General features: G+C 48.0%; 3 protein-coding genes and 1 pseudogene across 3 annotated transcripts; 2 read left to right on the top strand and 2 right to left on the bottom strand.

Moving 5' to 3' along the window:
• Positions 1 to 2365: 2365 nt before the first annotated feature.
• On the bottom strand, positions 2366 to 9401 carry LOC146195521 (uncharacterized; annotated as a pseudogene).
• Positions 9402 to 32877: 23476 nt separating this feature from the next.
• Positions 32878 to 66514, bottom strand: LOC146195518 (lactosylceramide 4-alpha-galactosyltransferase-like). The gene is made up of 2 exons (XM_084597856.1): positions 66315 to 66514; positions 32878 to 34179 (listed from the first exon to the last, which is right to left on the bottom strand). Exons 1-2 carry the CDS (start codon positions 66427 to 66429, stop codon positions 33263 to 33265), a joined length of 1032 nt encoding a protein of 343 aa, XP_084453982.1. The 5' UTR covers positions 66430 to 66514; the 3' UTR covers positions 32878 to 33262.
• Positions 46477 to 47245, top strand: LOC146195520 (uncharacterized; the record flags this gene model as incomplete). The annotated part of the gene is made up of 1 exon (XM_084595965.1): positions 46477 to 47245. A coding segment is annotated over exon 1 (693 nt), but the record flags the coding sequence as incomplete, so codon positions are not given.
• On the top strand, positions 47249 to 50668 carry LOC146195519 (uncharacterized). Its single transcript, XM_084597855.1, has 2 exons — positions 47249 to 47729; positions 50085 to 50668. The coding sequence occupies exons 1-2, from the start codon at positions 47282 to 47284 to the stop codon at positions 50522 to 50524; spliced, it is 888 nt and encodes a 295-aa protein (XP_084453981.1). The 5' UTR covers positions 47249 to 47281; the 3' UTR covers positions 50525 to 50668.
• Positions 66515 to 71481: the final 4967 nt, after the last annotated feature.

Below are 71481 nucleotides of genomic sequence, written 5' to 3'. Positions count from 1 at the left end.
ACAGTGCTTAGAAAAGAACCTCTTGGACCTTATACTTTTGACAAAGACTGTACATTAAAAAAAATCTAAGAAATGGAAAAAAAGATTAAAAACTAGGTGAAAAAACAAACTCTGCACTAGCTCGCTTCGAACTCGGAAACTTGTACTCCATAGCTTGCTACGCTAACCACTCGGCCGCGCCGAGGATTTACTTTTTTTGTTCCTTTATTGCATGGAAGTACTTCGAGCAGTTTAACCAGGTTGCATTCCGCAACCTGTCAATACACACTTACACGAGCAGATCCCAGTTCTCAGCGTGGCCGATCAGGAAATTTTATTGTTTGGCCATGCCGAGAACTGGCATCTTTTGAAAAATGTTTGCATGTTATGTCATGACAGATTTTATAAGGACATATTGTTTTGAAGTGTACAGGCCACCCACTGCTGCTGCTCTAACAATTACCACTTCTTGACCATTGGAACTTGCTGTCTGCTCTCACGACACGCAACTACTGTTCTGGATGCCTATGCGCACTATTTTGTACACTGGAATCATTTTAACATGTGTAGTTTGACATCGCTGGCAAATTTGCCAGCGCCTGTTCTTCGGTGATGCTCTGCTATCATGGGCGTAATTTTCGCTGAACACGGAGCTGTAGCACAAACCATCAAGGAAACAATATGGCCGATTTGAATAGTTAATCAAATACGAAGTAGGTGCGTATACCACCGCTTATCGCCGTTATACCTTTCATGCATTACTACATACATCTGCGATTTACACTCACTCCAATATCTTTCCTCCGCTCGCGCAAGAGGTGAACAGCAGTCACAAAGACAAACAGCGTCGACGGTTGCGCTTCCAAAACACGCAAACCGGAGGCCCAAACATTCCGATCGCTGCCCTGGGTCGGTTGCGCGCGGGCGGCGGTTTCAAACGGGTGTATGTCCAGGCGTCTTCCCGATATGAATAGATAGATGGAATATAGGAGTGTCCCCTTTGAAACGGGGTGGTAGCAGTAGCTATCATGCTCATTTTCCTCCCTATATCGTAATTATTGATTTAGATTGGTTAACTAAACCATCATTCTATTTGTTAAATTTTTGTTTCTACATTACTAACATTATGTCACTTCTCTGCTTTTAAGCCACCAATCTTCCAGTCGTTTTTTGCTAGTTTCCACCGCCGGTTTATTCACCCGGCCACTGGTATCTCTAAACCCCAGAGCTTCAGGAACAGTTACTGCACCTGCATCAACTTCCGGATGGATACCATTACATTCGAGTATAATATGGTCAATTGTTTCACTGGAGTTACCACATACAGCACATGCGTCATCTTCATTGTTAAATTTCTTTTTGTAGCTGCGTGTTGTAAGGCACCCTGATCTAGCTTCAAAAAGTAGGGCACTGCCTCTTGAGTTATCAAAGAAAGCTTCCTTCCTGATCTGCATTTTCCACTTTCGGTATAATTCCACACTCTGTTTCTTCTGCATCGAATTTATCCAATTTTTACGTTCTGTGTTTTTCACCTGTTGCTTAATGCTCTTTATTTCTCCGTCCTTGTGACTAGCATACTTACTAGTTAGAAGACACTGACAATAGCTCCCTCTGCCGCGCATTCTCCCCAGCCCGTGTTTCGCCGCGATTTATGGCCTCCGCGCCCTTTCTCCTCAAACCGAGAGACAGAGAAGTTAGCGCCGAAACCACAACCACTGCGCTTACGCTGGGCTTTTTAACTGCTCTGGTTTGCCTCCATCGCGGCACGGTCGAAGCGCGACTTTTCCGAGAATCGGAACGGACCGAACCGACGGCGTCGTACGTTTCCATGTATTCCTATACTACTTCCGAAGAGTGGCCGCCTGCGTGACCGTCATAAATAAACTCGCGTCAAGCTGCCACTTGACCTTGGCCACCACTTCGAAATCTCCCCCACGACAGTGGACCCGCGGTGAACACTTCGTTCCTGGGAGAAGCCCGCAAACTTAACTCCCCCTTGGACTAGGAATTGTTCGGAGCTGACGGAGGTGATCTATGCTCGTCCGCTGTCAGCTCGCTGCGAGCCTTGCGTGAAGGAGTGTCCAAACGGCTGCGTCTCCGCCGACTGTCAATTTATGGGCCTCTGGATTTCCGGTTCTGCCTTAGTAACCGTTGCACTTCAGCACGTCGAGCACGGCAAACTTGCCGTTGTCAGATAGGAAGGGGACTTGGCACCTGTAAGTGCCGCGTCCCAGGATCGCACATAATCTATCAGCCTGTCATCATTCATCTGACGCACCCGGCAAGGCCCCCTCCCCCTCCAAAAATGGAGGGGGAGAGTTTTTTTATTTCGGTGCGCAGGTCCTAACCGGACAAGGGCCGCAACGCACCACGAAGGCGGTTACGGTCACGAGGCTTCTGCCCCCTCCCCTGCCGAGAAGCTCAGTTCCGCGCAGTCGCACTGGCCTGGGAAGGCCCCTCCGCATAGCACACATGGCGCAACACTGACACCCTTGGTCTCGCACAGCGGTGGTGGTGTCCGCTCATTCCGCCGCTTCGCCTGCGTGGCGGCTCCTGATGTTGCTGAGCTGCTTGCGGAAGCGGTGCGGTGACGAATTCGTGGCAGCAGTCTGCCTTGTTTCCTCCAGGTGAGGGGAGTGAACTCTTCGTCCTCGGATTGGTCGAGGCTGCCGCTTGTCTGCCTCTCGGATTGGTCGGCTGCGTCCTGCGTAGGCTCCGCATGCTGCGGGCTCTCGGCCATTGGTGGCGCTTGCTGCTCGGCGGGGTCAGCGGGGCCATGGTGGTCGCTCCGAAGAGCAGGGAAGTTCGGCATGGCCTGCGGAGACAAGTCGGAGGCGGTGAGAGGAATGTCACTGCGGCTGCGTCGCTGATGGTGGTCTCCTCGTAATCCTCGATGTCCTCCGGCGATTGCTTGGAAGACAGCGTGCCGGCCGGCTCGCTGGCAGCAGGCTGGGCGGGTTGCGGCAAAGCTGCGGCTGCAGCGGCTACCCCCATGGCGTGCTTAGCCACGGACGCGAACGTCCTCGCACCACACTTGATCAGCGCGTGGTCCGCGCCGCACTAAGGGCAGGGGGCACATGAAGCGTGGCCGAAGGCCCCGCAGCGCGCGCACAAGGGGACGTGGTCACGAGCGCCGCAGCGCCGGTAAACACGTGCGACCCCCTCGTACTCGCACTGCAGGGTGAACTCGGCCACCTGCAGGAAGTTCGGCAGCGGTCGCCGCAGGCCCGTCTTCACGCGGCGGTTGCCGCTCGGGATGCCCTCAAACTCCGGCACGAACTCCGTGGTGATGGACTCCACGGGCCCGTACCGCTCCAACGCCTCCCGCAGCTCCTTCACGTCGAGGTCGTTCGGGAATCCAAACACGCGCACAGTTGAGCTAAGCTTGCCGCGGTACGCGAAGTGAAGCGCGGTGCCTCGCACGGTTACAACCGGGTCTGAGGGGATTTCACGAAATCGGCGCACATTTTTATCAAGCCGGCGCTGCGCGAGGCCCGTGCGGCGCCGCATGGAGGCTTCCACAATGTTCGAGAAAAGCCTCCTTCCCCGCGCGAGAGAGCGCATAGCTTTGTACCCTATTTCCCATTGGCCGGGGATGACGGTGGTTCATCAGTCTGGAATGTGCCAGAGCTCTCCAGAATTTTCTACGGGTCGTGGCCAATGACGACGCGTGGCTCGATGGTAGGAAAAGGGAGCGCTCTAACCAGCGAATCTAAGTGTGTGCGCGCTAGCCTTAGCGTGCCTTAACAGACAGATGCGGCGCGCCCTATTTATTGAGGCCACGCCGCTTGGGCAGTCAGTCAGTGGTTGCGGCGTGCTCGCAAGTGTGACAACTGGACTCCCGGGGATCACCCGCTGCTGGCAAGCCCACGGACCTGCCAGGGAGCAACGCTCGTCTTGTATGGCGGCCACATCGTGACTCTCGAGGCGTCGGACTGCAGCAGTGCCCGGTGAACAATTTGGTGTTTGTTCTTGTGACTCTCTTGTATTTGATCTGTGTTGTAAAGCCTCTGTGTTATTGAATACCTTTAGTTGCATGCTTGGCGTTTGTTATTCTGTGAACTTCTCGTCTGTGCAATTTTAGTGTTTGTGTGTTCCTCTGTATCGTCCCTTGCTGTGTATAAAGTTTGTTTTGTTTGTTACTTCTATCGCGTTACGCTAAGACGTGGGCCAGCCTAAGCTGCGTCACTCGGCGCAAGGCGCGCCTCTTATCATTGCCCTCGCCAATCGGGCTGGCCGGGACCTATATAACAGAGCACAGAATAAAGGCTTGTCATTCGCCTTCCTGATGTCTGCCTGTCGCTTCACCGTTCACGGAACCATACATGGTGTCAGAAGTGGTCCCCCTTCCTCTACAGCGCCCTGAACAGACAGAATACTTCGACGTCAGGCTGCAAGAATGGAGCTTCTGAAACCCCCAGACCAACTTCGCATCACAGGTGACGTTTCCAAGAATTGGCAGCTCTTCAGACAGAAGCTGGAACTATACTTTACCGTAGTGGCAGTCCGTTGAGCGATTCAGCAAAGACTGCGATGCTGTTGACTTTAGCCGGTGACGACGCTATCGAGGTCTTTAATAATTTTACATTCAATGACGGCGAAAGCAAAGAGGACTATAAGACCGTCATAAAGAAGTTTGACAGCTACTGGGGCGCACAGACGAATGAGGTGTACGAGCGATACTTGTTCCGGACAAGATTCCAGGATGCAGGAGAAACCTTTGAGCAGTTTTCACGGGACGTGGAAAAACAGGCATGACACTGCAATTTTGAAGGGTTAACTGATTCCATGATCCGCGACCAGATAGTAATTGGAATCAATAATGAGACCCTCAGGGCAAAACTTCTTCAAGACAATCAGCTGACGTTGCCCAAAGCGGAACAAATCTGCAAAGCATTCGAAGCAGCAGCTCTTCAGAACGAATCATGGGGACAGAAAGAAAAACAGGTCGATCCTGTGAAGGAGTCTCAAAGAGGAACAAGGCTGCAAAACAAAGTAAGGTGCTCGAAGTGTGGCAGAGAACACGAGCCACTCAACTGTCCTGCTTATGGGAAGACGTAGAAAATGCCAGGGAAAGAATCACTTCGCCGTACGCTGCCAAAAACCAGTACAAGTGAATTGAGAGATGACAATGATGAAGACTTCGACATGTTAAGACGTCTGTGTGGCAAGTCGACGGGACTGGATGGTTAAGGCAAATGTTGGTAATGCAGCCGTTTTGTTGAAAGTTGACACGGGATTGCAAGCGAACCTATTGCATTACTCTGTCTACAAGAACTTCAAGCCTACGCCACCGCTCAAGCACAGCAGTTTCACCCTGCGGTCCTACAGTGTATGCACAATCAAGCACTTGGGCGTTATCAACCAATCCCTGGCTATCGGCGAACCAAATTGCAGCTTGAATTTTTTCGCGGTCAAGAAAGGATGTCGGGCGCTTCTTGGTCTTTAGGCAGCGGAACGGCTCGGATTAATTTCCTGAAAAGTGGATTAGGTGATAACAGCTCCGAAAAACTGCTTGAAGAGTACAGCGACAATTTTCAAGGCACCGGGTGCGTCCAATGCCAATACAAGATGGTGCTCCGTGAAGGTTCCGTCTCAACTTAGAAGGTTTTCCTAGTGTCGTGACCGAGCCGCCGAAGCTGAAATAATTAGCTATGCGCAAGGCAGATGGCGCTACCGCCCGCTGGCGCGCGACGGGGCCCCAAGCCCCTACGGGGATAGTTCACTCCGATTCAGTCGGTTAGTCGTGTATCGTCGGCTTTCACTGCTTTGAAAATGCGTTAAAATGTTAAATAGTGCTAATTCTCTCATAGCTTCTCTTCTCATGCAGATTCGACGCAGTAACACCGACAGTGGGCCGCGGCAGGAGCAAATGTAAGCGTCACGGCGAGCTCTGCCTATCGCTTCGTAAAGAAGTGTAAAAACACATCTTTCACACGATACCGAGATGAGAAAAAGGAAGCAGGGAAAATTGCTGGGTGGAACATCTTTATGACAAAAGTTTCATGGCAACAATGCACTAACCGTTTTCCGTGAGCCCTTTCCGAAGTGCGAGGCTACTGACATCGCCTCATTTTCAGCAGCTTTTTCTTTTCTCGCTGCGCACTGCGCTCTTTGTTTGCTGCCTTCACAAAGAAATGCATCCTAGTCAAAGCACAAAACTTGATGATCTCTGTTGTAATTCGACGTCCATGCTCCTCGCAGCCCACACCCTGAAGCTCACTTCCCTGAAGAAAATGCAGGAAGCTAATCGTATTCTCTGCATGTAGCTTGTTGCGGCTGAAAAAGGCGGTAAATGCGTTTTCAAGCTTTTCTATCAGCTGTTCAATTGGTTTTGATGGATAAACTAAGCCTCCATGGTCAAACTTTCGTGTAAGCGAGGCATTGCTGTTTGACTCAGCTTGCAGAGGCAAAGTGCTGAAATAAGTTGCACATTCAGGGCAAGGAAACTTCTTCAGTATTTTCCTGACAACATATCCGGCTATATAAAAAATTAGTCGGCTGTCACTTTTTTTTTCTACACAGCTCTGATGATCGTTCAGGCTGCTGTGCTCCTCGAGTACCTCTGCAGCAGAAGCCAGGTTTCCACCATCCAGTAGTTTATCAACAAGTTCAGTTATTCGTGCATTTTTTTCTTTAGGAATGTCAGATGGTTGCAGGAGGGCAGTCACTACTTCTGCAGATGCGTTTCCTCCTTTTGGCGGCTTTGCGAGATTGTAGAAGGACAGGTTGTTGATAATTATCAAAAACTGCCCTACAGTCGGATGGTCGTTGCAGCCAAAGCACTGTCGCACAATCCCAAACACATTCTCCATCCTGTCTTGACTTAAGTTTGCTGTCAACAAGTATTTATATTGCAGGGATGTGGTGAGGTATTTTATAAGCGATAGTGTACTTTGTAGCATTACACGCATTCCAAGGGCAGTTCCTGGACTTAAAAAGCCGCCACCATGTTGTGCCGCATATTGTTCCCATTCTTTGAGAAATGCAATGAACTCGCTCAAAAACTGTGCACTTCTCGATTCAGCACGAAGGCCTTTTATTGGGATTCTAGATGACATTATAAAAATTAGTTTCTCCATCAGCTTCACAAACCGTTCTGTCGGTTCTATGTTTCTGACGTTATTCCTTTCCAAGTGGTCTCTGTAAAAGAAGATACCCTTCAGTACCTCCTGACTGAAGAGCTGAAATGCGAGGTTAACTCGCATTTTTTCGAATGCATTTGGGTGCACATGTGCTTGCGTGATATGTGGCATCACCTTCAATGTCACAGATTCTTTGTCCATTTTCCAGGCTTCCTCAATTACTTGAACATGAACATGTCCATCTGGAATCTGTATTCCTTTTCCAACAAAAGCATTTCGGACACACTTGACCAGGTGGGGGAAGTCCGATATGAAATGGATATTTCTTTTTTTGTTTACAGGGTGGGGAACTTTGCACTTGATTTCCTTGGATGAAGCTGCACAAATGAGAGAGCATCATGAGTAATTGGTGAACTAAACAGGGATAAACTTTTTAAACCACATGTAATGCTACAATTAACCTACCTTTGATGCCGAAGAGCTTCCAAAGGCACCTGTTTCAGGGAGCTCCATCACTAGTCCAAAAATCGACGAAAAGGCCCGATTTTTCGGCAAGTATTGTGGCTTCAATAAGTATTTTTGCCAGTGTCGGTGCCTTCACATTGCCTTTGGCAGCAAATACTCCAAGAATTTGTGTCCATTTTCCTGGAAATACAGAACATAGTAGAGTGAAGTAAACAGTGTAAGCATCAGAGGCATATGATGTCAGTGAAAAATATTAATTGCAAAAAACATTGCCTTCATTCCCGAAAATTTACCTCCTGAACATGCACAAGGACTAACTTTCGTATAGAAATACAGCTACAAAACCTTAATTGAATAACACACCTTGGAAAGGCTGAAACATGATCACAAGGCCATGATCACTTAGCACGGTCTTGCTGCCGTCATCGCTGAATGGGCCAAGATCAACAAAACCACTTAGTTCACCACAGCCCACGACGTTAATGTTCTCGGAGAGCTTCATCTCGTCGAACACAAGACCACCATGGCGACTACCTTCATCCATTTCACTTGTCTTCTTTTCAAGTGCCGAGAACACGCTGTCATTAAACCCAAATCCACTCATAAATCCCTTCAAATACTTGTCCAGACATGACTTGCTTGGCAAGGCCATAATCTCATGCCGCCTGATATGTTCATAGAGCTGTGGGCTCCTGATCCGCATGAGGATACATTCCAATATCCACATCTGATTGAAACGCATGCCCCGGGTTGATTTTCTGGACGCTGCCTCAAAACACGCCTTCACAGCAAGGCGCTGCTTTAAAGGAAGGCCTCTGATTTTGTCCTCCAGTACAGTAGTTGGGATAGACTGTGTTAGTGCCCGGAGGTCTTCGACAGTCTTGTTGACCTTGGACAATTTTTTTTAGCCCGAAATAAGAGAAGGGATTTTCGCTTCCTTGCATTCTTTTGTTTAAAAGTCTCTACTCGCTTCTTCTGCTGCCTGCTTAACTGGTTTAAGATGAGCTTCCTTGAGTATTTGCATCGTAGACAAGTATTGCCGTCGGACGTCGTCACCATGAAGCTTTTTGAGAAGTACGATTTTCCATACTCGCTATGTTGGCCAGGTGAGAGAGGCTCAACCTCACAGCCTGGACAAAGTAACATTTTATCTGTCTTCACTAGCGCTGCAAGGGCCTCCTCTTGACACTGCACGTGAAACTCTTCAACTTTGATGCTGCGGCAATACAATGTGCAAACGTACCCTGCTGCTTCGGCGCAAGCTGAAAACGTCACATGTTTGATCACGCGCACGTCACTTGGTTCCAAGCTGATGTGCCACCCGAAGCAGAGCGCTGCAGGATCATTCGACAACAAAATTCTGCAACAAGATGATGAAGGCGGGACAACGTCAACAAACGGATGCGGAATGTGCGATGACAGTTCTGATGAGCACCCTTCATCACTGACATCTGCAGGGTCGGTGTTCATTCCGTTACCTGAAGCCATGCGCTTTGACGGTGGCAGACAGTTGTCCGCTATGTTCCTTTCCTTCCTTTTTTGGGGGACAGGCCTCGTCATGTACGAGGGAGCACCAGGAAATATCGTCGGGACGGCATCATAGGTGAGCGCTGGCCGCTCGCGATCAGTTTCCACAACCTTCCCGTTTATGAGATGCTTGAACGTCCTTTGAATGTAGCGTTCGTCGAAATGCCTCGAGCACACAACACAGGTTTCATCGAGAGCCTTGTCGTCTCGCTTTATGTTTCTGGTCCATTCTTACAAACGATGAGGGTCGGACGGGGCGCGGAACAATGACACTTTTTCTTTCGACGACTTGTAGCCACCTTTGCAGAGCGGCACAAAACACGTCCGACCTTTTTTTGTCGGCATTGTCACATGTGCTTCACAGGCACCACTTTTTTTCAACACAGCGAGGCAAGGAGTCACACAAATAAACCGCGCACAGTCGCCAGCACGTGCGCACTTGCCAAATGGGCTGGGCGAACGCCGTGGAAAAACCGCTCGCCTGATGGCTGCAGCGCCACCTACGCTGTACATCCAAACTGGTTTCACAGGAGCCCCTTGAAACGGCAGCCGGTCAGGACACTAGGAAAACCTTCTAGCCTCTATAGTCTCAACCGTTTAAGCCGCTCGGCGTGTACCCTTGGCACTGCGGGAGCCCCTGCGCCACGAGCTGCAACGAATGGAAGAGGCTGGCATCATAACAAAGGTCAATGAGCCAACGGACTGGGTGAGCCCTTTAGTCATTGTTAAAAAGAAAGACGGAGAGCTAAGGCTATGCATGGATCCGAGAAAGATTAATGCGTGCATAAAGAGAGAGAGAAGAAACCTTTATTTAGCCGGATAGTTATATAGGGCCGAGTTATATTGCCCTACTAGATGGCCAGCAGGTCAAGCCTGTTAGCGTCCTCGTAGGCGCGCTTGAGGATCCGGTCTTGTATGTACGGGTCCGAGCTGCGCAGCAGGGTCTCCCAGTCATATGGATGCAGGATTTCTCCTAATTCTGGAGGTGGGGGGTCCTCCTTGCATCCCCAGAGTATATGTTTGAGGGTAGCTGTTTCATCGCACAGTGTGCAGTCAGGAGAAAATTGGCTGGGGAAAATATGTGAGAGAACTACCGGGTTTGGAAAGGAGTTTGTTTGGAGTCTCCTCCAGGCAATTTCGTGTTCTTTGCTTAGACGCTTGTGCGAGGGCGGCAACTTCCTTCGTTCAAGGCGGAAGTGGTGAGTTAAATCATGAAACGATATAAGATTATCCTTGGCTGTCCCAAGAGTGGAGGTGGTCACTGCCCGGCCGACTAAACCTCGGGCTGTCTGGTGAGCCGCCTCGTTTCCAGGGTTGCCAGAATGTGCCGGTACCCAAATCAATTCAGTGTCCATATCTGGGAAGGGAATCTTATTAAGAATATTTAGAGTAGATTGTGCAATTCTACCTCGGGCGAAATTGTGTATGGCAGTCTTGGAGTCGCTGATGATAATATCTGCCTCTGAATTTGTGATGGCTAAAGCGATGGCTGCCTCCTCAGCCATTGCGGATGTGCGTACACGGAGGGAGGCCGAGAAGGCTGTGGCGTGTGTTCCCGTAACCCCTGCTACTGCAAATGCTCTTTTTGGAACTGCATACTCAGCCGCATCAACGTAGATAACACCCGGTTGGTGCTTATGAGTCTTATTAAGAGCCAGGGCCCTGGCCATCCTCCTACCCTCGTGGTGTATAGGATGCATGTTTTTGGGCAGATGCTTAATGGTGAGCCGCTTCCTGATTGGTGTGGGTAGATCTCTCGGTTCATCTATTTCTGGCTCTGAATTTGCGTCCAGTGCGCCGAGGATGCTTCGGCCTGTTCTAGTTTTTGTCAGCCGCGCCATCTGTGTGGTGATGTGGGCCGAGCCCTAGTGCCGCTTTGAATGCTTGTCTGATGAGGCACTCCAGCTTGGTCTTCTCTGCGGCATAGAGCTGTAGGTAGGGCACTGAATAGGTGAAGCGACTGAGAACAAATGCCTGCACTAATCTGCACAGGTCTTTCTCTCTCATGCCCCTTCTCCTGTTGGCAATTCGTTTAATCAGACAGATTGTCTGATGGGTAGTGGCAGAAAGCCTGTTAATCGTCTCCGCATTCTTGCCATTACTCTGGAGGAAGAGGCCCAACACCCTCAGTGTCTGGACTTCTGGTATGGGTTGTCCGTTAACCTTAAAAGTAATGGGAATAGAATCTTGATGTGCTAGCCTACCTCTCCCCTTACCTCGAACGACGAGGAGTTCAGATTTAGGCTGTGAGCAAGTGAGTCCTGCTTGTGCGGCGTAATTTTCTACCTGGTCAACTGCCAATTGCAGTTTCCTCGATTTCGCCCTCGTTACCTTTATTGGTCCAGAGGGTGATATCATCAGCATAGATTTCGGCTAGCATACCCGGGAAGCGGATGAGTGCCAAATTGAAGAGAAATGGGGAAAGGACTGAGCCTTGCGGTGTACCTTGTGTTCCTAACGTTATTGGGGCGGATGTTATGTTTCCTAGTGTTATGACGGCTGTACGTTTAAACAAAAATGATTTGATATAATTGTATGTTCTGATGCCTGGATTAATACTACTTAGATTTTCAAGGATGATTCTGTGTGAGACGTAGTCAAAGGCCTTGTTTAAGTCAAGGCCCAGGACGGCTCTGGTATGTTTGTTTCTGTCCCTGTCGATTATATCCCTTTTGAGACGGATCATAACATCCTGGGTAGATAAGTTTGCCCTGAAACCAATCATTGTGTCCGGGAGGAGACCGTTGTCCTCAACGTAGCTTTTTGCCATGTTTAGGTATGAAAGTAATTTTGGCATGTTTCCAGCTTTGTGGGAGGGTGCCTGATTACCAATGATGGTTAAAGAATTCCGTTAGGGCGAGGATCGACTTAGGGTCCAGATTTCGGAGAACTTTATTGGTTATTCCGTCCGTTCCAGGTGCTGTGCCTGTGCGCAGTTGACCCAGCGCTTGCCAGACTTCTGCATCCTCGATGTCTCTGTCGAGGTACGCATTATCCAACCCAATGTAGTCTGGCAGTGGTCCATTGTCTGTGGTGTTTACATATCGTTGTTGGAGTTCATTAATGAGTGCGTCCTGTGTACCCGGATACTGGTGTACAAGTCTAACCAATTGGTCTTTTTGAGCCGATTTAGGGTTACTGGTGTCTAGAAGATGTCCAAGTAGGAGCCACGTCTTTTTGGTGCCTAGCTGTCCATTCATGCTATCGCAAATTTGGCCCCACTGTTGCTTTTCCAATTCAAGAGAGTACTGCTCAATCTCGCTTTCTAAGCAACAACAGGACACGTAGTGTCCTGTTGTTGCGCTGTGTTTTCCAGCGTCTAAGAAGGCTGGCATGCACTTCCCACATGTGGAGTAATTTATTGTCCGTGGTATGTTGCTCTGCAGACGCAGGTGCCAATGAAGTGGCATGTTCTACATCTGAGGTAATATCAGAGGTCCATTTCTCCAGGTTAGAGATATCGGTTGGAGCGGTTTGCTCCCGAATTTTGCGAAATTTGTCCCAATCCGTAATTTTGATGGTCGTTATGGGGGGCTTGTTGGCTTGGATTTAGAAAGCGGTTGAGATAATATAATGATCACTGCCAAGTGGGACACCCGTGTTGCACCACCGAATATCGGCAATGTTTTTAGACAGCGTGAGATCTGGAGATGTATCGATACTGACGCTATTACCTATTCTTGTGGCAATTTGCGCGTCAGTGAGAAAAGAGAGGCCAAGGTTTTGTGCTGCAATCCAGATTTTGGTTCCTTTGGTACTGCATTTTCTGTATCCCCATGCGGTATGTTGGGCGGTAAAGTCACCGACGATTAGAAGTTGAGCTCTCCCTGCTGCTCTAACGACCTTCTGTAGGAGACCTGGGATCTCGGTGCCTTTGTCTTTGGGCGAGCTGTATACATTGAGGACAAAGCAGCTTATGTTTTCCTTACCCTGCGGAAGGATTTCGATGAGTGTATGAGGTACTGTTGTTCCGTCTATGTTGTGCTGTATCGCTATCATATTTCTCTGAATGAGAGTTGCAGTGGCAGGGAGTCGCCCTCTGCGTTCATCAATCGGAGATTGGAAAACCTTATAGCCTGGTAATTTTACTATTGCGTTTGTTTCTTGTAGGGCAATAACGTCTGGAGGTTTTTGGAGGGCTTGAATATGGAACTGCATGTTGGCTTTTTTGTTTCGATACCCCCTGCAGTTCCAGTGCCATACCTCAATTTCCCGGCTTCGCGGAGCCATTTTGGTTAATGGTTGGGAATAATAGGCGGGGGGGGGGGGGGTTGAATAACCTGTGCCGGGGGCGGGGTGTGGAGGGGTAGAATGGATTCTAATCGTTTCATGATTTGCGACTGGAAGTTTCGAAACATGATTTCAACTTTATCTTCAAGCTCTTTGACGTAGCGTTTACAATTGGCATCTACTTGTTGCATTGTTAAAGGATTAGATGGGAGGTCCTTGTCTGAAGAAGATTCCGCCATCTTTTTTGCTTGGGGTTCCCTATCAGATGTAGCAGGGCGTTTGAGCGCATTGCTGCTGCCCGTAGTGTCCATGATTTGTTCGTCCATGGTCGCAGGACGCGGGTTACCGGTTGAGAATTTAGGCGGATTGGAGAGTGAATTGGCAATGGTGGCCTGCTTGGCTGCTATCCGCTGATCCATAGCATCTAGGTGCTTATTTATGTTCCTAATAGCCTGAAGAATTTCATACAAAGGGGAGTCAATTTTATCTTTTTCCTGCTTCCGGCTTTTATCCTGGGAGACCCCGGCACGCCAGCCCTCCTGTTTATCCGGCTTGGTGCCTTCGCGTCCCTTGCTGTTACTTCTTCCTCGGGGTGTAGACTGCGACCTTGCGCAGAGAGGTGGAAATGAGCTGGAACGATCACGGGTGCTGTACTGCTCTCCTTGTCCACTGTTCTTGTTTTGACGTTGCCTTGGTCTTGACTCACGTCGTTGTCCGACCTTGGAATTCGGGTTCTTCGGCGCTGAGGGCTTGACTTGATCCACGTAGCGGTACTTGCAGTTCTTGCTCCCTGTTGCATGAGCGCCCCCACACACGATGCACTTAGGAGTGCACAGGAGGGGCTGGCCAGGGCTCGGGGGCGGGTGTTGTTCACCACAGCTATGACACAGCTGCTGCGGCGGCTTGCTGCAGACGTCAGCGCGATGCCTCATTGTGCGGCAATTCAGGCATGTTTCGACTTGTTCTCGGAATTTATAGCAGTGGAACAATGCTGAACCGTAGTAAAGTTCATAGGACACATGCTTTCCGGCGAATGTAATTAAAACTGAACCAGCTTTGCCAATTCTTCGTGCAGAAATTATTGCCAAGTCCGGGTTGCGACTTACTACAGCGTCCAGTACTTAATCGGGCGTCTCTCCCGGGTGATAGGCTCCGTAGATAATGCCTCTGGACGACTCGTCGCGTGTCGGAACATATGCCATAGTTGTAAATTCCTTGCCTTGCAGTTTGACGGACTGCAAGCGGCGATAGCTTCGCATGCGGTTGGGATCCTTGGTGGCGACAGTGATGGTGTTGTTGTAAGGGTTCACTCGAACACAATCTTCCTTCAGCACCAATAGAGGGTCGAGATTCACTGATGCGGCGATTGCCTGGTGGACTGCCCGGGGGCTGTAAGCCTGAAGCTCGAAGCCTCTTGGCTTCACGACTACTTTGTGGTAGTTTGCCGGAAGGCGGGGAAGGGCTGCCCTGCGAGGGCGAAGAGGTGGCTTGCTGCCAGAGGAGGGAATTTCGGACTCGCCTTTGGCCACGTTGACTTCCGACGGGTCCATCTCGGCATCTATGCTTCCCGCGTTCCGGCCGCGGGCGGATTTCCTGCGTCCAATGTGGCTGTATTTCTCATGGTGTCCCAGAACTCGTTCCCAGCCCTCTTCCGAGAGCTGTTCCGGTGAAATATCTTCACCGTCAACGGTGTACTCCATCCTTCGTGGCTGAACGAGCGTGCGTGAAGCCGCCGCGACGCGTCGGGGGACGCTAGGCTTAACACAAGCGTACACCTGGCGATTCAAAAGTCCACTAGAGTGGTCGGTAGATGACCCACCTGCACACAAATTGGCTTCGGCCAGTCCGGGAGCACTGTCCAATAACCCTGCGGCAGGTGAACAGCTGCCTACGTGGTGCGTAACGGTCCTCGAGCGGGCGCGAAGAGCGGAGTGCATGAAAACACGTCCGTCCTCTACGGCAGCTGAGACAGGAATCCGTGCATAAAGAGAGAGCATTGCCGGCCAACTCTGCTTCTATGTCTTCTCTCCGCGGCATCTCGTAATGCTCTCGTGCATAACGAGAGAGCATTACGAGATGCCGCGGAGAGAAGACATAGAAGCAGAGTTGGCCGGCGCGAAAGTTTTCAGCCGTCTAGACGCAAAAGCTGGCTTCCATCAAATCCTCTTGACCATAAGACTTCGCTCATTTGTACTTTCGCAACACCATTTGGGAGGTACCGTTTCTTAAGGCTACCATTTGGCATCTCTTCCGCATCTGAAGTCTTTCAGAAGGTATTGAACGAAATCTTCGAGTCTCTGCTGGATGTGCACGTTTACGTGGATGACATTTCGGTATGGGGAACATCAAGGGAGGAGGACGATCAACGCTTAAAATCTGTATTTGAATCATCGAGGCGGGCCGGCCTCGCACTAAATGCAGAAAAGTGTACGGTTGGAGTCGAGGAAGTAGAATTTTTAGGCGACATAATTTCGAAAAAAGGTATAACGCCTAACCAAGCACTCGTCAAATCCATAACTGAAATACTTGTTCCATCAGATAAGAAAGGAGTGCAACGTCTACTCGGCGTGGCAAATTATTTTTCGAAATATATTCCTTCTCTGGTACTAAAGACGCCGCAGTTGCGCAGTTTGATTAAGCATGACGCAGTTTTTGAACGGATTCCCAACCACGCGCAAGAATGGCAAGAAATCTGCAAATGCCTGAGCGAGGAGCCACTGCTTGCAGTCTTCGACACTAGCAAAGAAACAAAAGTGGCGTCAGACGCGTCACGAAATGGTTTGGGCTCGGCCCTACTGCAGCTTCATGGCGATAACTGGTGGCCCTTGGCGTACGCGTCACGAACGCTCACTTGAGTTGACCAACGTTACTCGCAAATTGAAAAAAAAAGTCTTGGCAGTGGCGTTCGGCTATCGGAAATTTTGCTACTTCATCTATGGCCGACATATTATTTTGGAGACCGACCACCTACCCCTGCTTGCAATCGCTGAAAAATCAATTGGGGACATGCCACCAAGGCTTCAAAGGTTCTTTCTGCGATTGCTGAAGTACGATTTCACTATGCAATATGTTCCAGGTAAACGGCTCCTTCTGCCCGACATGGTGTCACGAGCCGCAGCAGCCACTACAGAAGATGACCCAGCAGGTGAAGGTGTCATCGAAATCCATGCTGTGAGTACGGTGAATGCTTTCGTGAGCGACGCCATGCTAAAGCGGCTTGTGGGCGCCACTAATAATGACCCGTACCTTTGTGCAGTAAAAGAAAGTATGCTGGAACACGCATACAAGGAGAGTTGAAACTTTTCACCAGCGAACTTCCTGTAGTGAAAGGTATCGTGCTAAAAGGCAGCAAAGTGATAGTGCCAGCGACCATGCGGAGAGAGATGCTGGAACACATTCATGGAGGCCACATGGACATCAATAAATGTAAAGCGAGGGCACGAAGATATGTGTTCTGGCCTAGCTTGAGTGCACAAATCACTGCTATGACTCAAAATGCGCGGTGTGCTGACGTCACGCGTGCAGCCAACCTGCGGAACCACTGCTTATGAGGCCAGTACCAGACTATCCGTGGTATAGGGTTGGCGTCGACATATTCCAGTACGGGGGAAAAATCTTATCTCTCTGTGTACGATGCTCTCTTAAATTTTCCAGAAGTCGAGGAGCTCAACGACACGTCGTCGGCGTCAGTCGTAACAAACCTGGGGGCCATATTTGCAAGATATGAAATCCCGGTGGAAGTGTGCTCCGACAATGGGCCCCAGTTCGCCAGTCGAGACTTCCGCCTTTTCGCAAGCAAGTACAACTTCCGTCATGTGACATCTAGTCCGCACTTTCCCCGTTCCAACGGCTTAGCGGAGAAGGGAGTACAGATAATCAAACGGATTTTGAAGAAAACAAAGGAAGCGGGTGATGATTTTTCTCTTGGCCTCCTTAGTTACAGGTCGACTCCTCTAGAAGATGAACGGTCTCCGGGAGAGCTGTTACAAGGAAGACGGCTGAGGTCAACTTTGCCAGACTTCAAAGACCAAACCAAGACGGTAGCACAGAAGGATGTTCAGACTGATCATTCACGGGGCCCGCTTCCACCCCTTGAAAAGGACTAAACTGTCCGATTCAAAAAGAAAATATGGTCGCACAAAGCGAAAGTTATCGCCACAACGCACCCAAGGTCGTACAAGGTCTTAACCGAAAGAAACAAGGTCCTTAGGCGGAACTGGCAACATCTGCTTCCCACAAGCGAGCCTTTCACTCCGGAGGCGCTTGACTACGATCTCGTGGAAGAAGCTGATCATTGGACCACACCGCCTGCAACAGTTCCTGGAACTTCGAGCACCACTCTTCTGGCTACAACAAAAGCGCCTACTCCTCCCCTGAGACGATCCAGTAGGCAGAGATGACCTCCCCAGCGCCTGCAGTATGACAGTAACTTTAATCAAGTCACCTGAAGTAATGAGTTTTTTTGTTTGTTTTTTTTTCCGAGAGAAAAAAAGATGTAGCGCGTTACGATAAGACGTGGACCAGCCTAAGCTGCGTCACTCGTGCCACTCGGCACAAGGCGCGCCTCTTATCATTGCCCTCGCCAATCGGGCTGGCCGGGGCCTATATATCAGAGCACGGAATAAAGGCTGGTCATTCGCCTTCCTGATGTCTGCCTGTCACTTCACCGTTCACGGAACCATACACTTCTGACTCCGATCCTTACTCTGGCTCTGACTCCGATCCTTACTCTGGCTTGAACTGGCGACAGCTGGGCACCAAACGGCCACCCCCTTCTGTCACTACTACAAGGTAGTTGAATTCCGGCTGAGCTTGCCACGCAAGTCGAGGGCATCTCCTTTGCGACAGGAACAGCTACCCCCATTCACTCTAAGGGTGTCTGGGAGTGTGCGTACCGTTAAGGGCGCATCGTTGATAATGCCTCTAATTATTAACGAGTGGCAGGGTAAAGCCTGCACCGCCCTCTTATTCTTCAAAAAAATTTTAAAGCGGCCCGCCTGAATATCTTGAACACCTCTAATCTCTGACCTACTGAAGCGTTTTACAAGCTCCTTGCATATCTATGTGTTGTTCACCGCCTTCTGCACGCGACCGAAAAGGTAAACGGGAGGAACCTAGGCTGCGGCAGTGCCATCGCTACAGCTTCCGAGCGGCCTCGCTAGCACTGTGCCTAGCCTAACCACGTTCAGGCCATAGCGGCGGCAGACGGGCGTCAGTCGTTGGCGACGGAAGAACTTACGCCGCAGTGCCACATGGCCCGGCTTCATCCATCACTCTTGTGCAATGCTGCCCAGCAACGGCCACCAGTCCGCAACTGAAATGCCCATCTCACTGTCTTACTTTCTAACTGGGCGCATCATGCGGTCACTCCGCCTCCTCAGTGTTAAGTCGCGTGATGCGGGCGTCGCCACTTTCCCTTCCTCCTCTTCAAGTTCGCAGAGAGATGGATGGAGAGAGCGGCTTCTACAACAGCTCTGCGGTCGCTCCACCTCCTCAATGCTGAGCCGCGAGACACGCGCAAAGCCACATTCTCTTTCTCCACTTCAAGTTCACGAAGAGAGAGTGAGCGGCTTCGGACAGACATCGGCGAAATCCGCGATTGCGGCTAGTAGTGCTACGCACTAAAAGTGCGACCAAGCTTCAATACCGGCAAGTGGTGGTGGTGAAAAACGTTTATTCATTTAAAAGGGGTGGATGTACGCATGGGCCGGATCTTTGACTATCAGCCATTACAGATACTGGGTGGAGTCCCTAGTACGGGACTCCAGTGGCGTCGGCCGCTGCCCGGGCGCGCTCGACCAAGGCCTTTTGGGCCTGCAGGTCATAGCAGCCGAGAGCAGGGTCGCCTCCCAGTCCTCCCGAGTGGGGTTGGGGTGAGGAGGAATAGCTGGGTTGGATGGGCAAGCCCACACCATGTGGTAGATGTCCGAAGACTTCTCCGCACAGTGCGGACAACTGCCCGTGAAGGAGGGATTAAAATGTTTTAGTGCTGCCGGGCACAGCAGAGTACTGGTATAGAGACGGAGTAGAAGCCGCTCCTTCGTCTTAGATAGACCTTTACTCGGGCGAGGGTAAAGACTGTGACAAGAGTGATAGTAAAGAACAATGTCTTTAAAAGAATACGCGGGTTCGAATTCGAGATCCTGATCTAGGGGGTCGAGATGGGAAGCCCGGAAAGAGAGCGCGCGGGCGGCGGCTTCGGCTGCCTCATTCCCTTCGAGACCCATATGAGCAGGAGCCCATACTATTTTCCGGTAAGCGGGGTCCCCGGTATAGGTACAATTTTGAAGTAGTCGGTAGGCTAAGTATGGTACCCAGCCTTGCTCGACGTTCCGACAGGCCCCTCGCGAGTCGGAGATAATTGTTTTAGAATCAGTGTGAGTAGCTGCCAGCGCAATGGTGACCTCCTCCGCGTGGGTTATGTCACGGGTGCGAAATGTAAGCCCATTAACAGTTTTGGACTGGTGGACCACTGCGGCCGTGTACCATCCCTCATGGTGGGGGCCGGAGGCGTCCACGTAGTAAATGCCGGGTTTCGGCCCATAATGGCGGCCCAGGGCTTCTGCCCGCGCCAGGCGCCGGCCATTGTGGTCTTCACGTGTCATGTTTTTAGGAAGAAAGCGTACGTGGAGGGCGCATCTCCTTTTGAAAGGGAGGCGTACACGATCTTCCATAAGAGTGGTATGTTGGATGTGTAGCCGGGCAAGGAGGCGGCGAACCGACAGTGTTTTAGAAAGACGTGTGTATTGGTTGGTTAAGTGAGCCTCTCGGATCTCCCGGAACGTATTCACCATGCCCAGGCCTAGTAGACGCTGGTTGGAGGTGTTCACGGGGAGATCGTGGGCTCTCTTGAAAATTTTGCGCAGGACGACTTCGAATGCATCCTCGTCTTGTTTCCGAAGGTGGAGGTAAGAAGTCGAATACAAGATTCGACTGGTCACAAATGCATGCGCCAGCCGCAAGGCGTCTTTGCACCGCAACCCCCCTTGTTTGTTAGAAACCCGGCGGAGCATGCGGCCCACCTGGTCCCCCACCTTACGGAGTTTCGCCAAGGTAGTGTCCGACCGTCTATGTTGATGAATAAAGAGCCCCAGTACCCGGACTTCTGTGCGTTGAGGAATTGATCCTGTCTCTAAAAACAGCTCAATTTTGGCCGTACACTTTGGTGAGGGGCGTATGTGTACAAATTCAGATTTTTGAGGGGAGCATTGAAGGCCGCAGCGGCGAGCATAACGGTCCACTATGGTTGCCGCTTGCTGCAGGTTGGCCTCAATATCTCCAAAAGAACCTTGCGTGGCCCACAGGGTGATGTCATCGGCATACAGCGCATGCTGAACACCAGCGACAGCCCCAACTGGGCCGGCAGGTGCATCCATAGCCAGATTGAATAAGAGACGAGACAGCACTGCACTCTGTGGTGTTCCTTTGGTTCCAAGTTGGAACGGGCCATGTTCGGTGTCCTGGATTTTAATGTAGGATTGGCGATCTGTCAAAAATTGCCAAAGGTATCTGAACGCGCTGCGTCCGCAACCGGTTTGTGAAAGATGAGTGAGTATTACCTCATGTGTAACGTTGTCAAATGCTCCTTTCAAGTCTAAGGCGAGTATGACCGTGTCATTGTGAGGGCATTTGACAGGATCAAGAACGTCCCGATTAAGTTGTAGCAAAACATCCTGTGCGGACCTGTACGGGCGAAATCCGAACATGGAGTCTGCGAAGTTGTGTTGATTTTCCATGAACTCGGACAACCTGTCACGCACCATCGTCTCCATTAGTTTTCCCGCACACGAGGTTAGAGAGATGGGGCGAAGGTTGTCCGTGTTGATAGCCTTGCCAGCTTTTGGAATGAAAGTGACCAGAGCAGTCTTCCAATAGATGGGGAGTGGCGCGTCCCCAAGCCAAATTGAACTGATGTAATCCAATAAGGACTGGTAGGCCGGGTCGGGTAAGTTAGCTAGTAATTTGACTGTAATTTTGTCCCGACCCGGGGCTGTGCCACGTTTCATTTTCGCCAGGGCCGCCCACAGATCGTGGAGCTGAAACGGCTGATCTAGCTCAGCGTTCTCCGAACCTGCATAAGAGTGCGCCGGTCCGCGGGGGTCCTGGGTAGTGCACAAGTATTGGTCCCGCAACTTGTGCGCTTGCTGAGTTGTGTTGCCCTGAAAGCTGTGTATGGCACGTTGTAGATGTTTCTGAGTTTGTGTGTGTGTCTGCGTTGGGTCGATAAGAGCGCGGAAGAGCCGCCATGTGTTCCTGCTGAACATCTCCCGCGCTGCCGTGTTGCAACGATCCACCCAGTTGCGTCTGCGAGCTGGGCCGCATACTCGGCCGCCTGCTGGGTGAGCTCTGAAATTCGAGCCTTAAGTTTACGGTTATGCTTTTGTCGGCGCCACCGGCGGACAAGGCAATGCCGCGCTTCCCAGAGGTGGAGGAGGTGGTTATTTACGTCTGATACCGCCTCGGAAAGCTGAATTTTGGTTTCGGTGGAGCGAAGGCTAGAAACCAATTGTTCGGACCATGACTGGTAGCCTTGCTCGAATATAGATGTAGTTGTGTTGTAATTTTTCCTAAATTTGGACCAGTCTGGGAGCCGAGCCTGTGTTGTGGGATTTGCTAATGGTCTGGAACGAATTGTAGTGTTTAGTATACAGTGGTCGCTACCGAGGGTTTCCTCAGTGTTGACTCAGTCAGCATACTGAATGTTGCGGGTAAAGGTTAAATTCGGACACGTATCCCGAGTCACGGAGTTACCTATACGTGTTGGGTGGGCGGGGTCTGTGTGAAGAGTGAGGCCCAACATAGACGCAAACTCCGCCAACTTGCGTCCCCGTTTCTTTTCACGGCGGTACCCCCAGGCTCGACTGGGGGCGTTAAAATCGCCCACAATCAAGAGGGGGTCCCGACCCGCAGCTTTCAGCGCATGGCTAAAAGGTCCGAGAATGATACATTCGGCAATTCGGCATTCGGCAACCCTACCCGAGCCGCTCACCTGTTTTCTTTTTTTGACCGCATTTGCCCAGGCACCGCTTTCGCCTTGCTTGAGTTGGGAGTGGGCTTGCTTCCCCGAACCGCCGTGTGGGGGCGGTGGTGGCGCTCGGTCGCCTTTGATATCACGCCCGTTTGAAGGTACTTGCTTCTTGAAATTGGTGGCGTCACCGCCGGTGATGTGATCCTGTTGACGTGGCTTCTTGCCCGTTGCGCCAGTTTTGCCGCGCGTTTGGGCAATCATATTGGTGTTGAGGCGGTACTTGGCGGTACAGTCTCTGGAGTTTGTGGCATGGCCTCCACCACAAACAGCACATTTCAGCTTACACTCATGAGGGGCACGCACTCCCTCGACGAAAGGAGCCTGTAGTCCACACAGGCCGCACTTATCTTGCAGTGGATTTGGGCATGTGTCTGCCCTGCGACCCACGGTGCCACACACACCGCAGGCTGGGATAGTGCGCAGGTAGGGCTGCACTTGGACAATTTCCGAGTTGTAGGTCACCGTCTGTGGCTTCACTTTTCCGGCAAAAGTCAGACGAGCCTTATTGGAGGTTCCAAATTTGCGAATTTCCAATATAGTGCCATGCCTCCACTGGACACCATCTTTCAGGGTTTCCGCTGTTTCGTGATTTGCCACAGTGATGACGCCGTAGCAAATTTCTTCGCCATTTTACTTGAGATGGCCTCGCAGTGGCACATCTCCTTGAGCTGATTTGATCGCGAAATCACCAAGCAGACGGTCCGTCACGTATTCGTTTTTGGTGCTCGCAATGAGTAGATTTTGCTCGCGGGAAATAACGAAGCTGAGTTCGGACGCCATTTGCACGCCGAGATAGGCACGCAAGGCTGAGCCCAGCTCACCACATTGGAAGACAGTCCCGATGGCCACAGCGGTTCGGGGCTTGATGATCACGACGAAATCGTCGGGGCGGAATTTGTGGAGAGGTTTGGGCCTCCACGATGATTTGGGTTGGCGATCCTTGGCCGCGTGCGAGACGCGGTCGTGCTGAGGTGGGGTTGACTTACCGGATGTCAACCTGGCGTCTGCCGTCATCTTCGCTTTCCGGCGCTGAGAGCGGCTCTCAACGAGACGGAGGAGATTTGAGTCCCGGAGCTGGTCCGATGGTGCTGAATTGGGTTCCCCGGCTTGAGGAACCGTCGACCAGGTCATGGCGTCCGGGACGTAGCCGCGTTGAGGCAGGGCGTTCGCCATGTTGATGCGGAGAGTGGCTTCCTCGCCGCCGGATGCCGGCGCAGCCTTTAGGCTTAGCGGCGGCGCCACCGAGCGCGAGTGAAAGTCCGCTCTAAAGTGGTGAAAAATTTGCCCACCGGAATTGAAGTGGTGTCCCTGTGTGCCGGGCAACTTGCTGCGTCCGATGGATGCCAAATTTGCGGGGTTTCACGAATTGGTCCGTGGCTCTTGTCAAAAACTGACGTAGCCGAGGTGCAACGCGTGCATACGTGCGCGACGCAAGGTAGCGTTCCTTCTCAATACCGGCAAGCGCAGGAGCGACGACACTGTTTTGCTGGTAATTAAATCTTATTTGTATGTAAACATTTCGGGAAGCGTTGCGATGCCCGAAGGCTCGGCTGGTTTATACGTAGAGCAAGAAGGAGCGCGAAAACTTGAAATGCACGCAAAATATTATGCATTACAAGCGCTGTATGTTGTTTTTTCTCTCATGGGCCCCTCGCCCGGTTACACTACTCTATTCCTCGTTTTATTTTTTGCTTTCTGCTGTTTATACTGGGCCGTGGTGCAGGCTACGCTCATTAATGCGTAGGCCCTGTTTGGAGCCTGCGATTGAGCCCACATTGAACATTTTGGCAGTAATCATTTTGTCAGAGTGCCCTCAAGATCAGCTGTGAAGTTTGTTATGCATGGTAGACCGCATTATTTAATTCGTTTTGGTTATACCTTAAACGTCAGTGTGTCATATGAGATATCAGAGGCGCAGCGATAGTGGGCTCCATCGAAACGACCCATCGAAACATGGAAACTCTAGAAAAAAGAACTGCCTTTGTTTTCTTACAGGTGCGCAACGGCTTCGTAGCAAAAAAAGTGTTTACTTGAACAACTTGATCCGTATTTTTCATATGCCCATTATTTCTCGCCTCACAGTTTCCGGACTGCCGACTATTTCCAAAGCGATACTGGGACCAGTGCGGCCCCAGAACAGATACAGCACTTGTAGTGCATCGCGGATGCCAGTGACACATCCAGGATCAAAAAGCTAATTCCAGCACGTAGTATGGAATTCCAGCAACATAGTATGTACGTTTTGTCCATCGAGCCATAAATACATTCTCTGCACCTGAAACGCGTGACGAGAAAGGCGGGAAGAGAGGCCAGGGATCAAGTGAAAAGTTCGTCTTCCTTTTCCTCCTTTTTTATTCTTTTTCGAGATAAGACTAAACATTATTCCTCCAAATTCGCACACAGCACGCTTCTCGCCGCAGTTGCTTCTCTCGCGCAGTAACGGCTCGAGTTGAGGACCAAAGTGGACGTTACTTCCCACTTCAGCCAGTTTTTTTCTTAGCGTATAGACCAGAATCCTACTTGACTGCTTTAGTAAAGTGGGAGTCCATCAATGCTTCCATGCAGGTTCAGTTCACACGGGACCCTTCCCATAGGCACTGCTTGGCGGATTTCTTCCAACTCGAAATGAACAAAGGATCCAATCATCTTCAAATGAGCTTTGCTCTGCGTTTTCATTGGAGTGCGGACGTCTTTCGGCAAGTCAGGCGTAAGTCGTCGCTTGCAAAAGTCCAGTATGTCGTTTACACTCGCGTGAGTCAAACTATGTTTGCTGGCAATTAGGGCAAGCTCTTCTGCCACCGAAAGTTTGTGATGAGGTTCTCTGGGGCAGAGTTTTTTCATTGTGAGCTGCTCCACGTTCAGAAGCGAAGTAGTAATTGATGTCGCCGGATCACTGTCGTCTTCGCTATCGCTCGAGCTTTCGCTAATTGAGCTGATCGGGAACCTGGGTTTTTCTTCGTACGCACTTAAAAAAGTTTCTGTGCCTGCACCCGACATCAGTTAACGCTGAATAATGGCTCTCAAAAGGTTCACTCTCTGGGGTCGAATTTTTTCTCTGTGTGCTGCATCTTGGATCCTGGTGCTGAAGTGTGGACTGACAGATGTTATCCAGGTGAGTTTCACTGGCTCTTGGCTTCTTCCTGGCAGTGGACAGTGGAAAACGGACTTCTTTCATAATCTCCACGTATTCTTTTTTGAAAGCACGTCACTTCTTCCATTTTGATGTCATTATACGGAACACAAACCGAATCGAAAAAGACGCAAAAGCACGCAAGGAAGATCTTCGGATCTAGGAGCTTAATTGGTTCAAGAAGTCAAACCGGCTTCTTCAAGCATCGTAAAATGGTCTTGCGTTTGCCGCAGGTGCTCGAAAGGAAGTTTTTTTGCGGTCCCTAAGTATCTCTGGCTCCTCCAAAACATCCTTTCCATGCACTACTGCTCCCGGAAGCTAGCAGTGCCTTCTGCCTTTTCAATGGCCCCTGACCTTTCTTGGGTTCCTCTTTTTCTCAGCCCTCTCGCCTTCCACGTAGGAGTGAGAGGCGCCACAAGGGGATTTAGTCGCCACTGCTTAGTGCGCACACCTGATCAGTCCCATGGGCAAGCACACAGTGCGACAGGAACGGAAGAAGGACGTGCGTTTTCTACTAAGTTTTTTTCCTTCCGACGTATCGAACCCTAGTTTTTGAAGGCAATCGAGAAATGAGCGAGTATATATCTCCTTTCGATTATTGAAGCTACTTTTTGTACATGGACAGGAGTTCTGTGGTGGTGGTAGTGGTTATTTATTGTATGTACAAACGGAAAGAAAAGATGTTTGCCAGCCCCGGTATCTGCTGTCTGATATCTGAGGCACCTGAACAGGGGCGGCGGAAATAAAGGGATAGCGAGGAAAAGGTGGAGGAAATCAAAGAGGTGAGCGATAGGGAGAAAGAAAAGGGTAGGTAAAAATAAAAGAAATATATACACTATGGTACAGTATCAGTAGTTTGCTTTAGGCCCACCAGCAAATGTCTTAGGTCACTGAGCACGGCACATCGGGCGGCCCTCCGCAATAGCTCTGCGTCCAGGCAACTTTTCACTATGCACGCACTTGCACACTGTACAAAACACTGACGGCTGTCATGGGCCATCGGCCGTTATTGTGCGAAATAGCACACGCGGAGCGTTCAGTCACAGCGCGCACTATCTGGCGAGGTGAAATAGGCGGGTCATCAAGCCCGCCTGTTCGATATACTCACACAGGCTTACGTGTGCTCGCTCGCGGACGCGCGCACTACCCGGCGGCCACAGGAGCACAGCTACGCTGTCCGGGATTACCCCCTGCGCTCTGTAAGCCGCCAGAAACTCGCGTCGTGGTTCGGCTAGCGCGGTGCAGCGCAGTAGAAGATGTTCGAGAGTTTCTACCGCGCCACAGCCGTCACACACGTCACTAGTGGCAAGTCCGTGGCGCATCCGTCGTTCCCCAGGCCACACACATCCAATGCGTGCACAGAGGATCATTGCGCGTTGCAGCCGAGTCAGCGAGCGGCCGCTGACACAGTGAATGCGCTCATCTCTTGCGATGCGTGGGTCGGGGTGCAGCGTCCGGAGGTGGTCGCCGATTACCGCACGCACGCCCTCCAAAGCGAGTTGCTCGTCGCTAAAAGGGAGTTCATGTGCTGCGGTCGCGAGCTCGGCGGCACGTTCGTTGCTCTTTATGCCGCAGTGCCTGGGGATCCACTGTGCCCGTATAGCGCAGCCGCGCTCCGCCAAGCGCTCGAGACGCGCGCGAATGTCACACAGCAGCGGAGTTCCCCGGCCGGTGGTGAGAAGGCGGCTGAAGGCAGCGCGGGAGTCGCATAGCACGGCACACCTGGGTGGCGGCGGAGTCAGTTCAAGCAGTAGATCCACGCCGAGGCGTAGGCCCAGCAGCTCCGCCGTGGTGGAAGAACCCAGGAATGACAGGTGCAGCTAACTGTGCAGTTGCAGGGCGGGGATGGTAGCCGCCGCTGCTAGCGAGCAACTGTCTCTGGCCACGGAGCCGTCGGTGTAAACGAGGTGGTGTTTGTAGTTCCTCGTAGATGACGGCTCTGGTCAGCTGCTGCACTGCAAAGAGCGGCGAGGTGCGTTTCCCCGCGATTCCGACAATCTCTCGCTGAACCTCCGTAGCAGCGGGCGAGAAGAGGTCGTAGGGAGGCGTTGCATTGTTGAGCTGCTCGTACTCGAGCAGCGCCGCTCCCATGCGCGAGTGGCGATTTTGTCGCAACCTATGTAATAGCAGGCCGCCGTCCTCTGCGCGCTGTAGGCGATCGATGTGTTGGAGCGCCCGCCGCGTGGCCTGAAGTTGTAAAGCCCACGCACCTGCCTCGGCCAAAGTAGCTGCGCATTGAGAGTTCTGAGGAAGGCCGAAGCAAATGCGGAGCGCCTTGCGATGCTCGACCTCCAGCTTCTTCCAGCATGGTTTGCGCAGTGTGACAAGCGGTAGCGCGTAGAGTATTGCCCCCACAGCCGCGGAGTTGAATAGCCGTAATGCAGCTTGCTGGAAGATGCCCTGGCCTTGAGCAGTGAGCCTGTGTACGGTGCCGGTGGTTCTCTTCATGTGCAGGCAGGCCTTGATCGCCGCGGGTCGGAAGGAAAGGCGCTGGTCGATGTCCAACCCCAGGTACCGCACCGAACGTCGCCACGGCAGCAAGGTCCCGTCCAGTGTGAGCGGCGATGGTCGCTTGCGCGAGCTCAGAACACAGGCCATTGCGACGGACTTGTTAGCGCTGAGCGAGAGGCCTATAGGCCGTGCAAACAGTCGCTCACCGCCGTCAGAGCTGCCTGCAGGCACGCGCGCACCCGTGATGTCTCGCCCGGCGGTTTCAGGCATCACAGAGCAATGTCATCTGCGTATATGGAGATGTACACATGATGCCGGCCGCCTGCAGGCAGGCAGCCCGGCATCACATACATCGCCACATTGAACAGAAAAGGTGACAGGACAGAGCCCTGTGGCACGCCTAGCCCGACCGGGCGAGGCGCCGAGGGAGCACCCCCCATGCGAACGCGCATGGAGCGCGCCTGAAAAAAGCTCCGAACGTATTGTAGCAAGCGTCCGCTCCGCCAGCCTTCTCAATCGTCGCTTGAATGGGAGCGCGGCATATGTTATCAAGCGCGCCCAACAAGTCCAGCAGTAGAAGCAACGCAACCTGCCTCACTGCCTTTGCGTGCTGGAGCGTGCTGACAACATCGGAGATGGAATCCGCAGTGTACCGCATTCCGCGAAAGCCCGTCTGCCGCTCATCAAACAAATTCGCCGCCGCAGCCTGCTCGTTAAGGCGATGTAAAGTCATGTGTTACATGAGCCTACCAGCTGCAAATGTTAGCGCCACTGGACGGTATCCCGCGAGCTGGGTTGGTGGGCGTCCTGGCTTGAGGATGGGGCAGACGACTGCCGTGCGCCAGTCCTCAAGGAGGGTCCCGCGTTCCCACACTAGGTTGATAGACTAGCAGAAAATGATTTATTTTTGAGTTAACTGCTGAACGCTATCCAGACAAATAAGTTATGCTGCTCTGCTTTTCATTTTCCTCTTCGCCAGACTTGCATGAAATTGATCAGGACAACAGCTTGGGCATGTTGGTCATTGATTTGTGACGGGACGCCGCAGAAGTACGTGGAAGCACTTAATTGTATCTTGTTATATGCCATTGTCCTGTGTTGGATCCCTCTCAAACGAATGAATGCTTTTTGGCGACTCGGTCAATCTCGCCAACTTCGGTGCGTGTCGCTGTATGTATAAATGCTCGCTAGCGGAAACTCAGAATTTGTGGCTATGGGTTTATACCTACTGCTAGTAATCCTCTAAAAATTCCTATATTCATGAATCAGGATTTTTATTGTTTAATCCTTTCCAACAGTGAAGTGTGGCGACCGAATATTTCATGCTTATTATTCGGCAATAAATGCAAGCATTTACAATTTAATACGCATGCCTACGCTGATAGGTGCACGGTATTTTTTTTTTCGCACTGAACGCTGACGGGTCAAAGCTGGATGTTGCCTTCAAGTTTGCCTCCAGCGTCCTAAATTACTGTTCTGACGCCGTGAGATCCACAGAAATGTAGAACGCGGCTGCGTTCACGAATTTCACTCTCCCAGCGACGTACAACTCCATGGTCACATATACTTATTTTCATGCTTCGCGCGCTTTTGTTTCAATGCGCTCTACAATTCTTCAGGGTGCTGATAGCGTAAAACACGAGGATTCAGCTCCCTAAATTTTCCACCTCGGTTGCTCTACATTTTTCAGAAAGTTTCACACGAGACATACATTACTTGATGACTTTAGCAATATTTCTTTACCAAAATAGCAAATCAGTTCAATATACCAAAATAAGTATATCATTTTAAGAAATGTGCAGCTTGTCCCAACAAAACAGGCGCTGCTCTTCTTACTCTGCAGGTGGTCAAGTTGAGACTTCCGCGTGCACATTGCGCCTGTTTATAGTAAATTAATGCAGCACAAAGGGAAAAGGGGAGTTATTGATTTGTATTTATGTCAATAGCATACCATGGTTCTTTAATAATGGATTTACCTCCAGATTGACGCGTTTGATGAGTGGCAAATTTATTCTAGAAATGATTGCCTATCGCCATTTTTTCTGGCTCTGTCGCGCGCTTTAATTGCCTTTAATTTTACTCTTCAATTCGCACAATGCACCGAGATCGGTCCAGCAGGCCTGCTAGTCAATATTGTCGTTCTCTTGTCATTAGAATGTATTTACTGTACAAGAACAGTAGCTTTTGATCATCTCTTATCTGGTTGTAGCTCAGCATTTTAATGGAGGTAAACACTGCAGGCAACAGTTGTATGCAGTAGTCATGAGCGCAAAAAAATCGGCTGATAAACCTTCGATCAAATCGGTTTATATAAGCGTTAAACATTAGAATGGGAGCGTCCAATGGGACTTTTTAAAGGGTTGAGATCTTGGTTATGTTGAAAACATGATTGGCTGCTGAAAAAAGTTAGATTGCGAACAGAAGTTAGAGCTCAGTTCGTCAAACACATTACTGTGAAGTTGTGTAATTTTCGCCGCCGGCAAGTTTGTAGAGATTGGTTACGTAACGCGAATGACAGCATAATAATTTGAAACGATATTTTTTTTAGGTTTGCATCTTAGCAGAGTGTATAACAGTGCTCACTTCACCGCAACTACATCTGACGCTTTGGCGGCTTGTAAGGGGGTCAAGGGCCCTTCAAGCTGCTTCCGTGCAGCTTTCTCCCTTGGCCTCCTCCATATATTTTATGGAAAATAATGAATTGAATTGAATCCCTAATCGGATGAATGCATGTACTTTGTAAAAGTTTCCTGCTGAATGCAGGATAGAAAAACAATTTGCTGTAGTGAAGTTGCCTCAAGAAGAGGACAGTCTGGCTTCTGTGCCTCTTTCGTGGCTGTAGGATGGCAGGATGCAGTGTTCTTGGCCCTATGGGTTCTGTACCATGCATATTTTAGAGCTTGATATTACTGGCCCACAGGTCTATTGAAGCTCATTTCTATAGCCTGTACTAGGCATTTTGTCACAATTTACTAATCCTCACTCGCAGCTTTGCTTGGATGGGATTAAGCACATGCTGTAAAAATATGGTGCAAAAGGTCTGCTGGAGAAGGTAATATGAGGTGTAATTACGGTAAAAGAAAGGTTGTCCATTCCATGAATCTTTTCTTTCATGGCTATATAATAAGGACTAGTCAGTTTTACTTTTCGTTATTTTCTTGTGCCTGACTGTTTCTCGTGGTGCCCGTAGCAAAGCTGTACTAAGCGTTGAGACCTTGCTTTCAATTGATGTTTTCATTATGAAAAACCACAAGACAAGTTGACTTTATGCCTGGCCTTTCGTACTTGACTCCTTTACCTTGAACACATTGCATATAGTGCAGCAGGTATACATTTCCACATTTCAGTATGTATGCATTAACAGCCTATGTACCCCTGCGGACAGAAGTAAACGGAGCATGCTTTTTGGTTCTAAATGTTTTCACGCGTTGCATAATTGAAACTCGCAGTCGTGGTATGTGCGAACCGGTAGTAGACACCAGTGCCCTTTTACTTGGGCTAATATTGTTTTCTTATCTCCAGCGCAGAAGGCGTGATTTTAATTTGAACGGAAAAGCGTGCTCCATTTACGTATGTCCGCACCTGTACTTACTGGAAACATATAAATGTACACAATCTAGTTTTTCTGTCCAACCAGACCCCAAACACAAAGTACACATCAGCAAAATGAACTCTTCCCGGTTTTCAGTGGAAGAAATAATGGTGTCACATTCTGAAGCTTTTGGAGGCTTCAAGAGATGTTATTAAAACAAAGCTTTTGTTTTAGTACTTCCCTTTTTTGACTGACATGCAGCAATCAGTATAGGGAAATCAAGCATGAGAATTTCAAACATGGAGAGCTCTGCAGTTGTATTTGGAGGGCATAAAATGTCCCACACACTATGCTTAGGTAATTTTGTTCATGTGTTTTTTTTCATGCACTGCAGCCTCGGTAAATGGATATGTCTCTCTGACTGCCGGAATAGCTATGTCACTAGCCGATCATGATCCTCAGAATGCATTAGTAGAGGTTTTTGGCCTTATATTTTGGCTACATATATGCTGGGGTATTATGCATGCAGAATGAATACAGAAGTGCTGAAAATGCAACTTATGCGTCACGCAATTTCATTTTCGTAATGCAACTCAATGAAATATCAGATGCTAGAGAGAGATTATTTATTTCATGATCCTCCTAATGTTTTCATTGATTGACAGTATAATGTTAACCATGATACAGTTCTTTGGCATTCTACCTCCTACAGTTTTAGAGAAGAAAAACTACCACATATATGTGAAGAAATGAGCTAAGCTGTCAAGAGCGTGTTGCTTAAAATAGCGAAGATTGTGAACACTTCTAAGGTTTCGAAGCACTGTTAAGTAGATCTAAATGTTCTAAGGAATAGCACAACACGCTGTTAGAATGACATGTCGCAATTTTAGCTAAGCAACTGAAACGCGGTGTACCGGCCGTGCTTGCAGGCAGCTGCAGTACACTGCAAGGCAAGAAACCCTAGCTGCTCTGACTCTCTCGGGCTGTGCAGTATAAACCGAGAAATCTTTGTGAAGGCTGCAAAAAAGTGCACAATGTCCTCCTGGTATTAGCATACTTTCAGCTCTTTGCCGTTGCAGCTGCAACTTGCGCGACAGTCCGCTGCTACGTATCGCCAAACTGTGGCTGCTAGCAGTCTAATTATCCGGCTTCTGATAGCGAAATACATCTAAAGATGTTTACCCAAGTATAATTTAGAGAAATATGTAGCGACTACATGATGACTCAACGACAAAAGAACTTCAACCGAATGAATGATGCATGCTAAACTTCAGGCCTGACAGACGACACACTTCGCACTATACATTACCCCTCTGTTTCATTTGCCAGTGTGGAAGCGCCCGTGAGGACCACTGGCTGCTATCGTGTCATGCCTTTATGGCGTAGCCTTAGTGCGCCTCTAATTTTCCTTTCTTCATAGTTTCTGTGTTGTCCTTAAACACATGATACAATTCTTTATAATTCAGGTTTATTGCGAACGCAAAACTATCAAAGTGCGTAGATGACACCACTATATTTTTGACACTGCCTCTTCCTATTTTGTGAGTGCTTCCCTGAGAAATTCCCGATGACTAAGTTGTTTATACAAATTATACTGGAGGACTTGCGGACTGATTCATCGTTTACCTGTAGAATGAAAAGCAGTCACTACAAGGCGGTCAGAGGTACGCAAGCACAACTTAAGCGCCTGAAAGTGCACATTTGGAATATTTAACTGGTTTATCCCAGGGCTCTTGCTTGGTACGGTGCATGTGATTATATAGACTAGTCCCTGTCAGGAGTTCAAAAAGCGCGGCCCACTCTTCCCAACATTTAGCGATGTTTGTGTTGATATTTCACACCACTTTTCTTGATATCATGGCCTCGTAAATCAGCGGGCAGTTGAATCGTGCGAGGATGTCATAAGCACTACCATATCCAACTTGCACTGAACCCTCTCCGCTCATCTTGTTCCATACGTGAACGCCGAAGCTGTTGCGCACAGCATGAAAAACTTCAGCCGTGTAGTTTCTGCTGAAGAACTTCTGCCAGTCATTATAGTTGATGGCGTAAAACGACTCTGTACGCAATATGCGTACAGGCGATGAAGACCCGCTACCCCATCGTTTGAGGACGTGATAGAACAATGTCGGCCCGCAGCTGCCCCATTTTGTGGTGTCGTATTCGCGGATACACGACTCGAGCACTGCACCTAAGAAAGGGTGCTGGTTTTGGAAGAACAAGGCCGCAGTGCCAGGGAATCCAGGAGTCTCGTAGGCGCCGCCATTTTTCAGGTCTTTAAGTGCTTTGAGCACTATCACATCAAGATCGAGGTAGATGCCCCCGCGTTTCCAAAGAACGAGCCAACGTAGAGCGTCACTCATGTCCTCTACCTTGTTTTTCGATGTCTTCCATGTGCCGGTCTTATACCAAGGATACAGAGGAGTGCCCTGGAACTCTGTCTGCACATCGATGATTGTTGCTCTGAAGTTTGGCAGCGTAGAGAGTGTGCGTATTGTTGAACAATTGTTGGCCATTGAACCAGTTATCAATAGATTCACGGTGAGGGTTGGATTCCGCAGGGCAGCCGACTCCACCGCACACGCCTGCCGTTCGTTGAGGCATGTCTCGTTCCGCAGGGAGCTTTCAACAAACCATATTTGTGGTAGTATTTTCCCGCTCGGCGGCTGTTGTTCCTGTTGGCTACTCACGTCGCATTGACATCTGCAGCTTTCTGTCTCTTGTATTGGTATCAGCGATGGCTGGCTCCAGCCTAAGAAAAGGAAGATAACGTGCAATGCTGATTTAGTATAATGGTTTTGTATTCTCCAATCTTACAGAGCTACCAGATGCAGGTGTAATTTTTCGACCCGTCAGCACAGGATACAATATTACGCTCCTCACCTGTTTTCACGTACTGAGCGATCATTCACTGAGATGTATGTATGCTGTATGCTTTCACAAAGTGACAGCCTCCATGTGGCACCCATCTTTACGTCTAGCATGGCTCTACTTGGCGGATGTTTTTTTTACTATAGCAACACTCGAACATGTTTTTCTGTCCACGTGTGGGTAGATTGCCCCCCCCCCCCCCCCAGACGAATCAAATATTACACCAGTATCCAATCTCGCGAACTGTCCAGCCGATTCGGACTCCGGCGCACGTTGGCGTTCCCGACAAATAATCCGCCCATGCCCTAGCTCGGGGGCTCTACCACTGAGTTGGTGGCAGAGAGGGGGCTTGGAGCAGGGAGCGTACAGTATGCCAAATCTCACAGCTAAATTATAGATCACTATAGATTGAGTGAGCAGGTGGCTGCTGCGCCAGGTCTGCCCTAAGCTGCAGGCAGGCCGTCGCCTGGCGCCGCCTCCGAACTGGGACATTCTCACACTCGCTCCGGGTGAGGCATATGATGCCAGGAAAAGATCAGAATTTTGTTTAAACTGTGACTCTTGAGGGACCCCCGAACACATTATCTGGGATTGCCCCTTTTATCCCGGGAGGGGCCTAAATTTGACGCAGCAACTTTGGGAGACCATGCTGTGCTGCTTGGACCTTGCGCTCCAGCTAGCCGCCATCCAGCTGGCGTGAGACGCCGCCGGCCGACAACGTTTGCCGGCTTGCGTCTGAGGCAGGGCCCCCTGTCACCCGCCCCAAATGACAGATGGCCGCGGCTCCTCATCCGCTGGTCTAAATAAAAAGTCCTACTCTCTCTCTGATGTTTTACACGGCGTTACACAAAGCGCTGCCACATGCTACCACAGCCAGGAAGGCATCATCAGCATCTTCATCAGCCTGACTATACCCACTGCAGGGCGGAGGCCTCTCCCATACTTCTCAAATTAACCCGGTTCTGTGCTAGCTGCATCCACTTGACCCTTGCGAACTTCTTAACCTCTTCTGCCCACTGAACTTTCTGCCACCCCCTGCTACGCTTTCCTTCCCTTGGAATCCAGTTTGTTACCCTAAGCGACCATCGGTTATTCTCTCTTCGCACTACATGTCCTGCCCATGCCCATTTCTTCTTCTTGATTTCCACTGGAATGTCAGTAATTTGAGTTATTTATCTGACTAAATCTGCATGCTTCCTATCTCTTAATGTTACCCCTACCATTTTTCGTTCCATAGCCCTCTGCGTTGTTCTCAACTTAAGTAGAACCCTCTTGGTTAGCCTACACGTTTCAGCCCCATAGATGAGTACAGGTAAGATGCAACTGTTGTATACATTTCTCTTGAGCGATACCGGTAAGCTGCTAGTCATAATCTGCGAGTGCTTGCCAAATGCGCTCCATCCCAATCTTACTCTTGTTATTTCCTTTTCATAGTCCGGATCTGCGGTTACTACCTGTCCTAAGTTGACATATTCGCCTACTACTTCCAGTACTTCGCTACCTAATGTAAACTGCTGTTCCTTCCCGAGGCTATTGAACATTACCTTAGTCTTCTGCATATTGATTTTCAAGCCTACCTTTCTACTTTTCCAGTCTAGGTCATAAATCATTATTTGCAGTTCATCCCCCGAACTACTTATTAAGGCAATGTCATCAGCAAATCGCTGATTACTGAGGTATTCTCCATCTACCCTTATCCCTAACTGCTCCCATTCCAAGTCTCTGAATACTTCCTCTAAGCAAGCTGTGAATAGTACTGGGGAGATCGCGTCTCCTTGCCTAACACCTTTCTTTATGGGAATTTTGTTACTTTCTTTATGCAGAACTATAGTTGCTGTGCAGCCACTATATATATCTTCCAACACTTTCACGTACGGCTCGTCTACCCCCTGATTTCGGAATGCCTGCATCACTACTGAGTCAAATGCTTTTTCGTAATTGTTAGATGCTATGTATAAGGACTGGTCATATTTCGAGCATTTTTTGTCACCTGGGTAATGGTATGGATATGATCGATAGTAGAGTACCGTTTCCGAAAACCTGCTTGATCCTTTGTTTGATTGCAGTCTAAGGTTGTCCTGATTCTATTAGCGATTACCTTAGTAAATACCTTATACGTAACAGACAGTAAGCTGATTGGTCTGTAATTTTTAAGGTCCTTAGAGTCCCCTTGCTTATGAATGAGGATAATGTTTGCATTCTTCCATGGTTCCGGTACCGTCGATGACACCAGGAACTGCGTATACAGGGTGGCCAGCTTTTCTAACACGATATTCGCCCCGTACCTCAGCAAATCTGTAGTTATCGGATCCTCTCCAGCTGATTTGCCCCTTTTCATATTTTCTAATGCTTTCTTGACCTCGTCCTTCGTAACTGGTGGAACGTCTGACGGTTTCTCCCTACCGCCAATCTCCTTACGGTCCTGCTACTTTGGCTACTGTAGAGATCTGTATAGAACTCCTCGGCTACTTTGACTATCTTGTCCATATTCGGATGACGTTGCCCTCCTTGTCCCTTATCGCATACATCTGGTTTTTGCCTATGCCCAATTTCTTTTTTACCGCTTTAAGGCTTCCCCCGTTCTTTGCAGCATGCTCAATTTTCTCCATGTTATACTTCCTTATATAGGCCACCGTGCGCTTATTGATTAGGTTTGATATCTTGGCCATTTCTGTCTCGTGTGTTGGACTGGAAGCTTTCATACTCTGGCGTTTCTTAATCAAATCTTTTGTCTCCTTAGACAGCTTACCGGTATGCTCTCTAACTATCATACTGCCTGCTTCTACAGCACATTCAGTAATGATATCTCTGAAAGTATTGTTCATTGCTTCTAGGGTAATGTCGCCATCCTCATTTAGAGCTGAATATCTATTTTGTAGCGAGATCCTGAACCTCACTAAGCCCCATACCATCCCATTTCATACCTTCTAGTTCCTCGAACAGCACTGCTAAACTAGTTTCACTAGCTAGAGCTCTAGCGTTAAACGTTGCCAGGGTCAGTTTCCATTGGCGCCGTGCCCAGTGGAGCCAGGAATTCTTAGCACCCCCTGTTGCGTCACAGGTCTGACCTCCACCGTGGTCAGTTGTTCCGCAGCCGCTGGTGACTGAGGGCCTGGGTTTTATTGGACTAATCATGAGAGGGTTCGGCCAATTACTGCACCAGGGTGGCCAACTCCTGTTCTAGTGAGGGAGTGTGTTGCCGGAGGTGTTCACCGGCATCAGGTCGCACCCCAAACCTGTTTATGCAATTCCACCAACACGCAGATTTTTTTTCCAGTGGAGAATTGCGCGGCACCGGGATTTGAACCCCGGTCCTCTTGCATGCGAGGTTACTTGGTTGAAGCTCAGTGATGCCTTCCTGTGTGCAGCGGTGGCGTAAAAGGTTTGAGTGCGGCCTTTTACGCCACCGCTGCACACAGGAAGGCATCACTGAGCTTCAACCAAGCAACTTATGCGGGCTTTCTGGAGCGGCGTCTCCCACCAAACGCCAGTTCGAGCGTATGATGCTGGTGGCTTCCATGTTACAAGAGGCAAAGAGCACACGACAGCCATCAGCAATAGCGCATCGGAATGTTTTCGCGATCATTCGCGCACCCGTACATTTCAGGAAACCGGAATGAAATTACGTGTTTAAAATCTTTTATTTCCAGTGCCAATTTTATGTTTTACGCACGCTGGCATGTTCTGCCGATTTTGTCTCTGCTTCTTGTTTTAGAAAATGTCCTGCGCTATCAGACGGACTTCTCGCTGTGCTGGGAACACATGTTCAAAATTAGCGCATATCTCTATATGAGCACTTTTGTCTATGAGCACATCTGCTAAGGTCTGTATTGTTTTCCTGATGCTCCATTGAGAGCATGGGAATTTTCGCTGCATTGCAACGAGGTTCGTGGCTTATGGTACCAACAGTTCTACATCATAGACGTGTTACTTGAATGGCGTGAATAGCGTTTGAATGGCGTAATAAGATTGCATGAACGCTATGAGAACATAAGGCAAAAAAGGAAGGTGAAGTACACTCGATCATAAATACACACGTAGTGTTCTCGTTCTTGTCGCGCTGTTCTGCAACGCATATGAGGTGGAACAGTGAATGTTTTAGCTTCTATATTTACTTTCCCATGGTTTCACGTTATTTTTCATTATGCGATTAGAGTTCATGGTCGTTCAATTGGCGTGGGGCTGTAAATGGCGCAGGAGTAAAATAAATGTTTTCGGTGGGTTTGTCTGCGAGTCAGTGGACGTTACAGGCCTAATTTATTTACTCTAGTTATTTTAGTAATGATATGCCTTTTGTCAGACAACTCACATTTGAAATAAAATTTTTCTCGAGTATTGTGATTCGCCAGTTAAGTCCCTGCAAAGTGTAATCGCGTCGCAGTAAGCATTAGTCAACTTTACCTCGACATTCAATATATATAAAATGGCTCAACCGGCGGCTACTCTTCACATATCTTTGATGTCTGGCGCCGATTTCTGTTTCATTTCTGAAAAATTACAGGCTTCTCTTGCCCTGAGGTTGTTTCTGAGGACGGGTCGAAAGATATGAAGACATGCGAGGAAAACGAAAAGCACAGGACATACGCCATCATCAGAATCAACCTGAGCCATGAACGAACTAGTCTAAACCAAAGTACGTGAGCATATCAGTCTTTTGTGCAATCAGAATAAAACTTTGCCGCAGTACATTGACCAATTCGATCCTTGGTAATGTTAAGTTAGGATTTTAATTTAAGCATGAATGTAATGATTACTCAAGTATCGTTTCATGTACAGAACTAGTAGAATACGATCCGAGCTTTTTTGATAGCTCTCTGTAAGTGAGAAAAACGGCATTTTGGGTAATTTTGAACGAACAAAACTTTGACGATCCCTGTATGGGCCATCTGTTAAAACAGGTGTTTGCGTGTGCTGTGTGACACCATGAACCCCGAGCACTCACCCTTAGCCGTGCGTGGCACCGCCGTGTCTGGGGAAAAGGGGATCTTGGTGGTTGAGCCGATGCCGAGTGTTTGGACCTTTAAAGCCCATCGATTCAGGCAACACACCACTTTGGCTCACGGTTCCCATAGACGGCACCTCCAGGCTGACACACCCGGGGGAAATCGGCAGTCGCCTTTTCCTCTCCTCCCCTCCATCTTTAACTTTCCTATCTTCTATCCTACAACTCTACTGTCCTCTACTATTCTTGCTTTTTCTTTACTTCCAAGCGGCGAGGGTTAATCTTGTGTGGCTGACTAAATTGAGTTACGCCATATTAGGTTATAGGTACGGTGTACGGCTGACGTGGGTAGGGTTTGCCTGCCGATTCCTGTCCCGTCACCTTGTTGGAGGTGGCTCGCACTGCGGCCGAACATCATATGTTTTTTTATGCCTTCTTCCTCTAAGCAAACAAATCGCATTTCCAAGAAAAGGTGGACTAGTGTAGCAGCACAGTTCTTTTCACCGAAGCATGAAACCTCCCGAAATACCGTGCGTTCCACAGTGAAAGCCCTGCCAAACAAGACCGGCTAATATCCCCTTTTGCAGTATCTAAGTCTTTCACAACCACACTCCTGTTTGTAGCTGGCGTATATGTTTGTGAAAGACTTAGCTTTACAGCAAGTGGCACTCGGAAAGTTTTAGCCCCATGTGCAAACGTTGCGATCGCATAGCGGACATGATCGACATGATATGGAAGTGTCCTAGAATATAAAAACCTGACAGAACAGATGAGTCCTGAGAGGCACTACTCAAAGAGGACAATAAAGGGCAACGGGAAATCATCCGTGTCGCCCTGGCCGCTGCTCGGATCCAAGAGATGCAGGTCGACGGCTGAGGGGGAGGGGATATGGCTGGGAGAGAGCTGCGCCTCGGATCCTCGCCAACCTTTTCACGGATGCCAATAAATGTTATTTCTCTCTCTCTCTTCACAACCATGCCAGACTCCGTGTACAAATTTAGTAAACTGACATGCGGGGTCTTCCTGCTTGAGAACCTTCATTAAAGAAAGCAGCGCTGAAAGACGAAGGACTAGAAGAAGGAGGACACACAACTGCGCTGACAAATAACTTTTACTCAGAAAACAGCCGAACCGCACCTTATATACAGCCAGCATTAGAACGAGTGAATGATGCGCATGCGTCCATTTCAAAAATTCGCCTAGGCATCCGCCCAAAGAATGCCAAAACTGACCTATCAATACTCACGAAGAAGTGACGCTGCAAGAAGACGAACAAATGGGCAACAGAAGCAGGAGAAAAACACACCAAGAAACATAACCCGCAGAGGGCGTATACAAAATGTGTGTAAAAGATGTAGATGAAAAGCCAACAACCAACCCGTAAAAAAGGATGACGAAGAAAGAGGAAAACGAGAAAACATCAAAACCTGCAGCAACGCGATGGGAGAGCAAAAAAAAAAAAAAGGCAACAGGCACCACGGCTAAAATACTGGCGGAGAAATAGGCGCTAAGAGCAGTCAATGGCAAAAAAAAAAATGAAAAGGCAACAACCAAAGCGGTTAAAAGATTGATAAAATGTTGGACACAATGAAAGCATTAAAGTCAACAAAATAGCCACCGCTGTGAGGCTAGTCAACAGAACACCGCAGCTAAACCGTGACAAGGAAAAAAGACGCTAAAATAATAATGGTACGAAACACATTAGTTGCCATCAGGAACACAGAGCACGGGAGCGTAAACCCTGATGACAAAAACATTCAAGACCTAAGAAATATGCTAGCAGAAACTAAGACAGAGGGGAGCGAGAGGCGGAGCGTACACGGAGGCAGCAACTCATTAAAGGCAAGCAAAATATGTGCAGACTCAATGCAAGGTAGAGAGGAATGAAAGCTTTTTTTCTAGCAGAAAAACTGGCTGTATGCTAACACATGCATTATTTTGCTTGTTGATAGCGGCGGCTTCTATGATTTCTCTCTTGAGTCTATTTTTGTACTTGGCCAGACTCAGTTTGCACGAAGTTCGGTGAGAATTGGTGGCAGGGCCTGCAGTCCTAGCAATAAATAGCTAGATTTCCAGACCATTTGTCATTAGCATTGCTTTTGTGCTCTAGTCACAAGAAAGGGGAAAGCGATCTTACGAGAGATATGCCCTGAAAAGAGCGGTAGATCAGCTGTAACTTCGACTGTTTCCGCACACCATGCTGTTTTACTGATCCGAGTGTACTTGCTGCACACTCCCGATTCATACATAAAAACATCGCTCGAAGCATTTTGTTACAGACAGACCGAGAATGAAGACTTAGCAAAACCTTTGGCACAAGCGAAATGTTGTAAAACTTGAGAAAAGAAACAGTTTCTGACACCTCTAATACTTGCTAACTACGGAACACTGCTTTGAATTTTCAGATACTTATAACAGTATATAATCACCATACTGTCCCAGAGAAGCTGAAAGTAAGTCGTTCTATCGTGAGTTTTAAAATATGCATGAAAATTTGTTTTATGAAATGAGACGCTGTTTATTTCTGTTTTCTTTTTTTTTTTCAAATGAAAATTATAGTAGCTCTGTTTTTTTCTGTCATTGTTTTCTTATTCAGGAGAGAGAACTTTTTTGGTATTGTTTTCTTTTCAGCCAAAAATGTTGTCTGCCCCAACAGCTGAATGTAAGCAATGTACAATATAAGTAACAAATACAAATTCAAAACCTTCCACCGGACACCTCGTGATATCTCAAACCGGGCTTGACACTATCTTGACGTCAGTTAGATTTCATTGTTACGCGCGCCATCAGTGCGAGGGCCTTCAGGCGCCTACTGCAGCTGCCGACAGCCGTAGTTTATGAAGGCAGCAGATGAGCTTCCTGCAGCAGCTGAATTGTCTACGAATGCAGCTTTACCGGAAATTTTCGTCGAACCACATTTCGATTTAACCGCGGATTCTGTCATTGAGCTTAAGGAGAGGCAAGTCGTAAGTTGCGTTATACCAAAGGAAATACAGCGCTAAGTTTTAGACGAACCACACAAAAAGACGGACGGGACAAGCGCTAACTCCAACTAAGTTTATTGAAAGATTCATGTGCACATATATAACCCGAAGACAGTGAACGCTTGCGCATGTCCCTAAAGTAAGAAGGAAAAAAACAATTCAGAAAAAACACCCTAAGGAAAAACCTTCTCATAATCTCGTATTTTTTAACAATCTGTGTTCACTTTCGCGTAAAGATACAGAAGTCGTGCTGATACACTTACCCCCCCCTCTCTTTGATAAAAAAGGCTTCTGCGAGCTCTCGAGATAATCTGTCTTTACTTCTGGTTAGAATTTTAATCTCTCCAAATCGTGGTTCACAGATTTTTTTTATTTTCATCAAGGCAAGAGCGGCAATGGGCGGGTAGGTTTTGGAACGAGTCTGATGCGTTCCCTAAAGACCTGTTATGCTCGCCGGCACGCTCGTTAACGCAGCGTCCGGTCTGACCGACGTACACCTTGCCACACGTAAGGGGGATCTCGTAGACCACTCCCGTGGCACACTTTACGTAGGGCTTCGAGTGTTTCTTTCCACACCCAGATGTTGTTTGAGTCTTACTGGTAACCTTGGGGCACATCTTGGCCAATTTGCAGGGGGCGGAGAAGACCATGGCAACTCCGTACTTGTTGCCAACTCGTTTTAAATTGTGGGATACTTTGTGTATATACGGTATCACCACTGGCTTGGCTCCACGTAAGGATTGTTTTCGACGTTGCCCCTTTGGCTTGCCCTTGAGGTTTTGTAGCAATGCCTCGGTCACGCTAGCCAAAACATGGTCTGGAAACCCTGCTTTGCGCAGTCTGCTCACCTCACCCTGGAAGCTCGCTTTCATCATGTGAGTGCACGACTTGAGGAGTGCAGATTCCATAGAGAGGGCGGCAATAGCTCTCTTTACGGTTTTTGACTGGGCCGAATCGAATGGCAAGAAATCTTTCTTAGCCCTAGGAAGGTAGCGCCAGCACACACTTCTGTCCCCCAGCTTAATGTTCAGGTCTAAAAACTGGGGGCAGTCCTGTTCGGGAAGCTCAAATGCGAATGAGAGCCCCTTTCCATGTTGCTTAAACATTTCTAATATTCTCATGGCAGTCTCCTCATAGCGGCCTGTGTCATGTCTGTTTAAAATCACTAAAAAATCATCTACATATCTAAAAATTTTTAGGACTGTTCCGTCGTCAGTTAGTGATGCCAAAATGTTGTCAATAGATGCGAGAAAGATATTACATAAGACTGGCGCTACACATGAACCGATGGAAATGCCCTGGCGTTGTAGGAACCGCCGGTTGTCAAACTGGATGAAAGTAGACTTAACATAAAACTCTAAAAGAGACATGAAATTGTCAACCCTAACCCCTGCTTTATTTTGAAATGCAATGGTACCGCTAGCTTCAATGCATTGTCGAACAGAAGTGAACAGGTCGCTATGGGGCACCGAGTAAAAAAGGTCTACGACATCTGCGAAGAAGGCGTAACCGACATGCTTTTCCCTCTCCAACACACCGACTACATCAAAAGAATTTTTTGTGGAAAAAAGGTCAGAAACATGCAAGTCCTTCAGGTTCTTAAGCAAAAAGCGGCTTATATGTTGCTGCCAAGTACCCTTCTCGCTGACTAGGGCCCTAAACGGTGCATCTGGTTTATGGGTCTTCACTGAAAAGAAGATAGACAAATTATTCACAGGTGAGTTCAAAACATCTCTTGCCAGTCTCTGCAGCCCCAGGGATTTGCACAAGTCAACAGCTTTGCCTTTTACCCTGGTGGCAGACGGTTTTACTTGCATGAAGTTCTTCGAAATCGCTTGAACAGCTTTCTTGTTGTAAAGGCCTGAAGGCATGAGAAAAAAGCTCCCTTCTTTGTCCGCTTGCAGAAGGGACAGACCATTATCCTTGCAATACGTCGGTCAGACCGGACGCTGCGTTAACGAGCGTGCCGGCGAGCATAACAGGTCTTTAGGGAACGCATCAGACTCGTTCCAAAACCTACCCGCCCATTGCCGCTCTTGCCTTAATGAAAATAAAAAAATCTGTGAACCACGATTTGGAGAGATTAAAATTCTAACCAGAAGTAAAGGCAGATTAGCTCGAGAGCTCGCAGAAGCCTTTTTTATCAAAGAGAGGGGGGGTAAGTGTGTCAGCACGACTTCTGTATCTTTACGCGAAAGTGAACACAGATTGTTAAAAAATACGAGATTATGAGAAGGTTTTTCCTTAGGGTGTTTTTTCTGAATGTTTTTTTTTCTTCTTACTTTAGGGACATGCGCAAGCGTTCACTGTCTTCGGGTTATATATGTGCACATGAATCTTTCAATAAACTTAGTTGGAGTTAGCGCTTGTCCCGTCCGTCTTTCTGTGTGGTTCGTCTAAAACTTAGCGCTGTATTTCCTTTGGTATAACGCAATGTCACACCAACTAGCCCAGCAAGAGATACTGTTAAGTCGTAAGTACCATGGTTTTCACGTTGATGCCTGATTTCCGTTTATTGGAGTGAACCCCAGAGGTATCAACGGAGGAAGTGCAGTAAAACGAGGCATCGCAGAAATTCATTGATAAGAGTGATGATTTTAAGTGGGCAAATTGCCATGTTAGCAATGTTAGCAGCCACCGAGGAGCGGCTGCCGTACTTTGTGAAACACCTTTCGGCGAGACGTATTGCAATCAGCGACCGATCCAGATGGGCTCTCTAGCACTAAACAAAAAGCATCGAGCAAGTTACGAACGTAGAACGTCGAGCTTCTGTGATGTTTAGAAACAAGATTAGTTTCGGACCTCCAATAAAAGAAGATTGCGAACAAGCGCAACATGTTGATACTGTGCCAGACAACATACCCCCAGAGCGATCATTCAAAAGAATGCACTTTATCGGTCTGAGGAGGCACGAAAGTGGCAAGGAGGAGCTTATGGGATAGAGCGACATCACTTAAGAGCTCTAGAAGCCATCAATAGAAAACAATAAAAGCACATTCAATCGCTTTAAGCAAGACAGCAAGGAAAGCGAACAGCAGACAGCCTCCTTCGAAGAGCTCAAGAGTGCAACTTGTGAAACGAACATGCGAAAGGAAGACGTCTCGACAGTGAATCTAGCATACTCGCCGACCGCTGTAGACCGTAATAAAGAGGCCGAGGTGAAAAACGAAAAGCTTGTCTCAGGTGTTATTGCATAAACTCAAGAACTGAGTCTTGCAATGCCGCAAGCACTTGTGGAGTTAGCAAAAGTACGGAAGAAAGACAGCAATTCGTCGAACAGCCTGGGAAAGTGGCGGCCACTGTTTCAGAAGCACAAAAAGAAAGGAAGGCCACTGCACAGGAAAAGTACACGGTGGAAAAACCCAGAGGGGTGTGTTGTGTCAGAGTGTGTCAGTAGTGTCAAAGTGTTGACATCAAGGCTGTGCGTTTAATTTTCCAGCTGCAGCTATGAATTTCTAGTCCTGCGCCCTGTTCCTGGTGCGCCAGCGGTTTCACCTTGACGCCGCAGAGCCCTAAACGGGGGGGGGGGGGGGGGGGGGGTCACCAAGAAGGATACAGAGCGTCATGTTGGCATATTGACGGCCAGGGGGACAGCCGGGGATTAGAAAAAGCTAGAGGCGGCCTGGTATCTGCCCTGCTTCTATGCCATCTACATTTGCGGCTTTGGAAAAACTCCGGTTTGCAATTTCATCCACACGATTTCCTCTTTTGTGCTTTTTCTTTTCTTTACTGATTTCCAATGCTGAATAGGTGTCACGACCGCACTTGTAATGAGAAATGAATTAGTGAAATGATCTGTGTTCGTCACCCGAAGGGAGATGTTTGTCGCATACAGGAGGCACGTCAGCGACAACTGACCGGAAAGTGAGCCCTCGGGCGGTGGTGTGCATCTCTCACAGGCCATTATGAGCCAGGGACCAGATTAGTACGATTTGTTCGGCTGACACGCCCTTTTCTAAGAATTATTATGGCTCCAGCAGATACTCTGCTTGATCATAATTTTTAGTGGCTGCCTTGGAGTCGCTATCACCCTTGTGCCGTTTTGCAATAACACAAAACACAGATCCGGAGCCGAGTTTCGCGTATGCCGTATGCTGCGACTGAGTGACTGGAACCGACTGCCACCTCACTGTTGTGACGCATGAACACATGGTTATCTACCGAGATACCGGCTAAGCCACTGTTAACGACAGTAGCTGCGGTGACGTGGCTAGCCAACGGATATAAATACTACTAACCTTTAATAAAGCTTGTTCGTTCTTCGCCAACCACTTCTCGATTCACTTCAGTGGCGACGAGGCTGCCCACAGCCGGGCACTGTCTGCTCCATGGCGGCCCACGCCGGACCGCCGGGTTTCGACGAAACGGAAGACAGTTGGGAAGCCTATCAGGTGCGTCTGGAATCTTATTTTGAAGCTTACGGAATCGATGACTCGAAGAAACGACGGGCTCTTCTAACGGCAGCTTTAAGTACAGCAACAGTCGGCATAATAACGGGACGTTGCGCGCCGGTCAAGATTCAAGAGCTAGCCTACGAGCAGCTGGTTCTGCTGCTGACTGAGCATTTCGCGCCGCAAGGCAATGAAATTGCGGAGTCGTACAAGTTCTTCACAAGACGCCAGCGTCCGGACAAAACAATGAAGGACTTTATTGCCGAAATTCGGAAGCAAGCCTGTAGGTGCAACTTTGGCGATGCAAGGGACAGGATGTTACGAGACAGACTTGTTTGCGGTCTGCGTGATACCGGCGTTCAGCGGAAACTCTTGTCAAAAGCTTCGCTAACGCTGAAAGAAGCCGAGGATATAGCGTTAGCTGCAGAGATGGCAGCCCTTAACGTGGACCACATGGATAAGACAAAGGATCATGGCAATATTAATGCCGTGAGGAGCAAGCAGCAGGGCCAACCGTATTGCCACAAAACTCGTACGCACACGGCATCTAAACCAAGCCCAGGTGACGCTTGCCCGTGTTGCGGTAGCACTGAGCACAAGGCAGGGAAGTGCAAGTTTCGCCGGGAGGAGTGTTTTCGCTGCCGACGGAAAGGGCACCTAGCTAAAATGTGCGCGTTGAAACAACCAGGAGTGGCACTTTGTGAAGAGCATTCCTCGTCAAGTGACGGCAACGAGCTTTGTCTACTTAGTTTGTACACTGCGTCTGTTAACTTGACCACGCCCATTATTCGCACATTTCGTTGGAGCGGGATTCCGATCAAGATGCAAGTAGACACAGGCTCGCCGGTCTCCATCATTACGTGGAAAACCTACTGCAAGCATCGGCATGCCTGGCCTGCGCTACTCAAGACGTCTTTGCAATTGTCCTGCTTCCTGGGCAAGCTCCCCGTGAAGGGCCAGCTCAAGCTCCCTGTCTCGTACGCGGGAAAAACCTTGGAAGCGACGCTGACCGTGCTGCAGTGCGCTGGCCCGGACTTGTGCGGACGTGACATCATCAGCGCATTTGAGCATAGCGGAAGACCCGTCCTCAGCATTGCCAGCGATGCAACCTCTGGTGAGCAAGATTTGTCGCACCAACCTTCCGTTAGCGCACTGTTAGAAGAGTTCAGTGATTTGTTTACGCCAGGTCTAGGGCGCATTAACGTTCCCGCAGTTCATCTGCGGTTGCATGAAAATGCGAAACCGCGTTTCTGCAAAGCTCGTTCTGTGCCATATGCAATGCGGGAGCAAGTGTCTAATGAAATAGACCGGCTTGTTAAAGATGGCATTCTCTCGCCTATCGACAGTGCGGATTGGGCCACGCCTCTGGTTCCCGTGGTCAAGAAGAATGGTTCCATTCGGTTGTGTGGTGATTTTAAGGTGACCGCAAACTCTGCATGCGTTACGGAGCAGTACCCATTGCCGAAAATACGGGATATTTTCGCCAACCTAAACGGCGGGGAAGTCTTCAGCACTATCGACTTGAAAGATGCTTACAATCAGTTGCCGCTTGATGAGAAAACCAGGAAGCTTTTGGTCGTAAACACCCCGAAAGGCCTGTTTTGCTTCAATCGACTTCCGTTTGGTGTAGCCTCTGCTCCTGCAATTTTTCAGAGACGTATGGAAGGCATCCTGCAAGGCATTCCGGGCGTTCAGGTTTACCTGGACGACGTAGTGGTCGCGGAAAAACACGGGAACTCTGACACACTGCGTGAAGTTTTCAGGCGTTTCCGGCAGCATGGTGTGAAGTTGCATCCCCAGAAATGCAAGTTTCGGCAAGCAGAAGTTGAATTTCTGGGGCATCGTATAAGCGCGGACGGGTTGTTACCTAAGGCAGATAACACTGCCGCCATAGCAAAGATGCCGAAGCCAACGTGCGTTGCGGAACTGCGGGCATTCTTGGGGTTTGTAACCTATTACCACGCATTTCTTGGAAATTTGGCTATGGTTCTGGAGCCGCTGCATGAATTATTAAGAAAGAACGCACGCTGGAAGTGGGGGGCGAGACAAGATAACGCTTTCCGGACAACGAAGCGGCTGCTAGAGGAAGCAAAGTTCTTGGCACACTACGATCCAAGTAAGCCCCTTTTCTTGGAAACCGATGCATCATCGTGTGGCGTTGGCGCCGTACTATACCACAGAGTAAATGGGCAAGATCTACCAATCGGGTTCCGATCGCGAACTCTTTCAGCTGCTGAGCGCAATTACGCGCAGATTGAAAGAGAGGCATTGGCGGTAGTATTTGGTGTTACAAAGTTCCGGGAATATCTGCTCGGGAATCAGTTCACACTCGTCACTGGTCACATACCTCTCGTGAGCCTTTTCAGCCCCGACAAGCCCGTTCCAGCCATGGCCGCTGCACGGATTCAGCGTTGGTCTCTCCTGCTGAGCGCCTACAACTACAAAATTCAGTACAAACCAGGGAAGGCACTGATTCCTGCCGACACCCTTAGCCGTTTGCCTGTGCGGGAGAAGCAAAACGCTAAGATTGCAGAAGATGATGCGCGTGAGTACGTTCTTCTAACAGATCACCTAAATTCTGGTCCGGTCTCAGCGATTGATTTGGCAAAGATGACGGGCAGTGATAGCGACCTCGCGCAAGTCCGCCAATACATTCACAATGGCTGGCCACGATACTGGCAGCCCAGTCAGGAGCCACTACGCGCATATATGCACAGGAAGGACGAACTGACTTGCAGCCATGGAATTGTATACTGGGGTCATCGTGCGGTAATTCCGACGGCTGCGAGGCTACCAATGCTGCGTATGCTGCATGACGCGCATCAAGGTATAACGGCCATGAAGAACTTGGCTCGGTCTGTATTCTGGTATCCAGGACTCGATCGGGACATTGAGAAGCTTGTCAACGCGTGTCCAACATGCATAGAATGCGGCAGCATGCCCGCGGCCCAACAACCCGTTCCTTGGCCGAAAACGGAAGAGCCCTGGTCTAGAATCCATGTCGATTTTGCGGGGCCCTTGGAAGGTCACATGTTGATGGTTGTGGTCGATTCTCATACGAAATGGCTCGAGGTTGCTGCTATGAAGACTGCCACTTCAATGAAAACAATTGAAGCACTGCAGACAATGTTCAGCCGATTCGGCTTGCCAAGGACTCTCGTGACTGATAACGGGCCGCAGTTTAGTAGCGAGGAGTTCAGGGCATATATGATGCGCAATGGCATCATTCATTTGCGGACAGCTCCTTACAAGCCGCAGTCTAACGGCCTGGCGGAAAGGGCGGTACGTACTGTGAAGCAAGGACTAAGCAAGAACACGCACGGTAGTCTGCAAGCACGCCTGGACCACATTCTGTCTCATTATCGGCGTACCCCCCATCTAAACGGGAAAACCCCGGCCTCCATGCTTCTCGGTTACGAGCCGCGCTGTTTACTGCACAATATCGTGTCACGACCTTTTCCCTCTGCAGGTGCTTGCAACAACGGCAAACCGCTGCGCAAGGAAATCTGGTTCAAGAACTACGGAGCAGGTGACAAGTGGAGACCAGGTGTGATAGAGTCCACCGAGGGCTCGCGCATGACAACCGTAAAGACCGCAGATGGGGAGCAACATCGCCGCCACCTGGACCAGCTAAAGACCAGGAGAACCAGTGTGGAAGGAGCGGAGGTTAAACCCGAGGCCCCCACGGAGGCATCAATGGCTGAAGACAGCCCAAGCGTATCGGGAGAGCCGCAGTCTCAAGTGCACGGCAGCAGCGCGAGCCAGTGTCAAGCGGGCGCTGACATGCAAACGCCGTCAGGCTCACAAGCTGAGGACAGTACAAACGAGGCACCGGTGACTGGCGGCGCTGGAGTGACACTGCGTAGGTCAAAAAGGAACACCCGACGCCCCGACCGCTTCACTCCTTAAGAGGGGAGAATTGTTGTGACGCATGAACACATGCTTATCTACCGAGATACCGGCTAAGCCACTGTTAACGACAGTAGCTGCGGTGACGTGGCTAGCCAACGGCTATAAATACTACTAACCTTTAATAAAGCTTGTTCGTTCTTCGCCAACCACTTCTCGATTCACTTCACTCACCTAACAAATATCATCGACTCGATTGACCTAATTGATTCTTGACTACCTTGACTACCTTGACTACCTTCACTAACTTGTTATTGTGTTGCTGCTTTAAATCTTTCTGTGTGTTTGAAATAACAAAAAAATAAATTCCCTTTTACTGCTGATTTCACTGATGTATTTCATTTAATTGTACAAAATGTTCGATTTTTCTACCCCTGGCTGCTATGGTTATTGTGTTCTAGCTTTGTGTAATGTTTTATATATAATGTAATAATGTTATTGTTGCCACTCCTGGCAGGGCTCACCAAAGGGCCTGCAGTATATTGTAAATAAATAAAGTAAGGCAAATGAGGACTAAGACGCCTAATGAGCACAGGTATAAGGAATGAATGGTTTACCGATATAAAAAAGAAAGAAAACGGGAAACAAGTTGATGCACAAACAAGTGAACAAGGCCCACTCCACCAAACTCTAAGGGAAGGAACAAGTTGTCATGCCGCATGGGCTCCCAATGAGAGCGCCACACAAATGTTGCAAATATTCTGTGTATAACGTGTACCTTTCTCCTCGCACAATGCAGCACTTGAAGGACATACCCAAGCTTTGGTAACAGAAACAAAAATATGTTACAGACCTGTGCCCTAGCAAACACTGAGAGTTCCCTACCCATCCAAGCCTGTGTTTGTCGCCGAATAGGTACGATTTGTGAATCCCAGTAGGCTGCGCTGTTGCGAACCTGGTGCAGCAGAACCCCTAGGTACTGAAGAGGACTACAGTCCCAGCATATGCCTCTAAACTGGCTTGGTCTAGTGCCCCAATGGCCCAACCAAACGCCTTTGGATTTATCTAAATTACGAGCCGCCCCTGATACGTCGCAGAACTGTTCGATCAAGTGTTAGCCCCAAGTACAATCTTTTATCAGAACAAAAGAGGGCGATATCGTCCGCGTAGGCTAAAATCTTAACTTCACATTGAGCCAGAGAGAAACCACGGATGGCTGCACTGTTAATTATACGGAGACAGAGGTTCCAGATATAAAGCAAACAACAATGGAGACAGCGGACATCCTTGATGAACAGAAGATTCCAGTGGTATTGGTTTCGTTAGCTCCTGATTAACAATGAGTCTTGTATACGAGTTCATATAGCGCAGCCTTATGCCTTTGAGCAAAACCAATGTTTGCATGCTCCAAGACCGCGAACAAGAAATCGTGCCGAACGTTATCAAAGGCCTTCGCCAGGTCAATTTGAATCAGGGCTAGTTGGCCTGTCTCATCTGATACTGTTTCTACTACTGAACGTGCAACATGGACGTGTGTTCGAATACTGCGCCCTCTGATACCACATACTTGATGCGAACCTATCAAGTTCATAATGACCAGCTGCGGACGACAACAAATAACCTTTGCAAGCATTTTGTAATCAACAGTACGGTGAGAAATTTGACGATATCCTTCAACAGGTTTCAACCGATTAATATCTTTGCTTTTGGGAATTAATATTGGGTGGCCTGAATAGAAAGTGAGAGGTAGGAAACCCACATCATAAGCTGCTTGGAGAACTTCCATCAAAACAGGCGTTAAGCAAGGCGAAAATGTTTTATAGCATTCACTAGTAATACCATCTGGGCCAGGAGATTTTTGGCTCTGAAGGCCTAAAATGGCTGATTTAATTTCGACCAAAGTGATTGGTCCCTCTACTACAGCACTCTTCTCATCGTCTAGTCGAGGGAAGTTCTCAAGTAAGGAATTATAATCGGAACCCTGATTTGGATCTTCGCAACTGCCGAACAGCTGTCGATAATAATCTCCATACTGAATTTCCAATATTTCCTTCGCAAGAGCATTCTCTCTTTCATCACTGAGAGCCCTAAGCGAAGGTTGCTCGCCAAGAAACCTTCGAGACCGATCCACATGGGCTCTCCAGCACTAAACAAAAAGCATCGAGCAAGTTACGAACGTTGAACGTCGAGCTTCTGTGATGTTTACAAGCAAGATTAGTTTCGGACCTCCAATAAAAGAAGATTGCGAACAAGCGCAACATGTTGATACTGTGCCAGACAACATACCCACAGAGCGATCATTCAAAAGAATGCACTTTATCGGTCTGAGGAGGCACGAAAGTGGCAAGGAGGAGCTTATGGGATAGAGCGACATCACTTAAGAGCTCTAGAAGCCATCAATAGAAAACAATGAAAGCGCATTCAATCGCTTTAAGCAAGACAGCAAGGAAAGCGAACAGCAGACAGCCTCCTTCGAAGAGCTCAAGAGTGCAAGTTTGTTGAAACTGCCTTTACGCTATTAATTTCTTCAACATAGTCATCCGGGCTAACTTCCTCTATCTCATGTAGTTCAGTTAGAGTGCGCCCAAGCTCACGAAGGTGGTGTCTTTTTAGGAACGCGATTCTTGCAGAGGCTTCGATTGCCAAGGTTTTGGTCTCCTGTTTAAACAAATCCCATTTTTGGAAAACTGACAGATCATGGCGTGAGCATATGTCTTTCAAACAAGTAGGTACAGCACGCTTAAAGATTTCATCTTAGAGCAGACAGTTATTCATCTTCCACAGCTCCCACTAAGACTGAAGTATGTGCCGACTGTACCTCCGTACCTGAAGAGACGCCATACAATGGTCACTGAAGAAGATGGGCCGCTCCCAGTACCCAAACACATTTGCTAACCTGTCTGCAGAAACATAAATTCTATCAAGGCGGGCATCAGAGGAGAACATAAAATGAGTTAAATGAATATTGTCGCCTTTTTCCTGCCCCACATCCTCAAGATTGTATCCACAAGCCAAATCGTTAAGTAATGCAGCACTATAGGGTCATATCACTTACATAACACTGATCGGTCCGCATCCCTATAAGCACTATTAAAATCTCCCAATATAAATTTGCGATTTGTGCACTAATGGTTAACTAATGACAGAAAAAAAGCTTTCTATCTCGCTGCTTTACGGGGACGTAAACACAACCAATTCGCCACTGCACACCTGAGATTGTGAGGTCACAGCATATAAGTCTCCCCCCGTCATCTATGCAATAAGACATGGCAGTCATATCTAGTGGTTTGGCCAGAAATAGTATACATCCCCCGAACAAGCCTCTAGCGTGGCTAACAATAATGTTATATTCCGGCAAAAACGGCTCAAGAGCAGCTTCGGTCTCTTCATCGGAGGACAACTTTGTTTCCTGAATTGCTGCTGCAGACACCCTCCATTTCTTTAACAGATATCCTAACTGCTGCTACCTCCGATGATTACGCGTACCCCTGACGTTAATGGTAGCGACTTTATATGCTGCGACGCTAACCATTTTTGGTACTAGTTCTATGAAACATCATCCCCTGGAATTGGGTGGCCCGCCTGCAAACTGACGGCCTTTCGGGCAGACATCGCCCTCCTCTTTAAAGTCACTCTTCCCGTGGCCTCTACACAGTGTGCCTTCTGGCTAGCACCATAGATACACACCTCGTCATCAGTGGAACGCTTCAAAGGCACTGTGTTGTCTATGTCTTTCTCTGTGACACGCAAGGCTTCGACCTAAGAACCTGAATGAAGCACATCGCCCGCTGCCACACTGACAGCAAAAACAAGGCCTGGGGCCGATTATGGCACCGATCATCAGCTTCTTGTTGCCAAATTTAAGCTTCGATTGAAGAAAACGCAGAAAACTAGAAGGCCTTTCAGGTATGATCTGGATCAATTATTCCATCAGAATTTGCTGTGGAAGCAAGGAATCGATTTCAAGAATTAGATTTAGAAGACAGAGAGCCTGAAGAGATAGGGACTGATATTTGTGGTATAATAGAAGTTGCTACAAAAGTTGTTTTAAAGCAAAAGAAATGCAAGAAAGCAAACTGGTTATCTGAAGAGGCTTTGCAAATAGCTGAGGAAAGGAGGATGGCAAAAGTTAAGGGGGAAAGAGAAAGATACAAGGTTCTCAATGTGGATTTTTAGAAAATAGCAAGGGATAAGAATGCCTTTCTGAACATGCAGTGCCAAGCAGTTGAGGACAACAGCCAATTGAGGAACACAAGAGCTCTGTATAAGACAATCAAAGATATCAAAGGAAGCTTCTGTGCTAAGCTGGGCGTGATGAAGGACAAACGATGCAGGGACCTCACTGAAACCTCAGAAATAAAGAAGAGGTGGCAGGAATACACAGAAGAACTGTACAAGAAGGACCCGGATGTGCAAACCCAACATAAGACGATTGTGATTACTGATCTCGAGCCGGGCATCCTGAAGAGTGAAGTTGAATGGGCCTAAGCTAGCCTTGCTAAGAACAAAGCTAGCAGAATTGATGGCATTCCAGCTGAGTTGCTTCAAAACCTCAACCATGACGCTGTTGACGTTCTATATACATTATGTCAGCAAATTTGGACAACTGTGCAGCGGCCACAGTATTGGAGGAGGTCAGTTTGCATCCCCATTCCAAAAGCAGTGCCAAAGATTGTTCCAACTAACCCACGATCGCGCTTATTTCGCATGCTAGCAAGGTGATGTTGAAAATCCTCTAAGGTAGGCTGCAGCAGTATGTGGATTGGGAGCTTCCGGACGTGCAAGCTGGGTTTCGCAAGGGCAGAGGAACTCGAGACCAGATTGCCAACCTTCGCTGGATCATGGAAAAAGCAAGAGTTCCAAAAACCCATCTGCTTCTGCTTTATTGATTACGCAAAAGCGTTTGACTGCATAGATTACAGCAGATTGTGGCAAGCTCTCCAAGAGATGGAAGTTCCAATTCACCTCATCTGTCTCCTCAGGTACCTGTATGAAGGGCAAGAGGCCACAGTCAGAACTGGGAATAATATTTCTGATTGCTTTCCGATTGAGAAAGGAGTGAGACAAGGCTGCATACTGTCGCCCTGCCTATTTAACCTATATGCTGAGTGCATCATGAGGAAGGCCTGTCTGGACGAGTCTTCAGCGTGAAGATTGCTGGAAAACGTATCAACAACCTTAGATATGCGGATGATACCACTTTAATGGCAGAAAGTGAAGTGTAACGCAAGAGACTTCTGATACGCGTACAAGAAAAGAGTGAGAAGTTTGGGCTTAAACGGAACATTAAAAAGATCATAGCATCTTGCCCTATCAAGTCCTGGAGCATCAAGGGACAAGAAGTGGAAGCTGTGACAGATTTTCTTTTCTTGCGCTCCAAGATTACCCCGGAAGGAGACTGCAGTCATGTAATTAGGAGACGCCTGCTTCTGGGAAAGAGCCATGGCTAGCTTTGACCGCGTAGTGAAGAGCAGAGACCAACCAACCAACCAACCAAGATCCGTATAACTCGTGCTAAGGTCTTTCCAGTTGTGATGTATGGATGCGAGAGTTGGACTGTGAAGAAGGCTGACCATCGAAGAATTGACGCGTTTGAATTGTGGTGCTGGCGGAAATTCTTGAGAGTTCCTTGGACTGCCAGAAGATCAAATCAGTCGATAATGTCGACCATAAACTCTGACTACTCATTGGAGGGCCAAATTCTAAAGTTAAAGCTCAGCTACGTTGGTCATCTGATGAGAAGAGAGGAGTCGCTGGAGAAAGATTTAATGTTGGGAAAGGTTGAGGGTCACCGGAGAAGGGGTAGGCAGCGAAAGCGATGGTTAGATGGCATCCTCGAGGCACTGCAGATGAAGTTATGGGTAGTTAGGAAGCTAGTGAGAGACCGGAAAGCGTGGCGTGATATGGTCCATAGGGTCACGATGAGTCGGACACGACAGAACGACTGAACTGACCTGAACTGAGTTTGATTACAGCAGCATAATAATTTCCTCCCGGTTTCGCTTTACAGTTTACTACCATGACGAACACTTTCGTGGTGACAGCTTTCGACAGTTCCGCGGAGGTTACAGGAAGGCAGGTGCGGTTCTCGCTACAGATGTCGTGGCGAGTGCAAGTACAATGCGGCTGTAGCGTGCGTCATAAGCGAAAAGGGGATGTAATGGCTAACAAATGGCTTGAAGATCTGTCGAGTTTGCTTTGTGCAAACCAGCTGATGTTAAATGTTAATAAAACAAAATATAGAATTTTTTCCGCTGTCAATTAACCAATGAATAAAAATATCACACTTTCGTTCCAATCTGTCTCCTTAGAACGTGTTTCAGTGCATAAGTATTTAGGTGTACTATTTCACGAAAACCTCCGCTGGTCTTATCATGTAGACTTTGTATCCAGCAAAACAGCCCGATACATAGGCATACTGAATAAATTTCGCCCGCTTCTGCCAATGCACTTGAGGAAGCAAGTATATTTTTCCACTGTCCAGTCTCGTGTTCAGTACTGCCTGTTGGTATGGGGAGTGGGTACAAAAACCAACATGGAAAAGATTTATATTTTGCAAAAGAAAGGCCTTCTGTCTATTCACAACCTGTCTAGATATGATTCTGCGTCTGCATACTTTATACTAAGTAATATATTAAGTATTACAGCCCTCTTTAAACTACGATTATCCGAATTTATATATCGACAATACAAAACTGGCAGTAATGCGTTTTTAACTGCGTTTATCAACACAGATCCACATTACGACCTTAGACATGTGAACTTTATAAAACCTCGCATAAGGACCAGGTATGGTATGCAGTTAATTCACTGGCAAATCCCTAACCTCTTGAACTGCTATCCTGACATATTTTATCCACTTGAAGAATCATCCTTCTTGCTAACATTAAAAAAAAAATTAAGATGTACTTTTTGGAACATACGTGATTATTTGTTTCCTATTTCCGTTGTGTAATACCAATTACTGTTGACACTGTTACCTTGATGTATGTTAAAGATTAAATTTTATGTGTTTTGCCCCTGGTTTGTGTTTGTATTACATTCTCACATACGACTGACTATTTTGTGCTGCTCTGTGCCTGCTGCGTTGTGTTGCACATGTCAATTGTGGTGCCGAAGGCCCAGTCAGGTGACTTGTACGTCACCTTTAGCCTCGGTCTCACGGCAAAAAATTGTATTTTTGCTACAAACTGCAATAAACAATATGTGCCTCCGTACCTTAAGCGCGGGGAAAACCGCAGGACAATGTGCCACTCAACTACAAAGCTTGAATAAGGGACGTCCCTAGATTATTATTTTTGACTGTTACTACTAATGATGGTCAAGAAACTGTTCAGCAGCTTGAGCAGTCTGTGCAAGATATGTTTGGCGCGGAACTACAGAAAGAAGCTCCTGCTCCGCGTATAGGGTATCACGGGCCTCCACACACCGCTAGTTCGACTTTTTCAACACCTAAGAACTAATTTGCTGATAATTATGCTTATCCAAATCGTTAATTGGAAGTTTAGAACGTATTTTGGCTTTTAAGGCTCCGAATGGACTTCGCATTAGACGTCCGGTTCAAATACCCAAGAGCATATTTTATTTTTATTTCCCCTCCGATGAAATGCGGCTGGAATTCGATGCTGCGGCTGAGCAACTTTGTTGCTTTTCTGGACGCTACGTCATGTAAAAGAGGGACAATGCCACTCGATCCTGCACAGAATATACCAGTACATACCAAACTTTACTGCATGAAGCGCGTACTGAGGAGAGTGCTCCAACCAGCATGCGGCGCCCTGAGTCAGAAGTTTATACCATTTCCTCCGCTTAGCAGGCAATCGTCTTATTTTAACCCCTTGGCGTCTGTACGCCAGTGAACTCATAAGAAAACTAAGTTCAGTTACATTACTCTCTCAAGGCCATTATATTCTTTTCTTATTATTTTTCCCAGGTCCTTCCCCCCCCCCCCCCCCCACACACACACACAGACAGTACGCTTGGGTCTCCTTCGCGATTGTGGCAGTCTTCCTCGCCACCCCTGTTCTCATTTTTATTCTTGTTCGCATCCGTGGTAGTCGAACCATCGCACGAGACCACTGAAGCCACTAAATGAGTGAATCACACTGGATGGGATCAAAAGGAAGGTGAACGCAAAAGGAGCACAGCGACCACAACATACACGGCGTCTGCTTGTGGGCAGCCTCATTGTTAGCTCCCGTCACCCGCTAGGTGGCGCCACAGGTCTCAGCAAACTCTATTGCAGGTTGCCTATAATATATTGCTGATCATTTATTAAGTGCCGTCCGCTGATGCTTCGATGCGAAACAATCTATGTTTAGCTAAAGTTAGGGAGACGTCGGGCAGAGTGCTAGGGGCTAGGGGCGGCACTGTTGCGGTGAACTTGGAGCTTCTAGACCTGTAAACCTGTATCAATCACTTAGAATGTGCGGCTGGGGCCAGCCTTGGATCTGACAACGAACAACTCAAACGATGCTGCAAAACAGAGTGGGATATTGGGTGTCTCAATCTAGCGCCCCGCAATACGCTGCTGCGCCATTAGATGGTACTCGGAGATTGTACAAAAGCGCCGCCAGACGCCACTTTGTGTGTTGCTTTTGAGCTTGTTTCAATACAGCGTGTACGTTCTTGGAGCAGGCCAGCTCGCACGCCTTTAGCACTCAGACTCCGACATGCATGTTTTAAAGTCTCTCCGGTCGTGCCCAAAGAAAAGTGCACTGAACCGCGCCCACAGACACCGCTATTTCCTTGGTTGCGGTCAGTGGCATGACAGCTGTTTGTTCCGCGCAGTCGGCTTATCAAGCTTCGTGAAACGTCCTCGGTTGACACGGCTCGTGCATAGAACATGCAGCAGACGAAGCGCGTTGGTCCTTGTCTTCAATGGCGACCAGATCGGCAAGCGGTTCATGATGAAGACAAAATGCTATTTGTAATTTTATTTGCAGCTCCAATGAAGCTCAAAGTGAGGTTTAGGTGCTTGACATATCTGCAATAGGATGCAATAAACAGGTTATATTCCAAAATTAGTGTCATGACTCCTTTAAGAAGTCTCTGACGGTCAAAATTATGGGAAGCCGTCCCGCGTAGCTCGGGTCACTATAGAACTCAAAACAGCGCTCAGATGTGCCCACTGTCTTCTATTCACAACTGTCAGCTCCTGTTGAAAAGGTAAGAAATGGGATAGGTGAAGTCACTGAAAAAACTTGTATGAGGACATAGAAGAGACGAATGCGACGAATGACAAGAGCTGCCATGAACTGACTTATTGGGGTATAACAGAATATAAAGTAAGATATGATCATGCACAAGAGAGTGCAGGCTTACATATAACGCAACCGAGATTCGATTTAATCTGCAAATAATTGTCACTTGCGCAGCGACCAGGCAGATGTTTGATATGGAAGGCCTGAAAGAGAAGCCACACTTGTGCATTTGCGCTGCTTTCTAGAATCTTCTTGTCTTCAAATTTGGCCTTACAGTTGCTGACGGAGGAACAAACAGCGCTACCGTAGCCGGACATCAATGCAACAGCCAGCTTGGCCTACAGGTGAAGTCCCGCATGAAAGAGGTATGCTCCATAACGTTCCTGTCTTGCAGCTGACAAAGATATCTTATACTCCGGGACAAATTTTTCTGGCTATGCAGCGAGAGCTACAGAACCGAAACGCATCAGCTCACTGCGCAGAAGAATATAGTGAATTCGTAAATTTCGCCGATCGTTACGATTGCACTAGAAGACAAGCGTTTACAACGTTACTGTACTGCCTTTTAAAATCGCTACAGTACGGGGAGCTGGGCAAACGAAATGGCTGCGTCATCTGTCGAGAACCTCCCGAAGAGCACGTCGGCTCCTTCTGCTGCGTCTACGCACCGGTGTCTGCACGGTTTCGCAATTGCGCTTGTTTCGGTGACGTACCCAGCGTGTGATATTAATTAACCACAAATTTACGCTCATTTAGGCCTAAGTATCTATAGGAATTCAATTCTGCGCCGTTGGCAGCTCGAAAACTAATTTCAAGCAAAGGTGGAACCATACCGAATTGAGGACAGATGTGTCAGAACTACACGGTGTAGTAAAACCGTGATGGAATCTCCACCACCGTAGTCTTGGCTGCATAGACAGAAAAAGCTGTCCGGAAGTATGTTTTTTTCTTATAGGCCCCTCGCAAACGCTTTGACACGGAAAACGGAAACGGCAAACGGAAAAGCATTGACAGCTTCTAGGAGGCTGAAAACGCCAAAGCCGTATGGTGTCTGGTAGTAGCTCTTGTTATTCGTCGTAACTGTCTTTTCTATGTATTCTTCCAAGTTTTTGCGGTAACGTCATCTATACCATAAGAACCAACTAGCCCGACAACAAGCACTTTTGAAAGTTAAGGAAGCCAGGTCTCTAGTCAGAGAAGTGAAATAGACGTTTGTTCGAACGTTGACTGCCGGCACCGCGGGTAACGGTAGACAAGGGGAAACACGAGTGGGTTGAGCTTTCTCTCTTATCATGAGCGTGAGTAGAAGTCGGCTTGCTGCAGGCATTTGTAAGCTCAAAGCGAAGCAGACTGACTGGGAACAATTGCTCCGCATTCTTGTCGTGCATATCTCCTATCCTGCCCTCGTTATTCCAGTCGCAACAGCCCTTCCTTCAGCACCGTAAAGTGTAGAGCGATTGGGAAATAGAACATACAGGAAGACCTCTTTTATGAAGCGTATGGAGTGTACTTAAGTTTGCAGTGGAAATAATTTCAGTTTACGCACTTAACAGCGGCTCGCGGAATCACCATGACGCAATCAGCGCCAAGCGTGTGACTGTGCCTGTTGTGTGCGTTCTAGCTTACCATACTTTCATTGCGTCCGTATTTTGACACTCTGCTTTTATTTCAGGTTCTAGGGAATTAGCGTGAGTTCCCCATCGAAATATTCCAATGACTTTCAGCACTTTACGTAGTAGACATATAATGCTTGTTTTTATTTTTGTAGGGCTCTGCGCTGATTCTTTTCTTCGTAGGAATCACGGCGCGTTTCTGACAGTGCTCAGGAGGTCTTGGATTTGAATATTGAGATGACATATCGTTAGAGCCTTCCGTGATAAAATATTTCTCCGTACGAACGTGAGGCGAAAACCCATCGTGCATTCTATTGCAAGGTTAACAGAATCCAAATGATATCTTTAGCACCTGTAGGAGATAAGATAGCGCTATTGAACTGCTTTTGAACTCAATGCCCCTACATACTCGTGACCGCTACTCACATCTATATTTATCTTTCACAGTGACTGATATGAAGCCAAAACCGGACCGCACTTTTTCAATAGGCGTTGTCGACCATAGCTCCATATAAAAATGACTACGGCCCAGCTAGCCCCGTTATGCAAGCGAAATATTTGTTATGCTTAGTTCTGTACTGCTAAGTCCGGTTACAGTCGCGTAGATCTGAACCTAGTTTAAAAATTGGAAGCTCGATTAAATATGGCCAGCCACGGTATTCCAGCCGAATTCCTTATTTCAGCACGCGACTCTCTTTGCCTGCCTCTCAACCTGAAGGCACCATTGATTAGTCTAGACAAAACGAAGACGGCGAAGGCATTTTGAAAGGGGTGATCCCAGGAGGCGATCCGAATGGGCAGCGGAGGTGGTGGAAGTAAATACGCAGGGAACTGGAAGGCTGCGTGGCATTGTGTGAAGCAATACATTAAATCTACCTGGTGTATGAAGAAGAAAAACCAGCAGGCTAGCGAAGTAGAACTAGGGCTGCCGCCTCCCACGTGCGAAGAAGAGGAGCCGCCGGCTCTTTGCGCCGCGTCCCACCTCTAAATTTCTACCCTTAGAGCTCTGGTTTGGCACCTTTGACCGCCAGTGCATTTTCGGTGTGCAGGAATCGATAGAAGATATTTTATGGTTTTGCCGCTGACTCACAACGTTGAGGCGCCATTTTAACAGTCGCAGTCAGCACACCGTATCATTGCATTGATCATGAAGAGTGCCTCGGTAGGTGACTACCCCTGTTTACTGTTAAACTTCGTCGAGTATCGCTGTTCCGGCGTCCGCTTCAATTTCCTCGACGCAGCCAAGAAACAGAGGCCCAAGTTCAAGCACTTCCACTCGCTTCGCCTGTTCGGAGCCGCCACGACTAATCTCGTTACTTTCTGGACAGACTCTGTATGCGTGATGAAATGCCGACTGCGGCAGAGCTGCAGAACGATGTACTAAATGCCCTGCCAAGGATATGCATGCATAGCGCTATGTCTCCCCTGCCCACTTGTGTTGGAGTTTGTAGCGCTTCTGTTTTCTAAAAATGCATGAATATCAACTTGTTTATTCGTCTTCCTTTGTGGATATGCCTGACACGTACAGGTGCGGACATAAGTAAACGGAGCACGCTTTTCAGTTCCAATTAAAATCACGTGTTCTGCACCAGAGATAGGAAAGTAATATTTGTCCAAGTGAAAGGGCAGTGACGTCTACTACCGGTTCGCATATACCATGACAGCCAGTTTCAATTATGCAACGCTTGAAAAAGTTTAGAAGAAAATGGCGCGCTCCGTTTACCTTTGTCCGCATCGGTACACACTTTGCAGAGGACCCTAAACTCTATCGGTTTTGTGACCCGGATGCGCAAGCGGTGTTGTTTACTTCTCCAGAGGAACGATATCGTCGACGTTTTGCGGCCACAGTACCTCCGTACAAATCGGGAAATGCGAAAGCAGCAGGAGGTACCAAATTTTTGTCGGATATTTTGGGGATATCGCTGCACACGTAATACGAGAACGCAAAGAAGGAAAAGAAAGGTAGTATTGTGTAACTTTAGGACTGCAAGACATACAAAGGCATAGGGCAGTGCAACTTCAGGAGAAGTTCGAATGATTATGGAGAGACAGACGCGTAATAGACGAAGTGATGCAGTCATACGCGTACGTCAAGTGCCTTGCGCTGCCGGCTTCGTCGCACCGTGTGATTGCGAGGAAAACCACCGTACAAGAGGGTCATCCTACGTGCGCTGCGATCACCCTCTATTCAGGGCGACGGGGCTGCTTCTTCGCCTCATACGTCTCGTTTCAGTCGACTGGATGCGTGCTGCCTGTGTGGGCCTATGCTTTTTTTTTAAACCTCTGTGCTCTGTACGAAGAGGGCGTCAGAACCACTTTGAGCTCATTGTTTTTTATTTAGCTTCTCGTCAGTACCAGCGTCTATGAAGCTCGCACTAGTCTTAGTGAAAAAAAAAAATTATATTCCGACACGTAAGCTGTCGAAAGTGCTTTTCTCTGGTCGTGGAAACAACACCGAAACTGCTTTGAAAACTAGATTTCTTTAAGGCCGGAAGACAACTACGTTTCGGAGGGAGGTGTTTCCAGATGCCCTTCATCCGTAGCTTGGCTGTGACTGGCAAGAAAAGTCGTGGAGTATAGGCTCAATATGGGCCAAGTGGCAGATTTGTCTTGGTGCTATGCCAAATTCAGTAGGCTTCCCTGTGACCTTGAATAAACAGATAGAACGAAAGGAAGAAGATGGTGGGCACGGTATAAAAAAGAACTGAACAAGGGTGAATAAGGTAAATAGCTTTTCTTCTTCGGAAGCAAAAGCGTACTTAAACCCCTGCCAGTGATGATCGCTATGCCCAGACGAAGTCCACTTGTCGAAACGTTGGCTCATCTGCGACCTGAGGCGTACCCTATTTACCCTTGTTCAGTTCTTTTTTATACCTTGAATAAACAGAGAAATTTTAGTTTAGAGTTGCACTTGTTCACACGGCCTTTCGGCCTTGTGCACATAAGTAGATAAATATATCGTCTCTCTGGATCCAAAAACACCCGCGACAAGAACTCTAAGGTACGTAACAACGAGAAACGAGGCATTCCCAAATACATCACCACGACGTATGTTGTGAGGTAAGTTACCGAATCCGATAGTATGTGTCCTGGTAAGGTATTTGGCAGCGCTTCGGTTCTTATTCTTATGTACCTTAGCGTTTTTGTTGCTGGTGTTTTTGGATTTAAAGACAGTTTACGCTTCTCTCGGTATGTGCAGATGTCCGAAAAGTAAATTGATAAATGCCTCTACAATAAAATTGCACTGTCTATTCAAGGCCAGCCATTAGGCAAACCTACTAAATATGGCATAACATCGACAAGCCATATGTGCCAATGGCGTCCAGTATAAATCTAAACGCGTTCACAGAAAGGGTGCGCCTCGAGTAATGTTTTAGTCCACTCTCGTACATTGTTTTACTTGTGGTAGACCTATTAGCGCTATCATGCTGCCAAAAAGCCTTCAGCGAGGCTTCTGGACCAATAAAAATGTTTGTCTCTACACCTTTGAATGGTACAATAGATGTGTGCGACCTTGCTCCTTGGTGACTATGGCATGTCGCTGAACGCAAGTGGGCCTTCAGGAGGAAATGTTTTTCACCTCTTGTTTAAGTAGTAGCGGGAAAGCCCACCTGAAAGTTTAGTTTCCTAACAGTCCGACCATGTTGGGTACTCTTGTCGCAATGTGTTTATCCCCGACTGCCCGGAGAATGGAAGTTCTTATGGAGCGTGATAAGGGTTGGCTCCGCGTTGGCCTGAAGTGTCGGCTCGTGATATGCGCCCGGTATATACAAAGCTCTGATGTCAGAATGAAAATATCCCAAATTATAGACATGACCACTCTACGAAGACCCGTTTTAAAGATGCTCTGCCGTATCTTACTGCAAATATAGATCCCATTTTTCATCACTTCTAGAATCTTTTTGATTTTATTTTAAACCATATATCAGGTAGCTATCCCATTGTATAGACTGAGATAGTTATTTCAACTTTCCATTCCTGAAAAGCAAGAGTAGCACCGATTCATCGAGAGCGCCGATTTCTACATTAAATTTTATTCGTCTATAAAGCCTCGCAGTGAAGTTCACCTCATACAGGGCGCAGCGTGTTGTGCCTAGCGTAGTCCTGCGTAAAAACGCTGTGAAATGAACATAGATTCAGCAATAGTCACGTGACCCAGATCTGGAAACTACCTTTCTTTTGTTGTGCCTGACTGCTTCCTCACGCTGAGTGCTTGTTAGAAGCCGGGACGCGTGAGCGCAACACATGCGTGGCTCGCACTCACTTGGAAACGAAATGACCACGCCTGAAGCGAGTGGCCGGACACTTACAGCCCTTTTTCGTCCTATCACATTCACGATACCTTATTGGTACGAACATGGTAAGCCCCCTTCGGCTTAGTTCACAACATTGGTATATTCCAGAGTAACCCCAGGTTTCGTTTATTTCCTTCTTGAGAGCGGCGTAAATTTTTGACCGCAGGTTAAACGGTGAGAAAGTCGCAATTTCACGAACAGTAAGTACTATACCCATTGACTGCAGATCCATAAATGATTAAACGCATTCATAAGAAGCTGTTCTCAAAGATTCTAGCTCAGAGATTGGACACAATGTAGGAGAATGTCGAATAATAACATGAAACTCTCCTTTGCACCTACACTAGGCGTCTACCACGGATGAAAAACGGGTGTCTATGAGCACCTTTAGAGTCATTTAACACGCCGCATCTGCTTCTTTATGTACAAATACAATGAACGTTAAACATTTTCAAGGGATGGTCAAGGTGCTGATTCAAGATGCTGCCTGCTATGCATGTATTGACGCTAATTACTCTAATAAAGAGTGTTATTCCAATAGGCGTAATATATCTGTATCGCTGCTACCCGACATCGGTTTTCACGTTTACCGGCCTTTAGCATACAGATAAATAGGAAGATATGACTCATACGATGAATGGAATATCGCGGCCAAGGTGCCTGTCAACCCATCACCAGATCTCTGCAACAAGAACCAGTTTGTTTAGCTCACAGCCACTAATAATAACCGTGGACTCACCGCATTGCCCCGTCCATGCAGGCGTGTAAGTTAAAATCCACACAAGCGCACCACCCGCTGCTATGATTCCGCCAATGGAGACAATCTTTGGAGCGTTTCCATGAAAGCCAGACATTGTATCAATTCTGCACGAAACCTACGAAAGGAGATTGGATTGTCGCCGCATCGAGTGCCGCTTCGAGAGGCCGCCCTGAGCTAACGCGCAAGAGGCGGAGGACGTGGATATTGCATGACGTAATCAGCACTATCTGGTGCGATATGCGGTCGCTAAGGTAACTGATACGGGTGGTATACCTATAGTAGCATAGAAGCGTCAGAGGCAGCGCCGTGATAGTGTCACATATGCTACAGATGTGAGAAAACTTCAGAAACGCCCGAAGTCTGAAATAAGTCGGAACCTGATAGCGCTAATGGCGTCGTCGTCACCTTTCATGCTTGTCGTTGGCTACACGCTGCTTATAATGTGATGCGGCTGACTGATTCAAGGACTTGTCTTGGGCTGAAGTCACGGAAAGGTTTGCTTTTGATGCAGGCACCGTTTTGTACGTATTTGCTAACTCTTATTAGGCATGCTCTTGATTACAGTTAACAGCACTGTACACTGGAAATACATGGCATTAATTCAAAAAGCACAATACATTCAAACAAACACGCCGTCCTTAATAAGGATCATTAATGCATGTCAGAAACATCACTCAAAGCATTTTACTCACGGCACTGAAAGCTTTTGCATTCATACAGGTAGCCAGTCTGCAGTGTCTCCGAATTCCGTAGTGACAGCTACCCATTACGCCATCCACTTCACCTCTTCGCCGTGATCGCACTTTTGCGGTGGTCGGGCCTTGACCGTGGTCGCAATAACCTGTTGCCATTGAGAGGAAACAGTCGTGAGAGGCGGTAGCTGGCGGCTGACATGGCCGAGGACTAGCTAGACGTATGGCGTCCTGACAATATGTTTGGCAGGAGCTGCCGACTCGGGTCTCTCCTTTCATATGGTAGGGTCATACCACAATCAGTATGCCAAAACCCCTGCATTCACGTTATCCCTAGGCCACGCAGGCACGTTCATGCGGCTCGGTTAAAGCGGGGCTTTATATGGTGGCTGGTAGATTACGATGTCGCATCATCTCGAAGGTGGTAGTGAAAACAGAAAGAAAGGTGCCGCAGTGGAGGGCTTCGGACCACCGCGTGATAGAGGCTTTCGCCTCATCGCACTTTAGTGGTCAAAAGTGCCCCCTATGGCATAAAGCTGAAAACATAGAGCAAACTACTATGTGCAAAAGCCATGTCTTTACTTTCAGGCAAAATTTAAGCGTAGCCATGCAGATAGCTCTCGCGTAACTGCATGTTTAACCACAAGCTAAACCACAGCAATTAAAAAAAATGCTGCCATCAGTAAAGGACTGCAGGGTGACGAAAAGCAGGCTAGAGTAGGGCTCATAAAATCGAGAATAGGCAGAGTAAAATACTCACATGAGTGACTTCACGTCGGTGTGGATACATCTGAGCCTTGCACAGCTTTATGAAAAAAAAAAAATTAACAACTTGTATGTTTGAACTATCACTACAGTTCCTTAAAGCAAATATGGCAGAGCTTCAGAATTCCTGGAAATGAAAATGTTTTCGTCCGGTTCACTACTTTTGATTTTTTTATTACGCGCAGCCCGGACAGATGGCGTGGTCTGGAAATGCCGGAGTCCGTTGTCTTTCCGGGGTTCTCGTTCACATGCAACCTGCACACACCTGCATCGACACGCGCTTCTCCAACGGCGGCGCAAGCACACAAAATATGATGGTAACTTGGCCCGGGCGGTAGTTATAGCTGAGAAAATCTTCTGATTCGTATCGGAGTTCCTTTCTATGCGCCTTAAAATAAGTAACGCTACATCCCAGCAAGCGTTTAGGATTTCGTCGGTTACACCACCCAGGAAATGGCCGACCTCCCCAGGCATGCAGTAACGAAATCAGGGTCACCCTACCTCCCGAATAACGGCGCCCAGCATGTCACTACAACGGCCACAGCAACGGTCATTCAGAACGTCAACGCCAAGGAAGTGGGAACTAGTTGTGTCGTAATGAAAGAAATGGCCTGCCAAAGTTTATATAGTGGTGAACTCTTGCCACTGCAGACGCAGCTACGGTCAGAAGCGGGACCCCCACCGAAGCATGGCCCGTTGTCGCCTTAGCTGCCACCCGTGCAATATCACGGCGTGTAAGAAGTACGCATACGTCACAGTGGCGGCAATGTTTTGGTACATGTACCATGACCTAAGGCTGCAGTCATATCTAATCGGCTGATCTGGTGCGGCTTGCACGGCCGAAACCTCGCTATGTACCACAAAATGGCGCTCACGACGCCATTTTAACACGTCCTAATATCAGCGGGTCGTAAGCCGTATTTCAGTTTTATGCAAGAGAGAACTGCCCGTTGAAGGCGTGTATCCTAGAAACCGCAAGCTCACGTACAGCAGAAACGAAACACCACGTGTAAGCACTTCGTTGTCGGGAGGCGACGAGGAATGATTGACTTGTACTTGAGTTGTGGTAGCCCGAGTGCTAGCGGTCCCCGCAATGTTCTAATCAGGATCAGTTACAATTTGTTTTATTTTGTTTACCTAGTCGCGTTCAAAAAGCTTAGGTCCTGAACTGAAGTTTTAGAAAAACAAACGACTTCTGAGGCCATTCAGTAGCCAACACCTCGCCGAGTTTACAAACAAAGGCGGCGGACGTGGTCGTCGGAGGCGCCGGGGGTTTTATCCGCTCCGTCGGGAACATGCGCAGTTTCCTTCTTGCGATTATTGTGCCATTGTATTCAATAGCAAGCTATCTAGGCTGCCTAAATTGAATGACAGCACTAATGATGTGCTAGCATATTCTAGTAGACTTGAATAGTGTAAACTGTAGCGTAAAAAACGCCATGAAAGAATGCAAGAGAAACGTGCGTAATTCGCAGGATGAGGTCCCTACACAGTGGCTTTAGTGTTTTATGGGGCTTCACAACAAACATGCATCACGGAGTTTTGGAAACATATCTTCGAAACAGCGTTGCGCAGTTTGCAACAGTCTCAAACAGAACGTTCTCCATATATTGACGAAGTGCCACATCTCTGAGTACTATATAAAACGAAAAACTAATTTCGGAAAGTTTAGTTAACAATTTTTGTTCTGTAGATGACGCTGTGGTCTGGTACCCCAGTTATAGAAGTATTGAAACCACGCTGAGGTACATCGCGTATGCAAGCGCAGCTGGTGCAATGCCCGAGGCGACGACGTTTTTCATTTTTCATGGCTTTTGTTTTCTTCTAAACGACGGGAATGTAATGTGTAGCTCACGTCAAAGCATAAAGCCTTGAACTAGAAATTTTTGGGGCGCTCTGCAAATGGCCATTCGAAATTTTGCCAGAATGGCAACAGCGAAGAAAGTAAATTGACGTATTGGTTTACCCAACTGGATGAAATCCAAAACAGGTGTGTCTCAGTATGCAGGGCTCAGATCGCAGAAGCACTCGTTCAATCTTCTCATGAAGACGTTGCCAAGTCGCACGCCCCTCGTTGCCCGTTTGCGAGCCTGGAAGTGCTTTATCAGCAAAGAGGAGGATAACATGTTTGAGCCGAACGCTGATATCTTAGGCTTCAAAGCAGTTTTATCTCCTTTTCCTCCATCGCAAACGGTGGTGTATAAGGGCTGCGTGGCGGCAATGCAGCGAACGACATTTACTGCAATGGTGGGAAGAAGCAAACTACGGTGATAAGAGGCACTTCTAGATGCTTCTAGGCCATTCAGAGTTGCACAAGCGCGCGTACAAGTTGAAATTTGCGCAGATGACGAGAACTCTCGCTGCTCCGCTCTTTTTTGCCCGTGGGAGCTTCGATGAATGTTTAAACGCGCGAAACTCGAGAATTTTTTTCATCGAATCACTTCCGTTTATCTTTTACAATGTCGTAAACAGGCTGTGTACAAAATTTTCCAAAAAATTTCGCCTATCAGTCAGAATAAACCAAAGTGCAAGTTTATTGATGGGTTTAGCGTATGGCGTCAAAATGCTGATGAGAAATGAAAACCTTAACAGCTTGTACAAATGACATTTACAATGAAAACTTTGAGGAGATATATAGGTCAAGAAGAAGTCCTGCTGATGTTGGTAGAAGCATCTAAGATAATCCTTGCTGTAATGATATAAAAACGTAGACGACTGCGGGTACATTGTTTTTTAGATGTGCTCTGTCGTGGTGCTGCAGTGGTTAGGGCGCTCGACTTCTGTTTCCAAGGATACGGAATTTATTGAAGCAAGGCGTTTGTGTGCTGTGCGATGTCAGTGCACGTTAAAGAACCCCAGGTGGCCGAAATTTCCGGAGCCCTCCATTACGGCGTTTCTGAGTTCATTTGGGACGTTAAATCCCACAAACAAAACCCTTTTTCTGATGCGAAGAAATTGCAAATATTTCTCCGGAAATTTTTAACGTTTTCTGGCGTAGGATTGTAGCGCTAAACCGTATCGGAGATTGTATAACATCACGATAACATTGAATATATCAGCAGATGCTCTCTGATGGGGCTCATAGCTTTTTCTTATTATTTTAATAGCTTTCCCCGTTATTGTTCTATGGCAGTCTTAATATCTGGTTTTGGGCGCACGATAAACGTATAAAGCAAATTTTTGTCACACAAAGAAAGTTTTGACATTTTGTATTATTTATAAAAATTGTCTATAATGCTGCCTTTAGTATTTTGATAATGCTGCCTTAAGTATTTCATAATTGATTCAGAATGATTTTGAAACGCACCCCGTCGATCGTCTAAGCCATTACTCTTTGCAAGCGAAGGAGAAACGTCAGAAAAAAAATAGTGCTATGCATCGCAAGTTATTTGCCCAGAAGGAGCGAATGTGGAGCCTTTTAATATGTTGTACGCAAAGTTTTTCACTCCAACGAAACCAGATCGAGTTTTCCTTAAATTGGAAAATTTAATGGGAGATTACTCTCCGACTAAAATGTTAATCAGCTTGTGGTGTCATCCTGGATAGACTGAGCAGCATTTGCATTGTTTAGGCTTACTACGACACCTTTTCATCCTTAGCATCTGTCTTGAAGAATTGGTGAATGTTGAACAAACGTGCACGAAACCTTTCCAAAGCCCGTCATTGACGGCTTTGTCTAAGTGGTCAAG

The sequence above is a fragment of the Amblyomma maculatum genome, chromosome 3, assembly GCF_055883805.1.
Source record: "Amblyomma maculatum isolate TAMU_Amacu chromosome 3, ASM5588380v1, whole genome shotgun sequence".
NCBI lineage: Eukaryota > Metazoa > Arthropoda > Arachnida > Ixodida > Ixodidae > Amblyomma > Amblyomma maculatum.
The sequence above is the reverse complement of the archived record's forward strand: the minus strand, read 5'-3'. Positions and strand labels throughout refer to the sequence as shown.

Excerpts from the sequence above, each read along its gene's own strand:
- LOC146195519 (XM_084597855.1), top strand. The coding sequence starts at position 47,282 with ATGTGCGCGTTGAAACAACCAGGAGTGGCACTTTGTGAAGAGCATTCC. Across the intron at positions 47,730-50,084 it reads TGCCAGCGATGCAACCTCTG|GTGCTTGCAACAACGGCAAA; the intron begins GTGAGCAAGATT and ends TTCCCTCTGCAG.
- LOC146195518 (XM_084597856.1), bottom strand. The coding sequence starts at position 66,429 with ATGTCTGGCTTTCATGGAAACGCTCCAAAGATTGTCTCCATTGGCGGA. Across the intron at positions 34,180-66,314 it reads TGCATGGACGGGGCAATGCG|GCTGGAGCCAGCCATCGCTG; the intron begins GTGAGTCCACGG and ends TCCTTTTCTTAG.